This window comes from Cariama cristata, unplaced genomic scaffold (assembly GCF_000690535.1).
Source record: "Cariama cristata isolate BGI_N322 unplaced genomic scaffold, ASM69053v1 scaffold6480, whole genome shotgun sequence".
Taxonomy (NCBI): domain Eukaryota; kingdom Metazoa; phylum Chordata; class Aves; order Cariamiformes; family Cariamidae; genus Cariama; species Cariama cristata.
Genome location: NW_009596285.1, coordinates 1 through 63,441, shown reverse-complemented (window position 1 = coordinate 63,441; position 63,441 = coordinate 1). Strand labels below are relative to the sequence as shown.

Genomic DNA, 63,441 nt, shown 5'->3' with positions numbered 1-63,441 from the left:
GTGATGAAAAGGCACTTGTCTGATTCGTTCCCCTGGAAAATTTCAGCCCCGGGATGAGCCAGAGCGCGCCTGGAGCGGGAGATGCGCTGCCCCATGGCTGCTGTTAGCGGGTTTGGTGTGGCCGTGCCGTGCCGTGCCGTGAGCTCCGCCGCCGGGATGGAGAGGGGCGCGCAGCGAAAGCCCCGACTTCTGCAAAACTTCAGGCTTTGTGCGAGTTGGTAGAAGCAGAGCCCGGGAGCAGGAGAGGGGAGGTGCCGCTTCCCGCTGCGGGTTCCCGCAGAGCAGTACTGAAAAGGGAATTCGGCTTGCATTTAACTTTTATCTTTTGTGCAGGATGGTGTTCCCAAAAGCAGGAAAAGTGAGGGTATTGGAGCCGACTTCTCATCTAATTGAAGCGGGGTGAAATAAAGTGAAGTAGTGGGACAGCTGTGTGGGTTTATTTTTATACATCTCTAGTTTGGACTGGGAGAGGAAGTGTCACCCTACTCCCCTGAACAATGGCTTCTTGTTGGGAGCTGCAAAGGGAAGGGGAAGAGCAGGGAATTTTTCAGGAGGTGCAGCTTTAGACTTTGCATAGGGGCACCCTGGCACTGGCTGTAAGTACTCTTAACGCAGAGCATCAAGTCCTGATGCTCACAGAGGTAACAAACTCCGCAGGCATGACTGTGCTCCAGCTGTAAGTTTTTATCGAAGTGGAAATAGCAGTGAGACACGTGGATGGGAATCTAACCTCCAGTTAATGCTTCCTTGGGACAGGCTGCATGGGTCTGCTGTGTAATAGCATCCATACCTTCAAGCAGGGCATCACTTGAACTCATTTATTTCTCTTCAGGAGAGCTGTTGGTATAGCTCGGAGCAAATGCCATTGAATCAGCCTCCGAGGTTGTTATTGCTGTTACACAATCCCAGTGGAATGCATGTGTGCTGGGCTTCCTGTTTTTGGTCAGTCTGCAGAAGAGACTATAAAAGATAATAGATATCTCAGATAAATTGCTTTTGCATGAGGACTTGGAGCCATTGTTCAACCAGTAACACTTGCGACTTCTCCAGTGAGCCTGGTAACCGGAGAAGAAAAACTCTTTAATGCTGGGAGACTTGCTCACAGTAACTTTAAAGACAACAGCTGGAAGCTGGATATAAAGAAGGAATAGTTACAGAGATCAACATATGTTAGTGCTGTGCATAATGATGTATAGAAATTCAATCTGTTTTGAAAAGAAATCTTGTGCAAAGAGGAGCTGCTGGTAGTTTGTCAGTGGAGAGCAGTGTTTCAGGGGGATTAGTGGACATGAGTCCCCTGGGTGTAATATTCTGCAGCTGATTTCAGCCCTGGGGGTGTTTGATGGCCTTCTGTGGGGTGTGTGCACGAAGAGAATTTAAATTCCAGATCTGCTGGTTTGCATCTGAATAACTCTTTTTTTTTTTTTTTTTTTTTAAAAAGTATGTTTTAAAATAATTTGCTAAGAGAAATCTTTTCGAAACACTGCTGTTATCGCAGCCTGTTAATCTTGCCAAAAGTTTAACAATTTGAGGATGTTGCTTGGTTGTAACCAAGCTGCTTTGAAGGATTTCTCTGCTTGTGGAAGATTAATTACTCATTCTTTGTCTGGGTTAAGAGATCATAATGTGATTATTAAACTAAGTTATTCAGTGCTAGGTATAAGGAATTATGCTTAACCAGGGTCTCTGTTCTCTTATCAAAGCTAATCTAACCAAGTTTCCTCTCCTATAAAGTAGGCAAACAGCTCCCCAGATTAAAGAATGCCTGAAACTCCAGAAATCTGTTTACTAGTTTTGGCTAGATTAGCTTCACAGTGGTGAGGGCTCTGGGGACTGACAACTTCATCAGGTATTTGACTTCATTAGGTATTTGGCTGATGGATGCTCAGATTTGGGATAAACGCAGAGGAACTCCTTCCCCTGGGGCTCTCTTACCGACTTCTCTGCTCTGAGTTTCAATTGTTGGGAGATTAAGATGCTGAGTGAAGGAATTGCAGCCTTGTTAAATGGGTTTGCTGCTGAATCCACTCATGCGGATTCTTCTAGTAACTCTTGCCTGTGTTTACTTGGCTCTCTAGTGCAGTGACTAAACTGACTTTGAAGAAGTAGAAGTACAACAGTTCTGACTTGAAGGAAGCAAATGAGAGTACTACTCAATGATTGATTGAAAAGGATGTTAGGGACAGTAATTCAGTAACTTTACTTAAGGAGCTGCCAGTGATCTAAGTGATCCGAGTGCCTTGTGAATAGCTTTATAGGTAAACTTTGTGTTGGAAGTACTGTCTCTGTCTTTTCTGTAGTAAAACTGCAAGTGCTCTGCTTCTTGGAGCATCAGTGCAGGAGTTGCATTTTTGCTAATATATATAGTGTAATGCATTGGGAGAAGAGAAATGCTTTTCTTTTCATGTGATTGACAGTGAATTTAGGGAGGGTGTGCCCATCATCTTTCTATATAGAGACATGTTAATCCACTTCCTTATCAAAGTAGATGGTGGTGACCAGTAGTAAGTACTCTTCGTCACTTATGATAGCTTCATTTAGCACTTGAGGTTGTCTTGGTGGTGATATTTCAGGTGGTAGTAGTTTATTTGGTGACGTTGCCCAAGTACACCCTATCTGTGTTCTTGGTAACCTGTTTTACATAGCATTAAATGATCGGTGGTGAAACACAAAGAGGCTGTGTTTTCAGCAAAAGACGGACTGAGTTCTGCTTTATAGCAAATTTTTCAGTGTGGGTTGTTTTGTTTTGTTTTGTTTTTTTTTAAGTTACAATGTTTTGCATTTCTTTCCTTCTTAAAATGCCGAGTGCTGTGGACCAGAATCCTCTGGGGACATTCGTCCCTCTTTAGATACAGGCCTGTTAACTTGGTTTTCTTGCATGTGAACTGCCTGTGGCAGAGGCAGTGATGGTAAAGCAGCATCTGGCCCGTTTGCATTATTCCAGCACGGGTTTTATATAGATCCAGCGGTGCCCCGTGAAGCACAGTCCCAGCTCACTAATGGTGTTCGAAAATGGTGTTGGAGGGTGGCTCTTGAACCCCCATGTTGGGGGACAGGTTAATGCTGTGCAGGGACATGGTGATGCTTCTGATCAAGAAGAGAGTTAGAAAGCAAATGTGGAGAAGGAAGGACAGAGATGTCAACTGCTACAGCATTGCTTTGCAGTTTGCAGAGAGTTGGACAGGTGAAATGTATGTGGCTACAACTTGGTTTTTATCTGTGTGCCACAGAGTAGCAATAAACAGCAAAAGAAACATGGTTTAAATTGGTGTCTTGTTCAGGCTTTGAATATTACCTTTGCCTCCACATACGTTAAAGCAGTAATTCAACATAGAAAAGCAGATTCTCATCTCTCAGGGCCAGCTGTTTAAACATGTGACTGACAAGCTATCAGCCTGCATGGTGCAATAACAGATATTAATTTTTAACTTATTAGTTACTACTGAGAAGTTCCTTGTCATATTGGGAATAGCCACAGTATGATGTGTTAATATTTATTATCTAATTGCTGACCTTTGCATACTCAGCCCTTTTTGAACTAAGTGCTATTCTGTATGAAGTATTCTGTGTATCTTTTTGGACATTTTGCTCATGGAATAATTAAAGTTGCTAATTACATCAAAAAAGCCAAACACGAATCCAGAAATGTCTGCCACCAGATCCGTGTGAAAGGTAGAGTTAAATACTGAATTTAAAATTTTACTGAATAACATTAATGCATATGCGGAGCAAAACATTCCTAAATACCTTTTCATTTCAAGTATGTTGCAAAACTGAGACCAACTCTTCACCCAGAGTGATGCAAGGTTGTATTAAATCAGTATTTGTTGCGTTACTGTAATGAATGTCACAATATCACCTTGCTCTTTCCTACCCCTAGTTGCCAAACCCTTCGATAGGCATCTGTTGACATCTTTGCACATACATTCCTGTTGGCACTTTGGGAACTGGATTATTGTGTTTGCGGTGAGTAGGTCTTGTCTGAGTGCTGCCTGCAGTGCTGCTGGTGGGGGGTGCGTGGAAGGACCTTTTCCCCTCTGACCATCCCAGAGAGGCGCTCAGGCTCTAACACAGAATCAGCTTTCCCTGCTTGTGCCATTAAAGCCCTTTTTCAGCGCAGAGGTGCCTGCTACTCTTGCTGCTGGTAGATGAGTAGGTGGGAAGGGTGAGAGGTGTGATCTTATGATTGAAGGCAGTTGGGTGGTGATGGTCTAACATCTGGGCTCTGGGTGGTGTGGCTGGGAGAAATGATGCTAACCAGCCATCCTGGAGGTCCTCTGAGCAGCAACAGCTCAGCTGACAGTGACTGGGCGGCTGTAATCGCTTTCAGCCATGTGACTGCTGGCCACGAATGCACTACTGTTGTGTCCTCTGTTCCATGCACTGGGCTTTGGGTGTTCATATGGGTGTACTGTCTCTCTTGGATTTATTGGATGGTGGGGAATTAAAAGTAGGTATCCCTGGCGTGGTCTGTGCTGGGAGTGGGTACTGGGCGGAGTGGGTGGTGCTTAGACACAGCAGCATTTAGTACAGCTTCAGTCTTAGCAGCTGCTCTTTAATGCTGAACTTGTAGATGATGGGTCAGGCTTGTCCTGTCCATCCTTGCTAGTGTTTCTTGCCCTGGATGTCCTTCCTGCCTCTAGGTCAAGTTTTTCTGAAGCGGAGTCTTCGGTAACACATCTCCATCACATTTTGTGCTATGAAATTGCCTTGGAGCACTGCAGCATGGCCTATGAGAAATCTGCTGGTTTGTGCAGATCCCTTTCCCAAGTAAAGGGCTAGCTTAGGTATAAATTTCTTCTGCTTTACCAGCAAGCGACATGAGCCTGGCTGGGTGGCATTGCCACACTGTGTCATCAGCGCGGGGACAGGGAATCCCAGCTGTCAGAAATCCTCCTGCCCCGTCTTGCTGTGCTGCAGCCCCCACCCCACGCAATCTCCCTTGGCACATCGCACTAGCACACCTCCCGGGGAGGGTGTGCTGCGGCACTGAGTACGTGCTGTCTGTGGAGGCTGATGGATGCCCACCCTTTTAATTGATGATCGAAGAGATGATATGATTATGGCAAAAAGATGGGACTTCTTTCTGAGTGTTCGTGGCTGCAGAGCCCAACCCTGGGCAGCAGGTGCTGTGTTTGAGATTTCAGGTATTTGATGTGACCCTGTGCAATAAGGTGCTGGTGTACCCTATGTGATCTGCCAGTCATGTAAAGAGCAACCTGTCTTCTCGTACCATCTGAGCAAGAAAACATGATCAATCGATGGACCTGGAAGACAGAAGTCTCCACAAGGGCTGGAGAGTGGGGTGGAAGGAGAGGACATGCGCATCTGCCTTCTGCTAATACCACGCTGTTTGATCCAGAGGTGGCGGCATTGGAGGTAATAGAGCTCTTCCCTGCAGTGGGCATGTCTGATGTCAGTGCTGCTAACAGGCAGCTGCCCTGACAGCAGGACCGCCTGCTTGGCCCGGTCTATCCTCTCCCAGCAGCTCTATTCCCATCAGATGGGTTTGGACCACTCTGGACAGGGTGCCGAGCTGTGGTGGCCAGTGCTATGCATGGCCAGTGCACTCAGTCACTGTGGCATCTACCGGTCTCCTGGGAATCTATAATCTGTTGGCTTTTTTGGTAATAGATTAAAAATGCCAAAAATGACAAGCAAGTCCTGTCTGGCCCTCTTGGAAGAATTATATCATGTGTACTCCTCTAACAACTAGTGTTTAACGTCTGGGTTTTGTGGGTTAATGCTTGGGCTACTCAAAGCTAGTTTTGTCACTGGGTTTGTGAGTGGCATGATGATGAAGAGGTAGCCTCTGTGTCCCCAGGAGAGCTGCTATCAGCAGAGACAGAGCTATTGAGAGCCATTCTTTCCCTTTTGCTAGTTTTGCCAGTTGATTCCTGTTAGTTTATCTCCACCTTTCAGCAGCTGTGAGCCATGAGGGTGACTGCTGCTCATCGAAATGCAGCAACCCTGGCAGGTGGGTTGCTTGCCTTAGGTCCCCTTCCTTGTGTCCCCCTGTGCTGGCTCGTCCATGCTCTCCGGTGTCCTGTGCTGTGGGGTGATGTCCGCATTCCTTGGGGCAAATTGGCTCCTCCTGCAACATCCAGACTGGCCTCGTGGGCACGGCGGCCTGTGCACTACTGACATTTGGGAATCAGTATGGAAGAAATAAAATAATTATTGGTTTGACATGCATCTCAGGATGTGGGGAGCAGGACAACTGTCTGAAATGGGAAGCTCTGGTTAGGACTGCTGCTGATTGTTCATGTCAATGCATATGGGCCATATGCTTCTAACCAGTCTCCTTGTCTCATTTCCTTCTTTGAAATACTTACAGCTGTTTTTCCTGCCTCTTCAGTAGGTTTTTTGTTCATGTAAAAAGAGTGAGAGCTCACAGATGCTGTTGGGAGTCCCCACTGCATAGCTGGGAAGAGAGACTATTACTGTGATCTTCAAGAGAAGATGAGGTATAATTTCTAATGTTTTGAAGTAAGCTTTTTTTTTTCTTTTTAAAGCTGAAAACAGAGTTTGCTGTCTCATTCACTGTTTCCCCATCACATACTGCCCTTAGTGATGGAAGTGAGAGAGCAGGCAGTTCGTACTCCCACTTATAGGTGGAACAAGGAAGGAAGAAATTATGTTGGCCGTGAACATATATGTTAAGTGGTGTTCGGCATCCAGTCTTGATGCTGTGCTTATAAAGTCTGGGTTGAACTTCAGTGTTGCTTAGGTGTTGGCTTTTTTCCTAAGAAGTTCATGACAGAAATGACAGAAGTGCTTGAGGTTCATTGTTGCTGGTCCTCCACTTAGCCCAGTGTACTGTCTCTTCTGTTCTGCCCTTTTTGCATTCTGCTAAGAGAAGTAATTGCAGACTTCTGTAGTGGCGTTAATAATCCAGCCCTGGTCAGGTGAAGAAGGAGCTCTAGAGATGCTGATGCCTATGTGAGTGTTTCACATAGGATGCATGGCTGTCAAAGGGGCATCAGGAAGACAGTAAAAGAAGCTATATGTACCCTCTTAGATAAATGACCTGTGTACTGCAAGGAAGGTGGGGTTCATATGGCAAAGTAAATGGCTGTCTTGAGTTGGCTTGAATGCCAAGTTGAAACAGTACCTGTAACAAATAAAACCTAGTGGTATGTTTATGTATGAAGTCTGTGTGATCTTGGGTTCATTTAGGTGCTGAGAGCATACAAAACGTCTATGCTTTCAGTGGGTTGGTTGCCTGTTGGCCATAAACCCTAAGTAAGCAAAACTTCTCCTATTTTCCAATCCTCAAGTCACATTGGTGGCTCTGCTTTGCCTTTTTTGTAGTCCCAACATCACAAAACAAGGTCTCCCAACAGCTGTTGTGTTGGTGTCTGAGATAGGAAACCTTCCTATATAAGATCCCAGTGCTATGTCCATGGCTGGTGACCATTTTCCTGCCTCATCCTCCCAAGGGTCTCACTGCTGTGCAAGGAGCCACAGGTTGACTCTTTCTTCTCTACAAAATATACTGGGGCTGTACTCTTCTCAGTCCATGTTATAAATGATGCTTTATAAACTGCTGTAGGAAATGGAAAATAAAGTAATTCTGAATTGTGTTCTTTTAGAGTCCTGTTCTTTAGACTAAAATACACAGGATAAGTCTGGCCCTTCCCTCTATTCACTTTTCATAGCCTTCTTTGTTTTTAATTTATATATCTTTTTATTCTAAATTCCTCCCATCCCCAAAATAGAACAGTCATCAGCCTGCAAGCAAAGGTTGCCAGACATTGGTCTTGTGGATTATAGTGGCTTTTTGGTCTGGTTGGAGACTGAGCCCCACCCTACGTAGGCTTGGATTAAAAATAGCCTTTCTTTTCAGCAGACTGAAAATTGTACACAACACGTTCACATCTTGGTTTCTGGGGCACTGGCAGCCAAAGGAAGCCCTTCAGCTATAAAATACTTTAGAAATCTGTTTGCTGCTAATTCACCCAAAAGTGCTAAGGTGGCTGGTGTCGGGGAGGTGTACAGCCAAGTGTCTGACTGCCAGCCACGTAGTTATCATAGACATTCAGTGAAGTTCTAGCCATGCTTCTTGCAGGACCTGAAAGAATTAAAAACTGTAGAACACAGGCTCTGTAGTCCAGCAGCCTGGAAAGAGCCCTTGGTCCATCCTCACTAGTGGAGAAAGTTGTCTGGATGGGATGAAGAGATGAATGGATTCCGTATTGCTGATTCTTGGGGGCAGGAAGCGGTCAAGGCCTTTTTTGATCCCTTAAATGCCTATCTTGGCTTAGGCAGTTGTTCAGAAAACACTGGCAGAAGCTCTCATGCTTCATTACCTGTGACGGTAACATCTTAGTGCAATAGCACGGTGTCTCATGGGTGATGGGAGGACTCTGAGGCTCCGCTCTCTCAGGAGAGTGTTTAGGGGTAGAAGATATTCCTGGATGAGGAGGTACTTTCATGGAGGAAGGTCCAGCAGACTTGCAGGTCACTAGCTCTAGGAAGGACAGAGCTCAGGACAGCTGAAAATGAAGGCAAGTGCTTCCTACAACTGCTCTGCTACCTGGTTATATGAGCTTGGCAGGGAGTTGGGTGAGAAAGGGCATGTGTGCTGCTCTGATGGCTGGAGGCCTTGCGTTCAAGGGGAGAAAGCAATCCTGGCCTAAAAATACAGCCTTTTATCTTCTTGCCTTCATGTCAACCAGTCTTTTGATGCCCGTCAGGAACAGCAACATTTTGGGGCTGCACTAGGCATTAGGCTGCTGGTTTAAATATGTCCCAGCTCAAGTGCTGGGGGAAGTACAAGCCCCAGGAGACTGCTGCTGCCCCACAGCCTCCAGCTCAGTCCTCTGTCCAGACCTGAGCTGCACACTCCTCCCTCTTATAAAATAGAAAAAAAACACTAAGGGCAAGAGCTTGACCGGTATCTAGTATGGTGATCTCATTCCTCCACTGCCTATTGGAAAAGCCAAGCCTCAAGATGAAGACTTCTCAGGCAAGCCTGAGTGGTTGGCCATGGGATAGCAGAAGGCAAGAGTTGAGTGTCTCCTTGCTCTGGGCATCTGTTCTCCGCCTCGTGAACCTCAACTGTTGACTTCTTGCGTTGTTTAATTTGTTTTCCACTGTCCTTGGCCGTCCTTGTATGAGGCAGCAAGTTGTTTGACCGAGCGGTAGCAAATGCCAGGTACTTGCAGGCTCCTGCCCGCTCTGTGGGGGAAGGCAGCATGTGGCTCACCCGGGATGTGGAAGCCGGCAGTGCTGCCTAGCAATTGAAGCCTCCAGCTCAGCCATAAGTCTCTACGGTTGTTTAGGGCTGGGGTGGGAGTAAATGAGCAGTGGAGTGTGATGGGAGGCGGGCAGGGAGACTCTGCCCATGGCCTATTCCACGACTGTTTATGAGTGGCGTGCTCTGTGGGCCTGGAATGGTTTACGTGACCTTGTTGATCAAATGTCTCTCTCAAATGCCTTTTTTCCTTCAGTTTTTGTAGATTCCGCCTTGGTCTGTTCTGTTTCTGGTTCTCCTATTCTAGACTAGACTGTAAAAAAACTTTAAAATGTGAAATATTGTCTCTCATAAAACCTTTGTAAACAGTCATGAAACTGGCTGTAGAAGGACACTAGAAGGATTTTGTTTCTCCCAAAGCCTAGGGAGAAAGTTTTCAGCCTTTGTCTAACTTGGTTGCATGTTTTTACTTTAGCTGCAAGTCAAGGGGCTATTTGTTCATATCTCAAATTCTTGAAGTGGAAAAACTGACTCCTGCAGTTATGTCTTCACTATAGGTGTATTTTTGCTAGAGGAAACTGAATTTTTCTTGAAAAAAAAAAAATGCTAGCTAGGCTGCTTTTTACAATTATATAAATACAGAAACTTAAACAAGGCAATGTGAACTGTTGCCCGCTGCAGGGTCAGGTCAAGACAAGCAAAAACCTGGAAAACACCAATTTGGGAAAAAACGTAAAGGAGAACATCTGATGCTCTGGGAGATGAGACAGGCCGAATAACATCAGAAGTGCTGCTGTCCTGTATCAGTGTTTCCAATATCAAGTGGTGACCGAGGCTGTGGTTCAGGGAGATGCTGTGTTTTGCAGGAGGTGTCGGTGACCACTGGTGCAGTAGCCAGAGGGGGCTAACCTCTGGCAAGCAGGAGGTAATCCTGCCCCTGACCTGGGTCCTGTTAGTGCGGCTCCTGCCAGAGTTCTGTTTGCTATAACCGCTTCTGTTGCCTTGGCTCCAGAAGATGGGGAGACTGTCTTGCTGGGGGGGGGGGAATGAATTAATTGCAGAGCTCTAGGGACATCCTCTTAGATTCCTACTGAAATTACTGTGTCTCATTGAGGTGGTGGGAAATGAAGCTTAAGAAAAATCCACTTTGTTCTCCTTCGCTTTTTTTTTTCCTGAAGATCGACATATGAGAAGTATTTTGATACTAGAAGTAAAATAGGAAAGCATGTGATTCTATACTCGATTTATATATATGGGACTGATTTTTTTGCCAATATGTTAGGGATTAAACTAGGACTCTCCAGAGCTGAATGCACAATATGTTTAAAACACAGGTTGAAGACCTTCGATAACAGAAGCTTGTACCCTCTCTGGATTAGATGGAAAGTGATGTGCAGTGGGTTGTTCCTGAAACAAGGTTGCAATATGTGTGTGTCTTCCTAAATTTGATCAGTTGGTTGTTTTTTTTTTTTTTAATGTTTGTATCAGTCTTTGCCCTAGTGATGTTGCTAGCGTACGTGGTACTGTCTTAGCCCTGATGGCAGAAGCCCGTGGTGCCAGGACTTCTGTTTGATGGGCTGTGCTCAAAATAACAGGGCAGGGGGATTGCTGATGTGCTTCTCCCACTGTCTCTCCGATGCTGCAAGGTAGAAGAGTGTCTTCCTCTGCTTTCACACACAGTAGGACTGAACTTGCTGCCTTTGCCTCCACCCTGCTGGGAAGGCTGGGGATGGTGGATGAGGTCCCATGCGTTTTCACAGTCGCTGTCCCCATTTTTCTGGGAGAGCTCAGTGCAGCCCCTCCCAGCAGGCGAAACTGCTGGGCAAGCACCAAAGTTCTCAGTGTGTCCAGAACAGTGCTAACCAAGTGGAAATTTGAATTCAAGCTACCCATCCCTGTAATTGGCATTCATATTTTGCAAAGCGGTGCTTCATCTGGTTGCTTGTTAAACAACATCTGAAAGATCATAAATCCTGGGTCCTTGTTTACACTGCCATTGCAATCTTCTGCTCCTTCCTGCTAATCAGCCGGGAAGGTTCTGTGGAGCGTTGTTTGGGTTTGGAGCAGGGCTGTGGTTTTGAGATTCCAGGATGCTGAGTCTCATCCCAGGGACAGGCTTGGATTCTCTCCTGCCTTGGAGCCTCTGCAGCAGGACGCTAATGAGCAGGGTGATACTCCAGCCTGTTGCTGTTTTCCTTGGGTTAAAACAGTGTTTGCCTTCTGCTATAACTGCTGAGCAGCTGCAGTGGTATATACATATATATATATTCCACTATAAATCCTGTAGTTATACATTTCCTTGATCCAAGGTGCTTGTCTCCAGCTTGAAACAAGGTGCTTGTCTCCAGCTGGTCACAGAAATAAAGGAAGTGAGTTCCAAAACAATATTGCAATTAAGCTTTTTCATCCTGAATTCTGCACAAAACGTTTTGCCTCCAAAAATGGACTGTGAGGACTTTATTTTAGGGAATACATGGGGTGTTTTAGGTATGTGTAAAGTTATCCTGCTGTGATAGGTATTGTGCAGACAAGCAGGGAGAAGTTTGGCCCCTGCTTTTAAGAACTGTTTTTGAGATAGCAATACTTTGAAGGAGGTCAATAGAGAACAAATGGCAATACATTTACAAATGCATTCATATTTCTCAGTGCTCCTGGAAGTAAGAAGCAAGTTTCTGAATCTTCACTTAGGTAGAATTCACCTTTCCATAAGAAGAGAGGGGAAACTGGGCTTTCGGAAAGATGAAAATATTTGGAATTAGTGGCCTTAATGTCTGACCTAAACTTTAGCCTGTTCCTTCCTGCACTGTTTGGCCAAGGTTGGGACTAAGCTTTCCTTGGGGACACAGATGGGAGGTTCCAGTGCAATCCTGCCCTTCTGTTGCCCACCCCTTTGTAACGCTCTTGTTGATCCAATTTCCAGCTGGGCTCTTGCCACTAGTTTATATAAACCAGATGCTCAAGCAAAGGCAGCTTATTCAGACTTCGTGTTGAAAACTTGAAAAACTTACGTTGCTTCTGCCCAGCTAAGAAGCTCCTGGAAGTTATTGTAGCTCACCTGGATGGATGGCTATGGCAGCACCCAGCCTACTTTAGTTAGATCCATTGCTAATGGCAAGACCTTTTATGCCTCCGTCCCTGCCTCCTGCTTTTTTAAGGGATATATACCCTTTTTCTGGGTTATATAGGGTTGTTTTAGTCAGTCCTTTTGCTCCCTGTCTTCTGAAGGTCTATGTGAAGAGGTGTTGGAAAGCCATGAAATGGAGTAAGATTCTGCCCTTTACTAATGCCCTTGAAACCCCTGTTATGCAAGAGCCTTTACAACCACTACTGGTCAATAATTCACTTTAGCAATTTAAGTCTTTGTGCACTGGCTTGATATCAAGTTGGCACCTAGAAGAGTATTGCACTTTCTTTTAGTGCATTACCCTTTCATATGTAACACTCGTAGCTAATATTCTTGATCAACGTTTGGACGTTTATAGTGTAATCCGTATTGTATCTTGTGGTGTTACTTGAGAGTATAAGAAATCTGTAGTCAAAGCAAAGACTGGCTTCACAGCATAGAGATCAGTCTGCTACTAGTAGCTGTTTTTTATGGGCCGGAAAATGTGAGACTGCTTACTAATTAACAGTGTAATGAGCTGTATGGTGAAGATGGCACTCTAGGGACCCGAAGGCTATGGGTGACAACTTAAAGTGTGAGTGGTAATCCAGCTCTACTTCAGCTTTCTATGCATCTGAAAAGAGTGCAATCGTTGTGGGAGCCCCTGAAGTTAGCCTCTCCTCATCCTACGGAAGATTTTCTGTTGGGGTCTGAGACAAAAAAGTGTAGTTAAGGGGGAAGCCAACAAATGCAGGCACAAGCTAAATACCAGGAAAAGCAGCTTCAAGGTCCCTCGAGATTAGATTCTGGACTATTTGAACACAGCTGAATTTGTAGGCCCACTTGCACAACATATGATGAGCCGCATGCCAAAATCTTCTACCTCCAGCATCTGGCAGGACACTCAAATGAGATACCAGTGACTCCTTAAAGATCCTTTTAGGCTGGGCTGGGTGTATGGGCTGCTGCCCAGGTTGGTCTGTGATTGTAACTCTGCCTTGACGCCCCAGCACCCAACCCTTTCTGACAGTGGGAGGTCACCCACAGATGGGATGTGTGGGACTGAAGAGCCACCCAGTGGCAGCCTCCCACAGCCTCCCCACTAGCCAGGGCTGGTTTGCAGCAGACTGGTCTGGACAGTGGTCAACAGTTGGCTAAATGTCCATTTGCCTATAGGTGGAAGATGTTAAGCAGCCCCTGACCTCTGATTGTGCATAATTACCAGTCTTGCTACAGTCCACGGTTTTATTTTTCAAGCCACATCCCTTTTCCGGTTGTAGTCTTATTTTGAAGATTACACCAATTTTATTAGTAATCTAATAGGCTGTTTCTGTTGGCAGGTCACTGGTGGTGCTTGGCATTAGAGATAGGTCTTGTTTGCTGTTGACTTTTTAAATCAAAATGAGGTACAGTACCTTTGTTACCAAAGCCAAGAGCTTTGAGGTAACAGTATTTATGTTTTAGTATTTGGAAAGTGAGTCTTCTCAGTGGAAAAGCCTGGCTCAAGTAGCTGAAAACTTTGCAAAGTTGTTGCTGCCACTCAGGCTGCAGAGTATTTATTGTTGACAGAAAGTGAAAAGGCATATGACGGACTTGTATGAAAGTATGAACCTCTTGTGAACAAATCTGTACTGTCATTTGTGTAGTGATACAATCTGCAGCTAAGATTGTTTTTTGGTGTCTCTTAAAACTTTCTTTTTTCTGCATGTTTAAAGGCCTTAGTACAAAGAACTACATTCCTATTAAATCGCAGCTTTTTTAATTAATCTCAACTTTATTCTATGAGGATACAGTCCACATGAATGCTTTATACTTCTCAATTGTAAATGTGTCTAGACTAGATGTTGCCAGAAAATGGATCAGAACAGCTTCCCTATTCAGAAACCTTGGGCAAATAGTCACTTGTGTTCCGCAATAGTGCAATTCCAGTATAAAATACTATTTCCTTGAGTAGTGGCTTAAGGTGGATAGACTGTCTTCTCCAGGTGAGCAGAGGATTGCCTAAGCCATGTCAAAGACTAGCTTGGGTGATGGATAGACCTGACAGCTGAGGTGAGAGATGGAGAAGTATGTTTGTGCCTGCCAGACCCTCCTACCAGGCCCAGTGCTACCCTTTCTCCAGTGGCCTGGTCTGTGGTGTGGCTGAACTGGTCTAACCGGGGTGCTGTGCAAGGGCGGTCCCTTTCTGCTCTGCCCTTCCTTCCCTGTGCTGATGTCCATTTGACGCCACAGTGAGCTGGGATGTGGGGACTGAAATGCTGAGGAGGAGGAGAGGGACAGCGTGGCCTTTGGATAGCAGCCTGCCGTGATGTCTGCCCTGCCTGGGTGCAGTTTTACTGTGTGTCCAGGTCAGCTCCTCTTTGCATGCTTTGGTCTTCATCAGCCTTCACGTCATGCTGTTGTAATTGCCCAAAGAAAAGTGTTTTCTTTGGGGCATTGTAGGTGCAAGGTGCACTTTATGGTGGGTTAGGTGGAGCTGCAGAATTGGTTTAAAAATATTCTCTGCTCCAAGTTCCTTCCAGTGGACTCTGTTTTGGCTCAGAGAAGATGTAGCAGAAAGGATGGGAAAGTGCCTTGGAACTGGTGGTGCCCTGCTCAGGCCTGAGACCTGCCTGCAGGACTGACCAGAGCAAACCCCAACGGTACCACAAACCCCTGCAGCATTTTCAGCGCTGGCTTCTGCCCTGGGAAATGCAGAAGATCTGGCAACTGCTTTTCCAGTGAAAGTGCAGAAAGGGTTCCCAGGTCATCTTTAGTTTCTCTCTCACTTTACAAAAAAACCTCACCCAACCTTAGACTCCCCATTGCCCATGATCTCAAGGGAATAACTTGTTCATTTTTTTTTTTCCATGTATCCCCTCTCCACACCCACCTTTTGTGTCTTTCGAATTTAATAAAGTGGGTGACTCAGTACTAAATATAAAGCCTGTTTCCGGCATCATCTGCCTGTGGCTCATTTCCTGGAGCTGACATCAGTGGAGCCTCCGATTTCCTTATGAAATAGTGAGACATGAGATATCCTTTGCACGGTGTTCTGGGCATACTTGCTGACTTCTTTGGTGACTGCATGGCTCCCTGCTCGAAGCTGTGAATAACTAGTCAGTTAATCGCTAATCTGAGCGCTGTTGGAGCAGAGGGTAAATCGGGCGAGTCCTCAGATCTGTTTTGCACTGCAAAATCATACTCGAGTTTGCAAGCATTTTTTAAATAAAGGCTAACTTTCAGTCCATACTGCATATGCAAGTTTTTTATTAAATAAGCATGAGCCTGACTAATGTCTTGCTTTCTTCCTGATGACAGGCTTTGCTGAAAGAGCAGCCCAGGAAGCTTTTCGGGAGGAAATCTCGGAAAGATGGATCTTTTTTTCTTTAAAGAGACTGATAAATTGAGGAGTTAAGGTCAAATGCTTCTGCCTCTGTTGTCAAATCCTTCCATAGCTGTTTACATTAATGGAATGTACCCTGTAGTTGGTTGCAACTGAAGGTGAAGGCAAGAAGTGCATAAAACCTCAATTTGAATTAAAAAGCACACGGGAGAGTGCTTCTATCCATCTGTGCATAATTTTGTTAAAATCCTTACCTTTAAAAGAGAATGTGGACAGAACTGGAGGAGGGAAGCGTCTGGGACACGGTAAATGGTCACTGATCCCAGTCCGAAATGGGGTGGTGGCTGGCCACTCTGCTTTGCTCTCTAAAGCCCTGGCTCATAAAGTGTGGTGTTTTCTTTCTGATGCAGTGGACCATTTAGGTTAACTGGTTTCTCTTCCAGCTAGTTACTCTTTTGGCCCTGTCTCTGCTTTTTTTTTTTTTTATTTTAAGGAGCTAGAGATGCTCTGGAAAACGCTTGATATGCAGCACCAGAGCAGCCAGAGCCAGGCAGAGGCAGGAGCCTGAGCCACCTTTGCAGCTCCTGTAGGCCTACCGAGGTCCATTGATGCTCTGCTGGCTCTGGGATCTCCTGGGGCTGGGGTGGCCCAGCCCTCTGGCCGTGGGTGTTTCTCTAGCATGGCGATGCTGGAGGGGCCAGCATGCCCTACACCCCTTGGCTGGATGACAGTGGAGCTGGCTATATACCAGAAAACAGTCTTTTTTGGGGGGGGCAGGAGCTAGAGATGCCTGCAGGCAAAACCCTTCCCCAAAATCACTAGGGCTGCTGTAGCATGCCCAGGGACTTGTGTTGTATTGCCATGGATTTCATTAGTTGTCTTGTACAGGTTCCAGTATTAGCATGGCATCTCTTGGCATTGCTAACTAGGGCTGGAGAAGACTACTTCTGGAGTGGTCAGGAAAGCCTGGTGTCCAGTAGCAGGTGGTTGTCTTCTCCTGGGTGATAGGACTCACTGGGCAGAGCAGTGGGGCTGCATAGCCCCCCTGTAGCCACAGGCCAGTGCATTGGATGTACTCCCTTCCTCCCCCAGAGCTTTGCCAGAGGGTCTGTTCATGAGGGCCAGTGGTGAGCGGAGAGGGACAAGGTGACTCCTGGATTTACCCTCTTTGCTCCCTCGTCACCTGGCCGCTGCTCCCACAGCCATCGTTGAGCAACCTCTGGAGGGCAAATACGTATTAGTGGCCTCCCAGTGAAACTTGGCAGCTGGAGCTGGGCAGGAGATGTGTCCTTGCGCAACGATGGCTGGAGGGTTTCTGTTGGTACTGCAAGTCCTCCTTCTGTGTAAACCTCCATCCCAATGCTTCATGCAGGGCAGCAGACATGTCACCTGAGCAGAGTAACTTCTGAGCACCTCAGGCACCTTATGCTTCCCTAAAAGGCTTTCTTAAAGAGGGAGGAGGAGGAAAATATACTGATATACTGTCTTGACCGTAAAACTTTCTATTTTGGAAGAGTGTGGAGAGCTGTGTGTGACCAACCATGCTGGAGGAAGTGGGCTGGGAGTGCCTGGGAAGCTGCACGCCTGCCATCACCACACCCCGGCACGGCAAGTCTTGGGGCATGACGCAGAGATGAGTAGTGCTGGCACTGCTGAAGTGCTATTTTAGGTTTGAGTGTAATTGCAGGTTGGAGTGACGGGACTGAATTTGGAGTATTTGGAGATCAGAGTGCTTTTAAAGCTGTGGAAAAACTGGCTATCGCTGATCCTTTGCAAATGAGGAAGACAGGTATTTCACATGCACTGTGTGTGCATCAGTTAAGCCAGTGGAGCCACTGAGGATCTGTGCTGACGGGACAGTGGGTAGCAATGGCCATTCCCTTCCTTTCTGTAGGGTGCATTACACTTACTGAAAAAAGAAAAGTGAGTAAGTAGAGGTTTGAAGACCCATGGGCTGGTGGCTTTTAGGTGTCTGCCTCTGCAGCATGAATCTTGCCACCTGCACACCTGCAGGTGCTGCTTTTCTATCCCAGCAAAACGAATGCCAGAGACAAGGAGTTTTTTCCTTTCCCTCCCAAAAGCAGACGTTGCTCCTACAATGGCTCTGCTATTGATAGTAGTCACAACCTAGTTTGAGAGCTGGGCTTTGCGTGCTCTCACCGGGACCTGTCAAGCCTCAAAGCCTCAGCACTTCCTAAGCCTTACAGGATGAATATATACTGTGCAATGTGCTGACACATGGAGTGGAAAACGGAGGGACTAAACTTCCTGAAATAAGCTTCTTTGATTTTGTTGCATGTTTGCCCTAAGACTTCGTAGGCTGGATGCAGTCGCTGGTTTGGATCAGAGCAGCTAGATGGGCTCTTTGCCCCTGGGGGCTGATGCAATGCTGAAGCTGGTTGCTGATGCAAATCGGAGCAGAGTCAAAGTTGCTCTCCCCTAAATCCCGTCTGATCTGCGGGCAACCTCATCTCAGTGGAGTGCAAAAGTGTTTTCCAAGCCAACTTCTTTCCTGTTAAGTTGCAGCTGCAGTTCTGGGCATAAAACCTTCTATTTTGGTTTCCATTATATTTACCATCCTGAGGAAGCTGGCAGGTTGTGGATTTGGGGTTGGGTTTTTAGTTTTGTTTTCTTTAATACCTCTTTTGAAACTTTACAGCTGGAAGCTAAATTTTCAGGTGATACCCAGGAAATGGGACCAGGCGATGACTCATTTTCCTGGCTGACATAATTTTTAAAGAAACAGAAAAAAACAATTACCCTACTGGTCAAGTATTTTTGATTTTTAGAATGGTCACGGGTTCTTCAAATTCTTCACTAATTCAAGTATTGTGTTGATTAGTAAGACACATCCTTTCCTTTTAGCTATGGGAAGGCTCAAACATTATGGACTTAACAGAAATTTCTGAAATATGCGATAATACTTTGGAAATACCACTTAACCTTTTTGGTGATTGATTCTGCTCCTGTGCATTGCATCAGCAACAACATAGTACATGATGTTTCTGTGCTTGTGTCTTCCTGGTTGGTAGCAGATGTCTATCTGTGTTTCATCTAAAGCAGACAGGGATTAATTGATGAGGTAATGCAATATATTACAATATGGACCAGCTCGGAACTCTGTATTTATGACCCATTTAGACTACTTTTTTTGTTGTTGTTCTATTTGTGAGCTTCTGGTGGTTTTAAAGACATCCATAAAATAAGTACATAAAACAAAATACAAGCTCCATGTCGCTGTTTGGCTGGACAAGCTGAGAGTTAGCAAAACAAATGCATTTAATTTAAAACATTAAAGGTAAAAGGTGAGTTTTTTTAACTAAAAAAAAAAGTTTGCTTACCTAAAAGCTTTATACCTTACTGCCTTCTGTTCCCAAGTGCCAAGCAATAACAGAACAAAAGCTAGGTTTTGGGGTAGAGTCCCCCCATCCCTGCTCCGTTTGTTTGCGATGCTTTGAGCCTCCTGTCCCTTAGCCTTTCTCATCCATCTTTTTGCGACATGACCGCATCCCTCTGTAGCTCTCGGGGAAGCGAACCTCCCATTTGCTGGGCGGGGATGGTGGGAGGAATGCTGGCTGCCCAGAGCTGTGCTGTGGGTGTGGGAGACGCTTCAGCTCTTGGGCTGGGCAAGGGAGCGATTCGCCTTCCCCAAGAGAGGAGGAAAGGTAAGGGTGCCGAGGTAAGGGTGTCTCCTGCTGCGGGCTGACGTTAGGGTGCTGCTGCGCTGCTGGCTGCTGCTTGGGGTTCGGGCTGGCTGCACGGATGCAAACACATGCCAGAGATTGCTCTGCAATGACTTGTTTTGCTTTTACTTTCTCTGCAAAATGTCTCGCGATTCCTAATGTTCTGTAGAGAAAGGAAAAGAGCCGTAGGCAGAACGAAAAGATTAATTTTAGGTTTTAATGCATTTTAAATTTGGGATTTATCTGTGCACCTGACTGAGCAGCACATGCAAACAGAGCGGCAGCAAGTGCTGCACCTGACTTTGCATCACCGGGTATTTAATTTTCCAAGTGAAGACTGAGGGTGTGCCTTCCCAGAAATCTGTCTGGGGCATGTCTTACCCCATCTCAGTCTGCAGCAGGCTTTTAAAATGCAGAACTGCTTAAACTTGCATGTTAGAAGCGTTAAATATTTAAACCTTTGCCTTGCAGAAGGTGTGAGAAGCTCTGAGTACTTTGGGGAAATGGCTGTAGGCTGCTGGCTGTGGGGGCTACCTAACTTTTTGGGGTCATTCACCCGAAGAGGCTGGGCTCTTTGCTGTTCCAGTGGGAATGGCATGTGGCATCACAGCCTGGCAAGATTTTGCTTCCAAACGGAGGAGTTTATTTCACTTGCTATGTTTTCTGGTGAAGGCTGGCCATACTTTTTGCTGGAAGCTGGTGTAGACCCTCTCCAAACACTTTAGCAGTTGCTGCTGCCTAAAACGCTTATATACCAATATTAAGTATATAAGTAAATATGCTTTTAAGTATTGGACTGAAATGCTGAATTTTTTTATGCTGAAAAGCTTAGACTTAACATGTCTGAAAACCTGTAAAAGACATTTAGCGTAGCTTCTTCATGTCCTGATTTTATTTATACTGAATGTTGCTCTGAGATTTTGCTTAGTTGTATTTTACTCTTACCCTGCATTTATTCTGCAAGACGTCTGGCTGTAAAGAATGATTTCCACAGCTGGAGGACTCTCACGCCCTCCTGAAATTTGGAGTAGTGATGAGGTTGTGTGCTGTTTACAGTGCACGTGTCTCTTTAACCACTACATCTGTCCTAGGGGTATTGGGCACTGGCTGAGCTGCTAAACTGAGGGAGGAGGAGGAGGCAAAGCAGCTTGAAGAGACCCAACGAGAAGTTAATGTTCTGCTCCAGGAGTGCTGGATGCATCTTGGAGTTCCTGCCTGGCCTTGAAACCTGCTAATTAGGGTTCATTTTGCAGAGATTATTAATGGCTTGTCCAAAATCCAAGAGTCACAGAGTAGAGCTTGCCTGATCCTGGACTGGAGACTGCTACCTTTTGCTCCCTATCGCTCCTCCCAGTGTTAAGTTAAATTCTAGAGAAGTGTGGGGAGCACCCTGATGTCAGAGTAAATGTGATTTCGCTGTCATGGTAGCCTGCAGGGAGGCAAAGACAGCAGCTCTGATGCTCTTCTAGCTGTTTCACTTTAATCTTTGAGATTAATATTTCTGCTTTAGTTAGGGTAGATAGGATCTGTACCATGCTCTCTAGAGAAAATAAGTGTTGAATTTACAGGGGTTTTTTTCTACTTCCAAAAGCTGCTAGGACAGCTATGCAGCAGCACTGATTTATTGCAGTCTGGTGTTGCTTTCTTGTTCTGAATCAAATTATTTTGACTTCTTTCCCCTTTTCCGAAGTGCTTTCTAAACAAGATTACAGGCAGCAGGGGAAGGATGGAAAAAGGTTTTTTGTTTTTTTATCAGTAGCTCTTTCTAAGAGGTCAGTTACTGAAATTTCTGGTTTTTAAGAGACTTTTGAAACAGAATTCCAATGCTTAGAGTATGATTTGTAGTTTCTAGCATTTTGTTTCATTCATTGACACACTTCTCTGTTTATCATCTGGGCAGCAGTCGCCAGGCTGCTGGGATTTCAGCCCTGGCTGTGCCATTTCAGGACAGCTCTGTTTACCTTCAAACTGATAAAAGTCTGCAAAATCGCTCAACTGCAGCTGTACCTTCTAAAAGGTTGCACAAAACCCACCCTCCCAAAATTAATTGCTGAAACTCCCTATTGTCCATCTCGCCAGGGATCGGCACCGTCATGCTGGGTGTTTGGCTTGCAGGAGCTTGTTTGCTGGCATTGAATAAGCAGTGACTGTACTGTGATTTAATTTAGGGATCAGGTTGATTCCCCCGCCTGGGCGGGAGGAGGTTTAACAGACTGAGCAATGCTTATTGCTTTATCATGGCATATTGAATATCAGTTGCTTTACCTGCCAAGCAAAGGCACTACCTGAGAGCAGAGGCTGGAGGTGCTGAGGGGGTGGAGATGCATTTGGGCTGCGTGGCCTTGCCTCCCTTCAGCCTTTATCCAGCTGCTGGGGGCCAGGGCACAGGCTAAGGTCTGCAGCTCACCCTCATAAGGACCTGGGCTGAATATTGGGAAATCAAGAAACACATGCTTAAAGCATGTTGAGGGTAACCTGCAGGTCTCAGCAAGCAGGTCCCAATCCCTTCTGGGCAAGGAAATCTGCACTGATTCAGCCTTGTGGTCCTCATTGCTCCTCGCTTATGCAGGCGGGGAACTCCCATTGGCATTCCCACCATCACTCTGAGAGTCCCATCATAAAATGAGGGATACCTTATGCTGAGTTTTGCGGTGGGTGGCAAGAGGTGGGTCCTTTTGTGAAGTCATTTATGGTTAAGATACAGAAATAAGCAGAAGGAAGTGTTTAATGCTGCTCTTTATTTGGGGAACTATGCAAGAATTACTATCAGCATAAGAATTTCCTGAGAGGCTAGCATGATTTTTCTGTGCCTAAGCCAGGAATTTAAATTAAGCCATCTGAGTCTCAGTCCATTAGCTGACATCTGACCCCCCCTCCCCGCCTGTTTTACCTTCTTGCACTTAGATTTAAATGTTACTTGCTTTTGCAAGTTCCAGGCAGGAGGAGTGTTCAGCTCTTCCTTTCCTGAGAGGTCTTGAAAGAATCACCTGTTTCATGTTGTACTAATTAGTTAATGGAGAATATTGCTGTTCTGTTTCCACTGATGTGAACAAACTATTGAAATTCAAAAGTGAGTTAAACCAATCTAGTGGGTTATGCTCTCAAATGTGCTTTAATTCTGGAGTAGTTGCTCTGCTAAAACTGGAGATGTGCCAAAATGCAACGTTCAGAAGTATTTGGCAAAGAGGCTTTTAAGGACTGATTCATTGATGCCTTGAGCGGTATTTGGTTTCTAATGTGCCGTGCAGATCGTAAGTACTCTGTAGATACATGTAATAGAGTTGGAGCAGCGAGGCAGTCCATACGCAGTAGCTGCGAGTCTGCAATGTGATGGGTGTGTGCGAGGACAGCTGCAAGGTCTAGCAGGCAGCTGCTCTCCTCCTTGAGAGTCAGCACTGCCCCTGCTTTGACTGTCCACCCAATTCACTCGGCCCTGGTCTTCCATATCAGGAGCCTTCAGAGGAGAGTGTAGGTCTGCAGAAAGCTTTCTGTGCTTCCCCTTTCCATTTAAGTCCCAAACCAGTTTTACGTTTCTTTCGGTTCAGCCTCCTCATAGTAAATGCTGTGTTGTGAGAGTAAGCAAGCATCCATCTACTCTACTCCAGGGTTGCATGTCACCCCTTAATGTGTATCAGAAGCAGCTCTGGCTCATAGTCCTTCAGGGCTTTATGGGGATGTGTTAAGGGGGACTGCAGTGAGGACTGGGGAAGGTTATTTTTTCCCTCCCAGGTGCAGCTGGAGTAGAGACATTTGTGTTACTCTGACTGATGCTCCTGCCTAGCCTTTGGGCAATTGGGTATCATGTGGCGGAGTATCCACAGCTGCTTGCTCTCTTTCTGTTTTCTGTATCTGTGAGACAGAGGGATTTGTGTACTCAAAATCCTACAAATTTCTGTGTCATATCCCCAGCTTTCATTATTCTGGATGCCACGCTGAAGGACATGGCTTTCCTGGGCTTTTAGCAAGTGGCTGACTCATATTTGAAGCTGTGAGTGGGTTGGATGCTGATTTGGGGTTTTCTGTGGGTACTGGCTACAGCTTGGTTCTGGGTCAGGGTGCTGAACATGCTGACCGTTACCTGGGTCTGACTGCACCCCGAAAAGCCTCCTTGGCTGTGCAGGGGAGTCGGAGAAATGTGAATTAGCTGATGGGTCAGCAGTTGTTTTTAATAAGGATTTAAGATGGTTGAAGTTAGTGAATCTGGCTCTGTCTTGAAGAAAGAGAAAACACACTGACCAGCATGCAAAAAATGAAGGATCAGGTTGTCCAGGCTGTCCATGGGTGTTGGGGCAGTGGTTAAAGTCTAAGCAGAAGGCATAGGAAAACTGGTTTGCTATGGTTATTCCCATACTGTTGGAGTGACCCTGCCTCTGTGCAGCTCAGATCGCTGCTGGGCATCTCTACAAGCGCTGCTCAGAAAAATCTCTGGCATCATTCTACGCAGTTCTAGATAGGAGAAACTGGGGTTTTAACCTGGACCTTCTGGAGGAAGGTGTGTGTCCAGAGGCAGATACCCCATAGAGATGTGCCTCCAAACCTGGAGAGAGCCACTGGCAAGCAGTGACTAACTCCAGCGTGTATTTCTGCTCCTGATGGGTTTGACAGATCTTTCCCCCGCAGCACTGGTGAATTGTTTAACAGCGGCAGCAAAGTCTCGCAGTCTGCTCCCAGGTGAAAATAAGCGTGGCAGGGAGCCTGTCTTTCCCAGCATGACAATTTGAGGGATTTGAAAGAATATAAAGCAAATCCTGCTAATGGGACTTTTGCTGATTTACAGATGTTTCAAAAACAGCAGCTGGAGGTAATCTATATGGGATAGGGAAGAAGTGAGCCGTAAGGTGTCTGTGCAGTGGGAATCGCTATCTGCGGTCCTGTGTCCTTTCCCTGTGATGCAGCAAGTGGCTGTATTAACAGCTGGTGGGCTACACAACCAGCGTGGACGAGTCAGTGTGTACTCTGTGTGTACTGGATGTACTGTGTGTAAAGACAGTAGCTTGAGGAAGCTGAAGAATTGGGAGGTAGGAGGTAGTCAATCAAAACAGCAAGACATGCTTAAAGTAATTCAGTATTAAAATTGAATTTTTGTGTAGTTGGTCCTTGGCTTGTTGAGCTGAGTTGTTGGTGCTGTGCGTGAATGAGGAAAGCTGGATTAATAATGAAATAAAGCTGGGTTTGGGTGATTGCTTTGCAGGTGTTACAGCCCAGTTGCTGTTCAATAGCTAAAGCATTGCAGACCTTGAGAGCAGAGCTGTAGTTTCATCAGTGTTGAGCCTGATGTGCATGGGGCTGGGAAACCTTGGTGGAAGGGAAGAGCCACAGATGAGAGATGCAGCTACTCAGCCAAGTCTGGCACTGCAAAGAAACACCTGCTCAAAGGTTCATGGGTGCCTTTCCTCCTGAGGCAGGGGAAACAGCTAACTGAGTCAATAGGAACACCTCCGTGTTTTGCGTGCATGCATACCGTGTTCATGCTAATAGCAACAGCAAAGTAATTTCTGGGCGACAGTGGTTTGTTGCAGCATCACACTTGGTAAGGTGTTAGACACTGCCGTGATGCAGTCTTTGCGGATGGGGTAGCATCTCCTAATCGCTGCTCTTACCAGGATGACACCTATTGCCACATGGAAAGACAAAAGTGTGGTGAAGGTCTAGTTTCAGCCTGTGCCTCTGACGGTGACTGTCTGGAAGGTAATTGCCAAATAAAAGTTTATGTGCTTCCCACAGCCTGGTGTTTGCTAATAACCACACATAAGGAGTGGGTGCTGTCTTGGAGGAATTTGATGAACAAAACATTGTCTGAAACACACAAACTGATTATGAGCAGGAGAGGATGGATTGCATGACAGGTTTTCATCTACAGGTCATCAATCCCTAAACTTCCCTGTCTCTCCCCAAAGCGGCGGTAAGTATTTATCTTGGAGGACTCATCAGACCAAGTTTGTGCACCACAAATTTTCACTTCCTGTTGCTGTCAAGTTTGGAGATGTTGTCTGTAAAACCCCAAAGGCTTTGCTTGGACTGGGCCAGAAGAAGGAGCCAGCAGAGCTGCTGGGTGCACCCAGCAATGGGGTGGGGTGGGGTATGGTATGTGTGCCCTCTCCTGCCTGCAAGCGTTTCCAAATGCAGCGTGAGCCTAGGGCTGGCTGGTGCCTGTGGAGGAGGGTTCCTGCAGTGTCAGGAGATCCCTGCAGCATCCTCTGCAGCATCCCAATCACCTGGGAAGGGATGCAAAGAAAACTCGGGCTTTCAGCCTTCACCAGTGACTCGCTTCCATCACTGCTTTGCCCTGAGCGGAGTGACTGCTCTGGGCTGGCCCAGCAGCTCCAGAGCTTACACAGCCATGCCAGGATGGGCATGATGCTGCTGACCCTGTGGAGGGGGTCTGCGTGGCAGTGGGGGAGCGGCCCTTATAGCAGAGGGCTAGAAAGGACTTGGTGGTGACAGATTCACACATCTTGCAAGAGGAGCCAGGGGGATGAATGGGGCAGGGGAAGAAGGGGAGTGCGGACGGCCACGCCATTCTCTGATGCAGCTCTTGGCAGGGCCCAGCCCTACCTGCAAAACAGGGAGGAATAGGAGGATGGGGTGAGCCACAGGAAGCCTGAGGGCTAGCTCCTACGTCAGCTGAATCACCAGGATTCCCTCCAAATTATCTCCAAATTAGCCAGGCGGCTGCGTCAGTGCCATATGCTGGAAGCCCGGAGGCTCTGGTACTTGCCATCAGTTATGGGGGACCGAGTGCCTGGCTGTCCAGCTTGTTATTCCTAAAGCAACACTTGTACGTGCTGGGTTAGTGATCAGAGATGTGTGGGTTTTGAAGTATTTTTAATTAGCTAATGCTGACTGATTTGCCTTCTCATGTCTGCAGCCTTTGTCATGAAAAGACAGCAAAACCACAGGTTCCTCTGAAAAGGGGAATGCGTATGGGGTGAGTCACTGCTCCAGGCTAGGCCTAGCTCGCTCTTTTTTTTCTTCTTTTAATTGGATGGAAAAAGGACTTATTAATACCTTTTTTGTTGACACTTTAATGTGCCTCTGCATTGCCTGTTTGAGTAAACAAATTACTGCTGTTAATCAGTCCGTTGTAGAGATATTAAAACAGGGCGGGTCTGGGAGGGACGGAGCAGCTTGGTTGTCAAACTACCATGGAGCTGCTAAGAAAGCAGATTCTTCCATTTGGATCAGCAGCAAATTCCAGCTCTGTTTCTGTTGGAAGTGTTCAAGTGATTGTCAGGAAGTACTTGGTTGCCATGTGCTTTCAAAATTGAATTAATCCTTCAGTTTTAAAGGAGATGGGCAAGTACGTGAATGCTCCTTTCCTCTCCACCACCCTCCCTCATCCTCTGTGCAGGATGCAGCTCCCAGGGCTCTTCTCCTCTTGGGGAAGAGTCTTGGGGACTTTTTCTCTGGGGTTGAGTGTTTTGAAGTTGCTATCTGAGCAGTTAATCCACCCAAATGTCCTAGTTAGCTTCTGGCACTTGTGGAAGTGCTGAGGGCGGAGCGAGGGCATCCCTCCGGTGACAGTCCCCGCTGCAATGGGGTGTCTCCAGGTGGCTTACAGCTGTTAAAACACACGGGCTGGGGCAGTTTTATTTGACCTGCCTGTATTGCAGTTCTGTCTGGAGAGCAAATAAACTAACTCTGATTCAGTGACTGCAGCGTGTTCAGAAGCTATAAAACTTGTTTGCACAGAAACTTTATACAGCACCTCTTTGGGAAGGGAGTTGGTATTCGAAAACCCGAGATTCACTTAAAGCAGCTCTGATCTGCAACACAAAGTGAAGTCTTCGGAGGAGAGAAATGGGTTGCACCGTCTGCCAGCCCCTCTCTTCTGTGAAGATGCTTTTGTGCATCCGTGTGTTATGGAGCTGCCTTTGCTCTTCTTCTGAGGAGTGAGGGATGAAGGCAGGAGCAAAAGGGATCTGGAGCAGGAATTGCTTCCTTGTACACTCTGTTTATGTGTGCATTGACCGATGGACCATCTGTCACTAGGGTGTAAAATGGATGTGGGATCACTAGCTCACTTCTGTCTCCTCTTTTCCCCCCCATTCTCTCTTCCTCCCTCTAAAACGGGTCTTTAAGTGTGAGTTTGTCTCTGGCTGTCATTGCATGCCCTGGCAGAGACTTTGCTCGCAGTAGAAGTGTATGTGACCTGGTGAAGCGTGAGCAGCGTGGTGCTGCATCCCCACAGGGCTTCGAGTGAGGCAGCTGATGTGTGATCCCCATGCCAGTGTGATAAAAGGGCTTTTTATGTCCATGAAGACAAAGCCTCTTGTTTAAAAATGCAACTGAATGAAAAACACGATTCTGAATGCCATAGACTCAGCTATTAAAAACAAACAAACAAAAAAAACTTAACAAAAAACTGAAAAGCTCCCCTGCCCCCCAGCCCAGTGTGCCAATATTGGTGTAATACCTCTCCATGGCAAAAAAACTCTGTAAAATTGCTTTGGGAGCTTAGAAGTCCCTGTCAACTTGTAACTTTGTGGCCCACTAACTTTTTCATATACTGTTTTGTTATATCATAACATACTTTCCCCTTCCCAGACAGCTATAACAAGGTCAAGTGTCTGCTTTTTCTCTGTTGGTTCAAATTCTCCCTCTCTCAAGCAGAGAAACAGAAGGAAGAAGCGACATGAAAACTGAGAGGTAAACCTGTTTTATAGACTTACTGACTGAGCTGAACAGCATAGGGACTGGAAGGGAAATTTTTTTTTTTTTTTTAAGTGAAGACCCACAGAAACAGCTGCAGGGCATATCAAGAGCATGATATTTCTCTGATAAAGTCAGAGAAGCGCTTTTAAAAATAAACCTGTTTTATAGACTTACTGACTGAGCTGAACAGCATAGGGACTGGAAGGGAAATTTTTTTTTTTTTTTAAGTGAAGACCCACAGAAACATCTGCAGGGCATATCAAGAGCATGATATTTCTCTGATAAAGTCAAACAGAGAAGCTTTTTTAAAAAGCTCTCGGCTTATGGTGGTGTTTGCTGCTTGTTTTGGTGTTAAAGATGTTAGACATACTCAGCAGCAAATTAAATTCCAATGAAGTAGTTTGATAATGATGCTTTTGGAAATCCCTTTTTCAAGGAAAACCCTCATGGTTTGAAAATGAATTGGTGCAAATGAGCATTAGGAAGAAGGCAGAACTTGTGAAGGAGGGTTGGCTGAATTTTCGGTCTTGGCCTCTCCTGCCTGGCAGCTCAAGCCACCTGCTTGCCTGTGTAGCCAAAACTCTCAGTTCCTGATAAGTGTTCCCCAAGTGTTTCTGCCAGTTGTGAAATCCACCTCCTATAGCATGCACCAAGCTTGCTCAGAGCTGACTTTCTTGCTGAGCAACTCCTTTATCCCCTGGAAGTAACAGCCAGGTTTTGGTGGCACTGAGGCTCAGACTGCTGGGGTACCCATGGGAATGTTGTAGGGAAGGGGCTGCTTCAGGAACAGGAGAATGTCCCAGACTGGGCATCCAGCAAGATGGGCAGTGTTTTTTTTATTCCTGCATCTTGCAAGGACCTGCATGGTGGCATTTCCTTGGTCAACTAGTCTAACTTGTAATCTGCGAAGCAGTATAAAAAAATTTACTATGGTGCCTTTTTGCCTTTTTTTTTTTTACCTCTGTCAGTCTGATGCAGCTTTGCTGCAATTCCTCTCCCTGTCCCATTCTTGCAGTACAAGCCCCATGATGGAGTTGGCTGTCTTGCTGTTGGTGGCTTTTACTGACTGCTAAACATCTTGTTGAGTCCACCGGCAGCTCTGCAGTTGCTGGGAGCTGGGTTCTGATGTGCTTTCCTTCATGTCTCTGCAGTGATGCAAGTGCTTGTTGACTTTCTCTGCTGCTAGCACCTGTCTGAGCTGCTTTCCCAGGCTGCCACACCTGCCTATCCCTCTCATCTCTAACGACTTCGTTCTTTCCAGACCGAGTGAAGTGTTACAGAAAATGAATATTTACAGCTAGAGGCAAACCTGTGTTCTTAAGCAAACAAGTGCTTGTGAAGGCAGCTGGGAGCCTCAGACAAAAGAGTCTTGCTAAGCAAAGCACAGGCATTTGTGAAACTGAGCCTCTTGTCGCTTGAACAAGCCAGCCCGTTCAGCATCTTGCCTTCTGACAGTCTGTAAACCTGAATTCACCCCTCATCCTTTTGCTTACAAAGGAGGAGGCAGCTGTGTCTATTCCCATAGGCAGAGGAGGAACCTTTTATTTCTCAACTTAAAGCGATTGTAGCTAACAAAGTGGGAGCTGGAAAATCTTGGGATGCAAATCTGATTCGAAGTTGCATTGAGCCTGCCCAGATCCTGGTTTTTAAAGACCCTGAGCTAGAGCTAGCATGTGTGCTAGAATGTGCTTATGAGTGCCTATCTTTTTTGTTCATGCACAGGGATTGCCCTGTTTGCATTGTTGATCTCTCTTGGTCATATTGGCCAAAGTGCCAACAGAGCATCTGATGCTGCTGTCACGAATGTCGTGGGAAGGGGACGTGAGCAGGTCACAGGCCTTTTCCCATCCTTGTGGTGATACCTCCTGTCCAGGCTGGCTGGGTGGCACCTAACCAGTGCTTGGAAAGGAGGATTATAGCAGATGCGTGTAGGAACTGTATGCCTCATCCTCTCTGTTTCTTAAACACCAAGCAGATCTGAGCAAAGCGCAGTTTCTGCATGCTCAGGGTTTGAGCGTGGCTTATGCCTGCTGTTCTGCACTGGCTTGTGGTGTTCTTGCCATGCCTTGCTCAGGAGGGTGCAGGGGGTCAGTGACAGTGCAAACAACCTGTTGCTTACATGGCCTCTTGAGAGACTGACTCTGAGGAAATAGGCAGGTGTTTATTTAAACAGTGTTCTTGTAGAAAAGCAGACTATTTCCTTTTTGCAAACAGTATCAGGGACGCTACTTCGTGCAAAAAGACCTTTTTCAGGTACTGTTCAGGATATTTATTATTTCGGTTTGGTAGCTATGTACTCTTGGGGGACAGACAGACAGGCAGAGCATTCAGTATCTCTTGCATTAGTATTTTAAATCTGGATTCTGATTTTGTTCAAAGCTGTGGAAAATCCCTGGAGATATGAGCTTTTCTGACCTACGAACATACTGGTAGCAGGTACCTTAATGTGTGCAGAACAGCATAGCCCATAAAATAAATACCCAGAGCTAAATATTAACAAGGCTAATGGGATTTTTGACTTATTAAGGAGTGCATTTCCCATCTTCTGAGTTTGACACATCTGTTTTCTTAGTGGAAAGACAAACGTGGCTTCGAGAGCTGTAGTGACCTTCGTACTGGTAGTTACTATACTGCTGTTCAAAACTGCATGCATTTGAATGCAGCCTGATTTCACACAGTGTCCTTTTTTTTTTCTCTTTAGGTACTCCCTAAATTCATGAGATGGCCAACACCATGCAAATCTCCAAAGATGAGCTGGAGGAACTCAAGGAGGCCTTTGCCAAAGTTGGTAAGTCACAGTGAGGAGTGCACCTTAGTCCTGTCTGTGGTACATTTGAAATGGATTTATCCCACCCCTGTGAGCAGCAGTGCCAGCGGGATGTGGGCAGTCTGCTGCTGTTATGATCTTCTCCATGCCAAGACGTCCCTTGGCAGCCTTGTTGCTTCTGGCTTGTCACTTCTAGCCAAGAGCACAAAGGAAGGAGCATGGGCAGTCTGGCTGTCAGCGAGCACTGGCAGACAGCCTTGTCCTGTTGCTCCAGGGTGGGCTTTGTTGCTTCTTGATAGCAGAAGAAATAACCAAACAGGTATTGCACGACGTTGGCCCAGGCAGCACTTCAGGGCTTGCACAGTGCTTGGTTCTGATGAAGTTGGTTTTGGCAAATTGGCTGAGCCCTGCAGATGGTAAATGTAGGTGCTACATTTCTGGTTTGTGCAGGTGCATTTGAGGCACCGCGTTTGGTGAGCTTGTAGGCAAAACCTAATTAGTGTCTGTTTACCTGGCCATTATGGAGCAACTTGTGGTGATAATAAAATGCTTTGCGGCTGCAGTGCATGTGTGTTGCCCTTCGGTGGCTTTATTTCTTCTCTCGTTCTCACCTCCCTAACAACCTGCAATGCTCGAGGAGTTGCTCCTCCTGCCTTCCAGCTTTCCCCCTGCTCTGGCATTGCAGAAGCCTCTGGCAGGCTGCTTCGGGAAGCTGAAGCAGGCAGAAAACTGACATCATGGAGAAAATTGTTTTCTGCTGGTTTAGTTTCCTGATATGGCTTACTGGAGGATCAGAGAAATGCCAGGGAGGGGCGGGATGGGAGCTGGGCTGCAGCAGTGTGGACTGAGGTCAGCCTATGCAGCTGGGGAGCCACACCCGGGACTGGCACTGGCCGGGGACGAGTCGTACAAGTGATCAGAGCCCGCGGTTCGTTTTCCTAAGTGGACATCAGCATCACTTGAGCACTGGTTATAAATACAAATTGGTATTTGCCTCGCATTTGTATCAGGTAAACTGCCTTGTAGAGCAGGGTGGCTTTGAAACTCTCGCTTGCTCTAAACTTGCAATCTGCAGAGAGAAATTTGAATTTCAAAGATAACTGATTCTCATGGGGCAGTATTCCTTGTTGGGACTTGAAGCAAGTTGCATTTTAGGTAGTTCCCTCTCCTGTCTTGCTCTTTCCGAGTCTTTTCCAGCAGGTGGAAGTGAGCTGCTGCCGAGGGAGACGAGTGACCATCATGCTTCTTGCTGCCTAAAGTGCCTCTTAATAAGGCTGGGATGCAGGGAGCCCGTTCTGCCCTTGGATAAATTTAAAATGATTGACCTGGCTGTAATGTGGTGCCTTTTTGTCATTAGTGTGGGGGGAAATTTTTGAGATTAGGTTGACTGGCTGCCTTTGCGCTGGAAACATGGAGAAACCCAAGTCAAATCCTGGTCAGTTTTAGGTAACCATCTGATTCTGCTCAGGGGGTGGGTCCCCGCTTGGTTTAAAATTATAAAAGTGGTGTCAAAACTTAGGTATTATTGAGAAGTGTGATAATTAGCCTTGGCATACCCACAAGTGATATGGGATGTGCTAGTCCTTTTCAGCTGCCTTCTGTTTTGTGTGCTTTAGGCATGGTACAGCCCATGGTACAGGATTGCTGTGGGACATGCATGTCAGGAGTGTCTTTAACTCTCTCGTTCCTTTTATTCTTGCCTAGAGAAGCCATATTTGCCCTGGGATGTAGAACTGGTTGCTAATTGGGGACTGACTTTCACTGGGAACTTCTAATGCTATCTCCAGTGAATGTGAAGAAAAGTTGGACTAAGGCTGCTATTTGAAATGAAGCCTTTCTTTCCTCTCTCAGCTACCTGGAAGACTTGGAATGCAGCTGAGAAGCACAGTTATAGCGAAACTCAGCTGGTTGGCTTCTAGGATGTTGTAAAGGAGATGTGCGAAGGAAGAAGCATCTCCAGGGTGATTTCTGCTTAGCAAGATGTGCCCTGCTCCAGTGCATGGCTGCTTGGGCATCCTGGAGACCTGCTCTAACTCTAGCATGGGGCAAGTTGCTGCTCTGGATGTGTAGGGCGATGGAACTTTAGAGATGTGTGCTTGACCAGCTTTTCTGTATGCAGCTGGACTGGATCGAGACATCTGGTGATGCTGGAAGGCAGTGAGGTGTGTTACTATGTACTCTGTCACCACTTGCCTTCCATGCCACTTGAAGGTATCCCCTCTTCCATGCAGCTGGTGTGCTGTTCTCTGACAGCCAGCAAAAGACAAGAGCCCCATAGACCACCTACTGCTTATTAGAAGCAGTCCACGGGTGAGAAACCATGGTTTAAAGTTAACACTAAAGTCAGCTCCAGCTCAGACAAGCAGCTCCCAGCATCCTACAATGAGGTATTTGTATTGGAAGTAATCCAAGTGGTAAACAGCACCATGGGGAAGACAACAGTGGGGAAAAAAGCGTTTTAACATCTGAAAAAAGTAATTAAGTGGGGCATAAGAACTGCCTAGACTTTGAATGACCTGCAGGTTAGTAGGAGAAGAACAAGTTGCTCCAAATCTCAGCTGATCTATGAATTTGTTCTGTAGGTGTCTGTATGTACGTACTTGGTCAAACAGTGGCACTTCATAGGCGAGACATGGCAGAACAAAATCTGCAAACTTGCTCTGTTTATTTGTCTTCCTTCTCCCCATTTCTAATAGCGGAGATAAGCATCTTTTCTGGAAACACAAAGTACTTAAAAATCATAACCCAGCTGAACGCTTTGTTCGCTGCTGCAAGGTGGTAAAACAATGCTCTGAAATGCTAGCTTAAGGCAAATAGGGATCTGTGATCTTGCTAGAGTGTGTCCTGCTGAGCATATATCCTTAAAAGGAAACGTGTGGGTTACTTTCCCCTCTTGCATCCTGTTATTTAAGCTATTTTAAGTACTTGTCGGGAGGAAGCTCAGCCAGAGCTTGAGGCAGCTTTTGGGTTTTGTTTATTGCGGCTTTGCTGCGCCACCTGCATATGGGCAGAAGATGGTGCCGAGCATCCCTGCAGTGACCTTTCCTAGGTTTGGTACGCTGGCGTGCATGCATCTTTCAGTAGAAATAGGAAACTTCAGATGTGCTGTAGTTTCCTTTCCATCAAGCAGATTATAATGAATCCAGGCTGTAGCTTGTCTGTTAAAACAATTTCACTTTCTTCTGTTAGTAATTCCAGGCTGTATGCCGAAGGATTTCATTTGGGGTAGCTTCTATTTTGACAGCCTCTTAGCTGTTGAATGCCGTTTCAGATTTTGTTAGAGAGGGATTTTAGACCACCTTCCGTCTGACGGCTGTCCCTCTTGCAGGACATCCAGCAAGGCACCATATGGTAGGCCTGCAGTAATGCTAAAAATCGTTATGGAACTTACTGGTGCTGCAAAGATGACTACTTTTTTTTTTTAATGCTGCTACTTTGTACATTTGACTGTGATGCCAGAGGGGGAACAGAGACAGCGGGAGTGGTCTCAGGCCTGTGTTTACAGGGCTAAAGGCATTTTGACCTGTTAAGAGAAGAATGAGTCCATATTCCACCACATAGTCAATCAACTCTGCTACCAAGCCAAAACCACGTGCTAGGACATCCGCCAGACTTTAACACTTAAATCTGCCCTTCTGTGGCCAAGAAGCTAAAACTTGAAATGAGAGCATCTTTATTGTGAAACCAGTAACTCGGTGGGGGGTCTTGCAGTTGAACCAACAGACCTGTCTTGCTCGTAAATCTCAGTGTCTGGGACGTAGATGCCCTTTTAATCTATGAAGTAAAGCAGTCATTAATTTTTTTCCCAGGATACTATGGAAGAGTAACTCTTACAGGTGGGTGTTTGGGATGTTGTTAAGAGTTGGAAGAACTTAGGTCCTGAGACCCAAGGGTTTTGAGTGAGTTAAGGTGCATTACTGAACAGTGTGTGTCCTTCACACTTGATTATGTGCTGTCTGTCTGAGCCCAGTGCAGGTGCTGAGAGCCACTGGTGTGAAGTCCCTCCTGATGGGCAGCATCTTTCCTGGTGCCATGCTCCTGAGTCACATGCACTTACGTGCGAGTGTGCATTTCAGATGGCTGTTCGTGCAGCAGAGCTGCCAATTTTATATATATTTTTTTTTCAGTGAGCAGAGGTAAATCTTCTTTGAACTAGGCACACCCAGAGAACTGGGAAGATGCTGCTTTGCAGGGGGGAATGAAACCCTCAAAACGGGCAATGTTGGCCCAGACTGCAGTAAATTCCTGATATCTGCCCTGCACTTAGATTTGATGCTTTCAGGCTGAGATTTGAGGTCTGCTGAGCAAGTGTGGATGGACCAGACAATGGCCTGGGTTAACTCCTCAGTTGCATTTCAGTGTTTTTAAGTTACAGTTTGTGTTCTGCAAGCAGACCAATATAAATGCGAGGCTCGGGATTAATTCCTTGAACTAGGCTGTACTCTTAAAAGACATGCAGGGCCTCATATGTAGAACTGAGCTCTAAACAGGTTTAAGCATCTTTTTACCTGTGCATCCCTCCATTGTATTAGAGATGGGGACTTTGGAGCTTAGTTCCCAGCTGTCTCACCCAACAGGCTTCTGTCTCATGAAATAACGTATATTGTGTTTTTCCCTTTCACTTCTGAATAGGCTCAGACATGGCACATGCAAGCCTGCTTCAGAAACACTTCTGAATGCTTAAGCTAGAAAAGTTGAGGAAGACCTTTACCAAATCCAAATCACACTCATGATCCTATCAAGGATACAATATGTATTTTGAAGTCTTATTTTTCTCTGTCCTTTGCCTACTAACGTTTGGGTAGATGTAAAACTTAGACTTTTTTTTTTTTTAGGTGGTGGTGGATTGATTGGAAGAAGTGATGAACAGGTGTTTCTGGATTTACCTGCTTAATTTGGCAGCATGGCAAAGGATTGTGGTTGGTTCAGTCAAGCACAGGCTAAAGCAATGGGTGTTGGCTGAAGGCATGCTGAGGGGGAAAAGCAAAGTTTTGTTTCAGGTCCATAGGTCCTGGAGATCAGCAAATCCCTTCTTGTCTGATTTTCTTCACTGGCTGTGAGGCAGGGAAAAGATGCATATTGTGAAGTTAGATTTAGTAATAAGAAAACTGTAACAGAAGAAGCTGTGACTTATCTAGAAGGGAAATAGTTTGCTGGTGACATCTTAGGCTGGACTGTTTAATAAAGCTTGCCTTTGTAAGCTTATATTTTTTTGGAATAAAATTCTAAAATTGAAGGCCAGACAGCAGCCTGTTGCTAACATTAATCATTGGCCCAAGCCTCTTTATTTCATCAGCATTATTGTAAACATTGACATTTCATGAAGTAGTTTAATGTATTTATTAATCCACTGGAATTGATGCTGCTCTTTAGTTTGAGACCTAGGGACTGAGGTGTAGGAGGGAGTACAGGTTTGCTCTGTGTTACTTTGGATGTTTGCCACTAAGTATTTGAATTTCACTTTCTTCTCACTTATAAAAACAATTTTAAAATCCCATATCTATCTGGAAAATGAGGAAGGTTGGAGTGGTGATGCGGACATGCTGCTCGCTGGAACATTGCTGTGAAATAAAACCTAAAAACCACCACTAACACCTCATTAAAAGTAAATTGACTTTCAAAATTTGCTAAAAATAATGGACTTCAGAGCTATCCTGATGGTTTTCTTTTATTCTTGAAAGTATCTCCCTTCAAGCATAAATACTGACCCCAGTGGCTGTGGTGTGGGATTCCCTCTTGAACAAAACCAAATACTGGGGCTGACACAGCTCTTCCATTGTGCTGGGAGCATCAGGGGAGCCGGCAGCAGCCTGCAGTCTGTGAGGGCATTTGGGCAGCAGAAGCTGTTGCTTGAGTGGAATTTAACTCGACGGCCTTAGGGAGAGGCTGCTGCCTTATAAATAGCAGAAAAATCCTCCTGTGTGGGATATAGGCAGAACGGTGACTGGGCGAAGCTGAGTGGAGCCGAGTGCCTTGCAGCACAATGCAGTTTTGGCAGCCGACAGTGATGAGCTGCACTCGGCAGTGCTCCGTCACAGCATCGGGGGCTTTGGAGATGGGGGAGAAGTTAACATAGCTGCTTAAGTGCAGAGACTGCTCTTGTTTAGCCTTGAAGGGCTCTGATGATGTCTTCAGTACAGGCACTGTGTCGACTTTGCAGAGCATGTTGTTGAATGACAATTGTAGGAGACTGCCAAATCTCCACCTTCTCAGCCCATCCAGGTATTCCCCACCAGCAGCGGTAATCCAGGATTGGTATCTTCCCGCAGCCACAGCCCTGGGGAGGAGATGGCTGCTCAGACACTGAATTAACTTTCCTGGGCTGTCTGTACCGCTTGCCTACAGCAAAGGGATTTTAACATCACTACTGAGCCGGTAATAGCACAACATGCCCTGAATCCCTGTCTCTCCAAACATGCTGGAGGGTCATGCTTATGTCTTGGGATGTGAATCTGGGCCGTCTGACTGCTTCAAAAGCTCTGGCTGCTCGTGGACCCGACTCTGCTGAAGCCTGGGTACCAGCCATGCTGTGAACCACACTGTCTGCTCATCCTGCTTAGGCTGAGGAAGGAGGCACCCAACCCATGCCTGTTCATGGTGGCAGCAAAATCTCACTTGCCTGAAGAAAGGCAAGGGCTGCTGGATTTGCCCTGTGCAGTTAGTAGATCATAGAATCATATCGTAGAATCATAGAATCTTTATGATTGGAAAAGACCTCAAAGATCATCAAGTCCAACCTTCTACCCAATGCCACCATGCCCACTAAACCATGTCTTGAAGTGCCACGTTTAAATGTTTTTTTAACACCTCCAGGGATGGTGACTCCACCACCTCCCTGGGGAGCCTGTTCCAATGCTTAATGACTCTTACAGTGAAGAAGTTCTTCCTAATATCCAACCTGAACCTCCCCTGGCACAACTTGAGACCGTTTCCTCTTGTCCTATTGCTAGTTACCAGGGAGAAGAGAGTGACCCCCACCTCACTACAACCTCCTTTCAGGTAGTTGTAGAGGGTGATAAGGTCTCCCCTCAGCCTCCTCTTCTCCAGACTAAACACCCCCAGCTCCCTCAGCCGCTCCTCCTAAGACTTGTGCTCCAGGCCCTTCACCAGCTTTGTTGCTCTTCGTTGGACAGTCTCCAGCAGATGTGATGACATCCCCAAAGGGGTTGGGATCTGTCAGTGTGAAAAGCTCCAGATTCACACTAGTTTCTTGTTTTCTTTCTTCCCAAATCTGGTAGGCGATAACGTCTCACTAAGTGTGCAGTGCTGCTGTGGCTTGGTGGTTTACTGTCAAAGCAAACGTCCTTGCAGAGCATTCTTGGGCAGCATTAAAATATCTGGCTGCAACTTTCTGTCAGCGATAAGCGGATAACATCGTTATCAACATGATAAAAAAAATGTAAATGCAGCGCTGACTTAGTGTTTTCAGTTCAGAAAGTAAGACATGCTGTGTTTCATTACCACCTATTTTTAACATGCAAATCCAGCTGCAGTTAGATGTAAAAAGAAATGCTCTGGAGATCATTTATGAAAACGCAGATGCTCTGTTGTGAAACTTTTAGACCTGACTTGGTCATGCGTGCTGAGAGCCATCTTGGTCAGCTGTGTTTCAAAGCTGCTGTTGGCCAAAGCCAGAGGGACCCCGTGGTTTGTGCTGGGACCCTCTCTGAGGGTGCACTATCTGTATTTACTGTGTGCCTTTGATTCCTAGTGTATTCTTGGTGGTGTCCATTGAATAGTGTACTACTTGGGCTTGGTGTTTTTGGTGTGGGCATCCTGCTGTGTGTCGGTGTCCTGCACAGATCCTATTTTCAGCAAAGATGAATGTTCTCTGCAATGTGGCCCCAAAACAGGTATACTGTGATGGGCCATGCTAGGAGATTCCTCCTTACCTCCATGTCTTGTAGACATCCCCAGTGCACAGGTTGCTCTCCGTAAAGCACTTCTGAGCATGGGGGCTGTGTTTCTGCCCCATTGTCTGGGGCTGGTCCTGTCGGGGTACTGGTATGTCTCTAAAACCTTCTCCTGCCCCTTCTCTTCCTCAGATCTCAACAGCAACGGGTTCATCTGTGACTACGAGTTGCACGAGCTCTTCAAGGAAGCCAACCTGCCTCTCCCTGGGTACAAAGTGAGAGAGATCATCCAGAAGCTCATGATTGACAGTGACAAGAATAAAGATGGGAAGATTAGTTTTGAAGAGTTTGTCTATGTAAGTGGTATTTCTGAATTTCCAGCAGCCTGGGGGACCTCTTTTAGACAAAGCTAAGGAAGGGATGGAAGAGCTTGAACCTGGCTTCTCGACCACTTAGCCTAATCCTAGTTTTCTTTCTACAAACTGATCGCTTTTGGGGACTTACCAAGTGAAAATCAGGTTTTTATACAGATGTCTGCAGTCTTTTGTGCTGTCGCTGCCAGCCTTTCAATTTGGACAGAGCAGAAATAGGTTTGTTTTTAAACAAAACCCAAAAAGAATCCACATACTTTTCCTATATGAAAACTTCATTGGAGGCCAAAATACCATTTCCACATGAGGTGACAACTGGAAAAAAGACTTCCAGTTCTCCAAGCTTACAGTATTGACTGGAAGCTACTCAGTTTTTCCAGGCACATAGATGAATGCTTGTTCTCCCAGTGAAGCAGTATAATTTCCTTTCTCAATTTAATGAGACTACAAGTATTTGCTAAAGACTTGAGAAGGTATTTCAAGACACTCTTGGAGATTAGTCCTACATGCTGATCTAGGAATGTTCAGATCCGTTTGTTGCCTTAAAAGGGAAGAACAAGAGTAAGGAGATAGGAGAAGCTGGAGGATGGGTCTAGCCTTCAGCCTTTTTCTGTAGAAATAGGTCAGAATTTTAAATTTTTTATTTTTTATTTTTTTAAGAACACTTCTTCTGACATACTGGTTCAATAGCCATCCCTTCATCCTTTTTATACTCTGATGACAGAATGCTGAAAGAGTAATAAAAATACAGTGCAGTACATTGAGGGAGCTGTCTTCATGTCAACTATTTTTCTTGATATTTTTTAATTTATCTTCACCTTCCATTCCTTAATTATTTTCAGACCCTCTGAACTTTTGAGTTTGGAGCCAACTAGTAAGTTGGAGTTTGTTTGCAGTTTGTGAACGCTTGCATGCTCTGGGTGCATGTTTCAGCTGTTGGTTTGAGCTGGTCCATAACTCTGTAACTTTGCACCAGGAAGGAAGAAATGGATCTCTTCTGTTACATTTGAGTGGTACCTATGATTGAGTAAACATGAAATCTCTTACGGGCTACTAAGCTATACAGTAGAAGCGATGGTTGGTTGTAGGATTTTTGCAAACATAACTGTTGCTGTTTTCTAACTCTGAGCACTTTGGCTGGGTTTTATGGTACAAAGGATGACATGAACTGACTTGAGATTGGGGCCAAGTGACTTAGTGGTACCTCAGCATTAAAGCATGTGCTTTCAGAGAATGTACACAATACTAGTAATTAGCCCAGCAAATTTTAAAATAAATCTGTATGAAAATCCTTATGTTTAAAACCAACCAACCAGAAAACCCAAAACTTTTAGGCTTTTGAGTCTTCACTCAGCTCTACCTGATCACTGGGGTGAGCAGAACCTCAGGAGATGGTTTAACTGCTGCATCGTCATCTAGACTTGCCGCCTTCCCTGTGCTTAAGAGACGGGGAAGATAAGGTGTGACAGCCAGCAGGCTGGCCCTGTGGTGACATCTCTGCAGCCAGGTGGGAAAGTCCTCTCCTCTCTTTTTAACAGAATCACTTTATTGTTCTGCTTTACAGTGGTGTTTCATTGCCTTATTCTGAGTGGTGTTTAGAGAACTTGCATACGTTTCATTTGTGTTTTCAGTGTGGTTGAAACTAATTTGTTTAAGTTTTGAGGGAGTTACAATGGGCTTTCAAGCCATTGAATGTATTTTTTTCCTAATAGTTGCTCAGTTCTGTAGGACCTCAGGGCCACTAATAGTAAGATACAACTGCACAAATGGCACATGTAATCTTTCTGCACTAAAGCATCTCTTCTGTCCTCAAATGTGAGGGTGTTTTGTCAGTTAGCCCAAGCCTGCTGTTGGGGGCGGAGGAATCATTACCTGGAGCACTTATTGTTACATGTTACTGCAGATTTGACTGTTATACACTTAAAGAGAGTTGTTTCTTAGGTTGTGGACAAAGTCTTTTGTGTGAACTAAAGTCACAGTCACACGAGCATCTGGCTTGCGCAGAAGGGTTAAGATTGCACAACAGCTTTCTCAACTTTGGCCCTGTGGAAACTGCTGCATGTGTACCTGCTCTCAGATTGCAAAGGTTTCACTTTTTTTTCTCTCATGGTCGCTTGAAATCTACTTGTAGAAAAGGTAAATGTATGTGAGGTACTTCATGCCTAATGCTTCTGTTTCTGTAGGCACTTGCAATACGTATTTCAGAGAGTGGGACCATTCTCTGCCCACTCTCCATGTTAAATTTAATACCACTACACCCTTGCTGGGCCCTTCACGTTTGCTGATTTTACTACAAAGTTTGTTCTAAAGCTGAGAAGAAATAGCTTCTTCTGTAGTCCTTTCATTTTATGAAGCCAAGTTTTTCTTGTCTAACAGCACACTTTAAATTGTAGATTTTCCAAGAGGTGAAAAGCAGCGATATCGCTAAAACATTCAGAAAAGCAATTAACAGGAAGGAAGGAATTTGTGCGATCGGGGGGACCTCGGAGCTCTCCAGTGAGGGGACGCAGCACTCCTACTCAGGTATCGCTCTGCCTTTCAGCTCCTTTCTTGGGTGAGTGGAGGCTGTACGCCAAAAATAATAGATTTCTACTGCCCTACCATGTGCTGTGCTTTTGTTCTCTGATAGCTGAATGATCTCATGTCAAGGTGAGAGTGGGACAGAATTAGAGGGTAGTGCAAGATTAGCAGTGTGTAAATTAAATGTGTGCTTATTTGTTTTGTTAACTGTGCTTGCTGTTGAAGTCCTTATGTCACACTTGAATATAAATAAAGTTGTTGAGTAATGAGTAAATAACAGGAATATTTTGGTAATTGGAAGTGAAAGTCATATGTCTTTAAACTTTCTGTGACTGATAAAATAATGTGGTAACGATAGTGGGGTTTTTATTTCCCTGGGCTATTGTACACTGATTCTTTTGGGAAAATCTTTGCTATGTTATGAAGAAGCCTGTATTAAATTTACAATTGGTTATCTTAGAGGAAGAAAAATATGCCTTTGTAAACTGGATAAACAAAGCCCTGGAAAATGATCCCGACTGTAGGCACGTTATTCCAATGAACCCAAATACAGATGACCTGTTCAAAGCTGTGGGAGATGGGATTGTGCTATGGTAAGTCATGATGGCTTCTGAATTAAAAAATAACTTCCCAAAACTGTAGTTAGGGGAATTTTCGTCCTATTCTAGGCTGATTTTGTGACTTGTGTGTGTGCATAATGTTTTGCCTATATAAAAAGGCACTCAGTCACCCAGGCTTTCATTGTCATTGCGTGATGCTTCAGCTTTGATACTAACTTCACAAGCTGGTATTTTTGTCTAGTGTTTTTGTCTGGGCTTGAGACTGAGTTTGCTGAAGGGGAGAAGGTACCTTGCGAGAGCAGAAGTCATCCTGGTGCAAACTCAGGCTGATGCTAGGTAGGTTGGAGGAGGGCAGATGTGTTAAATAGCCCATTTTCTTGGATGTTTAGACAAATGGGAATGTTAGTGACCCTATGAATTAATCCAAAATGGATTTTCTGTGAATACTCTTGTTGCTTTTGATAATAGCTGCCCTAAGTTAGTAGAGTAACTTATTTTGCTGCATGCTGAAAACGGGAGGCACTCAGGGCTGCTAAACACCAGTTGCCTTTGATGTTTGGGGTTGCTTTTGGTTTTGTAGTTTTGGTTTGTTTTATAAATGTAAGCGAATTACTATAGTGGAGAACTGGATCAGCCTGGAATTTCAGTAACTCTGTATCAATATGCAAAAGACGTTTAGTGGGCTGCCCATTGCCTTTCATTTATTTTTTCCTTCTTTTTTCTTTAGCTTGTGACTTTAAAAAAAATATTTATTTATTTTTGTCCCCCAATTTCAAGTTATTCAGGTCTTCAGGCGAAGACTGAACTGAGTAGGAAGTAGTTCATAGTGAAAACTTCCCATGTTTGCTATTGACTAAAAATTCATTGTGCTCACATGCTCCCCGCTGAGCTCTCAAAGTGTCTGTGCTTTTTTGGGGGCAGTTTTTCCTTGCCAGCAGTAGTACACCTTTACAATAGGAGTAAGCGCGTAGTCTTACTAGAATCTGCAGTGAATATCAACACAGCAATGAGTCTTTGCTAGTTCAGTGACTGCGCTCTGAATAATTCATGTGCTCTTTTTGCTCCAGCAGCTGAGATCAGTAGTGGCCAGTAACATGTTTAAAGTTTCAGGCTTGGCTATTAATTACAAATACATTCTTGATAACATAAATATTAATTTCTGATTTACACAACCTTGATTTTAAGAAAAAAAAAATACACAAAACCAATCAGACATAAGGAAATGTACTGTGGTGAGTATCGTAACAGTGCACTGAGTTTTGTTGAGATTAAATGCTAAATGTTGTCCAAATATCACTATTTTTCCTCCTACCAGCAAAATGATCAATCTTTCTGTTCCGGACACAATTGATGAAAGAGCAATTAACAAGAAGAAACTCACACCATTTATAATTCAGGTATAATACATTTCTATATTTTTGCTGAAATTATTATTCAGATAGAACTAAAGAAAACAGCGTGGTGGCTCGAGGCATTATTGTGGAACTCTGGAAAAGAGTGATTTTTTTATAACTTGCATTTAATTATTAAAGGCAGTTTTGTACCGCGCATAATTGACAATGCCGTGAGTACAGTTGAAAAGACAAAAATGCTGACTTAATGACAAAATGGGTAAAATAGCTGAAATGCTGTGTGCATCTGATATTGCTGTGGTGATTATATACAGCGCTATCTTTTTAAAACAATGTGGTTATTGGCATTGACTATCTATGCATCATTCCATAGTACGGCAGGTTGTTTCTGCGAGGATGCCTGCGCGTGTGTGTGCATATAACTTAACACTTCTCTAGCCTTGTTCTTGCTGACACCACTAGATGCGACTAACTCAGAGGCTGAAACTAAATACCAGAGGCTGAAATTAAACCCTGGTGCCTAGATCAGTTCTTATTGATTCAGCCTGCTGCCACCGCAGCTCCGTTAAAACTTCAGCTGGAGAGCGGCCGGGAGCATTTCCTCCAAGCTGCTGGTGTTGGAGCAAGGACAAGGGGGAAGTCTCTGCTCTGCTGGTGCTGGATGAAAGGCAAAGCAGCATCTCCCCTGGCTGGCTCTCACTCGGCTGTACTGTTTGCAGGAGAACTTGAACCTGGCGTTGAATTCTGCATCTGCCATCGGGTGTCATGTTGTCAATATTGGCGCAGAGGACTTGAGGGAAGGGAAACCCCACCTGGTCCTTGGACTTCTCTGGCAGATCATTAAGATCGGCTTGTTCGCCGACATTGAGCTCAGCAGAAATGAAGGTAAATGAAAAACTAGAAGTGATTACTTCTAAAGCATGAACGCTGCATTGCTTGCCTGTCGTCTCCTGCCCCGTTGCTGCCTCTTCCCTCCCCTCCGCTGAAAGAGGGGTACTCACCTTCGGGTTCTTAAGGGTGTGTGCCAAGCTGAGTGCTCTCCAGCCTGTTTATAGCTGTGAAGAAGGTTCAGACGGGTGGGTTGTACCATCCTGGTAACGTGTGTCAGCCTTGGCTGAACCCAAGTCTGTAAGTCAAGATGTGTCTTGGCTCACGCCTTGTGGTGAGAACAAGCGCAGTGCGTTGTAATACCTCGGGCTGGGCAGGCTCTCCCGGTGCGCTTCGACCGTAGGTGCGTAACGGTGTTCAAAAGTGGAAAAAGCTGTTTGTATCCTTTTAGGATATCCTTGTTACTGTCAGTGGTGCAGCTGAGCTCTCGCTTCATTCTTGGTGATGGGAGAGTGGTGCTGCAGCTCTGCCCCTGTGCTGGATTGGTCCTGCATAACAGCCTCCAAATTTTAAACTTTTCAAATCATTCAAAGAGCTCTGCTATTCCTGCACGAGCTATCAGAACACCCAGATGGATGGAGGGGCTTCAGTGTCTTTTATTTAAAGATCCCAATTGTGAAGTGGTAACATTGTTTGGCTTAGACTGAAAATTCATGGCAAGGGAAGCACTGGCCAGCTGAAAGGGTGCTTATCTCGGCTCCTCTGGCTTTTTTTAACAGTGCATATGAAACTGCTTGGAAGCACTTTTTGGTTGAGATAGGAGTACATTTACATTTAGCTTACTGTCATCAGTTTAAAAGACAGCATGTAAAATCCAGAGAATTTTGTTATACAAGAAAATGGAAAATGTTTTTTTACATACAGTTTTCTAGATCATTCATACTCTTCTCTGTGTAACAACCAACTCGGGAAAACTCCACTAATACCCAGATTTTTTGACTTAATCAGTAGTTGTAGTTGGTATTCTCCCCACCTTCTCTGCAGATGTTGCTGCATCTCTAATTCTGGCATGCAGGTTTGTCTCTTGAAAACTCCTTCCTTCCCCTCACAAGCATTTTTTTTTCTAGCACTGGCTGCCTTACTTCGTGACGGTGAAAATCTGGAGGACCTTATGAAACTATCCCCAGAAGAACTGCTCTTAAGATGGGCCAACTTCCACTTGGAAAACGCAGGCTGGCACAAAATCAATAACTTCAGCTCGGATATCAAGGTACTGAGAGCTCTCCTGGCCTGCATGTGCCTGGGAAAAGGCTGGGAGCTGGCCAGGGACGTGTTTGCCTGTGTAAATGAGGCCCTTCATCTGCAGGCAGGACCGTTCCTAACCTTAATACACTGATTGGGCTTAACGGGGGTTTTACGGATGGTATACTTAAGGTATCACAGTGCTGTTCTGTCTTGCCATGAGTTCGAGCCCAGTGTTGAACTGTCAGAGAGTTTCTTCCAGTGCTAGTGGGATCCAACTGCAAAGTTGTTGTATGTTTTAATCAAGTAGGAAATGTATTACTCATGTGTTTTCAAATGTTCTTAATCCATCTTTTTTGATGGAAATAATTTTTCAAGGGCATGCAACTCACTCAGGGTGAAATGCTTAACTGCAATCCCTGAAGAGCCTGACTTCCATATACCCTTGGCAAGTGATGGCACGTCATCCAGAACGTCATGGACTGGAGAGAGGAAAGGAAACAAGACCCCTCATTCTCTCCACTGGTCTGAGCAGAAATGGGAGCAGGGAGTCCTACAGCTGTTTTTCAGCTGTGAGGGAGTGGCTTTTTTTCTCTCAGCAGTAGTGAGAAATGAAAGGTGGTGACTCCTGGTCAGTGTGGGGTTTTTGGACACTGATCTTGGCACGTTTCTGGAGTTTATTCACAAGGCCAGCAGTTTTGAGGAGGAGAAAGAAGGCTGAAGTGGATTCCAGGTTAAAGGACTGTTGGGGTGGAAAAAATAAAATTGATAATTGAAATGCATGGGGAGCCCAGAGTTCCTCTCTGTGTGTGCATGCATGGTCACTCTTATTTCCAACTTCAGAAATACTTACAGCTTTGCTGATAGCTGTTGGCTTGACTGGTGGAACCCATAGGCTGCCAGGATATGCTAAGGTCCTTCTTGGTTCTGAGAACTAAAAGAACTTGTAGTTGATAAATAATTACTGCAGCTGTTTACTTCTCCTAGTTTGTGACCATCCTTGGCTTCTCTCCTTTAAACTATTGTAGCTAATGGGCAGGCACAGGAGAAAACATTCAGACTTCTTATAATCAGCTTTTTGCCTGGACTCCATCTTCACTGAGCCATTTTCATTGTTGCTGTAGCAGTAGGAATGACTACCTTGTTTAGGGGGGTTAGGGCCGCCTTGGGGCATCTGGCTGTGGGGGTCACGAGAGTGAGCAGCACGGGGTCACTGCCTCCTCCATCCATAGGATGCTTGCAGCAAAGACAGCTTTCAAACAGTTAAACCCCATAATTTTAATCTTAAATATTTCTAACCTTTTCCCTTTCTGTTTCTTTTTCTGCTGCCTGGATTTCTGCCATTATACTCTCTTTTAAGCTTACAGAGTTTGGTAATTCAGTAAAGGTACATAAGTGAATTATGCACAGTGACTTGTTAAAGATGAGCCTGAAATGAGTTGTTATGGTGTATTCACTGCTGTGCGGGAGACCTGAATTTTCTTTTTCATCCATTTCAGGATTCCAGAGCTTATTTCCACCTCCTCAATCAAATTGCACCTAAAGGGCAGAAAGAAGGAGAGCCTCAGATTGATATAAACATGTCGGGTTTCAACGTAAGTATTCAGGCTGTTGTGTCCTCGTGCTGTACAGTCGTGAGCTACTTGTACCCTGTAATTGCCCCTTGACATCTAGGTAACCTGGTGTCTTAATTTCTGGAGCATGTAAATTGTCACTGGGTATGTGCACACCTCAGGTATTTGCTAAATGAGTGGTTGTTGCAGGCCTGATCACTACCTGCCAATTAACATATATAATTGAGGAATCACTTGTGGTTTTGCTCCATTTGAGAGCATGCTGATTTCTGCTTTTGAACCACCAAATTCAAAAAGCATAAAAGTTGGAAAGCGTATAAGCTTGGAAAGCACCATGCTAGGAAAAATACCAAGACAAACCGGGACAATTACATCCACAGCAGTAGGGATTAGTGTGCACACCATCCCTTTGTTTGATTAGTAACTGGTGCCTAACGAAGGCGAGTGGAGTTGTGACATTGCCCCAAGTAGCAGCCAGGAGCTTCCCATCTGCTTTGTAGCCCGATCTCTTCCATGACAGCTCTTGTCCATTGCATTCCCATCAGGAGAAGGATGACTTGCGGAGAGCAGAGTACATGCTTCAGCAGGCAGATCGGCTTGGCTGCCGGCAGTTCGTCACGCCAGCTGATGTGGTCAGTGGCAATCCCAAACTGAACCTGGCCTTTGTTGCCAACCTGTTCAACAAGTACCCAGCACTTACCAAGCCTGAAAACCAGGACATCGACTGGACCCTACTGGAAGGTGATGGCCGTATCAGTCACAAAATTAGCAGGAGGGAAATATCTAAAGTAAACACTTGTGTCATAAGAGGCTGTGCCCAGCGGCAGTATCTCCATTGAAGTAACACCTATGATTTGAGGCTTCAGTGCTGCAGTGGTTGTTTACTCGTTTGGGGCAGATGAGAAGGGTACTTGACAGCCTGTTCAGCTGCTCTGACCCTGATGTGGAGCCTAAACCTGTAGGAGCTCTGCCAGCAGCCTGTCAGTCCCCGTGCCAGGGCTGGGAAGTTGATGGTCAGGAGCACCTCAGTAATGCAAGGAGACATTCATGGGAGCACTAATTGATGGCAGAACTGGAATTAGGGCCTTGGCTGCCTGGCTTCCAGATAGCGGTTAGCTCACACCTGTGTGAAACATCTTCCTGCTACTTTTTCTTGCAGAAAGTGAAAAAGGCATACTCTTCTGAGGCCTGGAGAAATCAAACTGATATCCAAAACTAGATATCAAGGCAACCCTCTTCCTTTGAAAAAATTATAGTAGATAAAATACCCTTTTTCTTCTCAGAAACTTTATCAATGAGCTATGCTGCTCAAAGCTCCCTGCCTTGCAAGGTGGAAAACACCTCACAGCTTTGAACTTGCAGAAGTTGCATTGAACCTGTTATCTCTCATCTAGGAGAGACGCGTGAGGAACGGACCTTCCGCAACTGGATGAACTCCCTTGGTGTGAACCCCCATGTAAATCACCTCTACGGGTAAGTGTTAGGCTCTTGGGAGACACCCAGCTAGATCAGACTGGAGATGTGCCCACACCAGTGTCCTGTTGCCTGCAGTGTCGAGCAAAGAGCTTGAGAAAGAGTGATGGTAGGGAATGGGAGATGCTCGCTGTACGCACCCTGCAGGCTATAGCTTAGGGATTTCTGAGCCAACGCTTGACACACCAGCGATTGGCTTTAAGGGCTGAAGACAGTTTGTTTATTTTCCTCTATCTTGTGTAAACTGGTACCCTGAGATCCCAATACATTTAGATCTGCTTGAGCAACTGGAACTAAGTTCCCTGCCACCTAATTTTAGGCCTTAACCAAGACATTATAGTTAGGAGGCAAGACACTCTGGGTCCCTGTAGTCAGTGGAGAGAGGTGTCTGGCTACCTTTGGATTTTATGTAGCAAAATTCTTCTCTGGATCTGTTGCTGATTACCATGCTAAAACCTGCTTTAGCTCAGCAGCTAGCTGATGTTAAGCACGGAGCGTTTTTGCTGCCCTGAAAACTACAAAATGGTTTGAATTTTTTTCTTTTTAGGGTTGTTGAAATTGGAACAACCTGTAAAAAGTAGTAATTATTCATGATGTGACAAAGTCAGAGTGCGTTTAAATCTTGAAACATTAGGGTTAATCAATGTTTTCCACTTTAGCGACCTCCAAGATGCACTGGTAATACTACAGTTATATGAAAAGATCAAAGTTCCTGTTGACTGGAATAAGGTTAACAAGCCTCCGTACCCTAAGCTTGGAGCAAATATGAAAAAGGTACGCATTTAAAAAAACTTTAAGAGAAGCCATGGACACTGAAAATTTCTATTTGAGGCTTCCAGTCAAGCGAGTGTATTTGTGAGTGACTTTCTCTTTAACCTCTTTTCCTGTGTAGCTAGAAAACTGTAACTACGCTGTAGACTTGGGAAAGCATCCAGCTAAATTCTCCCTGGTTGGTATCGGAGGACAGGATCTGAATGACGGAAACCCAACGCTGACACTAGCCTTAGTCTGGCAGTTGATGAGAAGGTAGGACCCGTCTCAAACATGTAAAACTTGTGAATGAAGTACAGAGTTTGGGAAGTCTTTTGTCACGAGAGCACTGCAGCACTGGAACAGGTCACTCGGAAAGATCGTAAAACCTCTGTCCTTGGGGGGTTTCTGAGACACAGCTGGACAAAACTATGGCAGAGCTGATCCTGCTGCACGTGAGAGGCTGGAGCAGAGACCTCCAGAGAACCTGCTGGTGGGTCTGTGAACGTCCTGCTGACCAGAATCACCTCTCTCTCGCCTGCTCAAGTCTGGTCCGCATGCAGAAACCCTAAGCAGGAACATTCACACAACTTTTATGTTCTAATTTTTAACTGGAGATTGAGAGAAACATTCCGGGGCTGCTTTATAGCCCTCTTCTGCATTGGAATGGGGGGAAAGGAGAAACTTAATAACAGAAAAAGTTCGTCGTCCTTTTTCTTACCTACTTCTGAAGAATTCTAAGATGATGCAAATCTATAATATATATCTGCAAAATAGCTGCACAGTAACGCCATATTTGGCATTAGATGTCAGAATGCTAACTCGTGAGTTGATCCACACCTTTTAGGTAATGTGTTACCCCTATGGGGCAAACGGTCAATAGTGAAACAGTCTAACAAGCGTCTTGAGCCCAGGCAGTTTTGTGAGCTCATGTTAAAGGACCTGAAAGACTAGAAAGACTAAATGCTTTAACAGAAATTACACTTCAGATAAGACAGATGATTCTTCCTTTATACCAAAGGAGTTAAAAATTTTAAAAAGAGAAAAAGCAGAGCTGAGACTATGTGAAGACTTTCCAAGCTGCCTTGGGCTCACATTACATCCTGGCTGCACGCTCACCAGGGCTTTGTCTGCACTCCATGCCTAATCTTGTTCTCTCTGCTGGTTCTCAGGTACACACTGAATGTCCTCGAGGACCTGGGTGATGGTCAGAAAGCTAACGATGACATTATAGTCAGCTGGGTAAACCAGACCCTGAAAGAAGCTGGCAAGTCCACCTCCATCCAGAACTTCAAGGTGCAGGTTCCCCTCTTGCAACCAAAAGGAGAGGGGTACCCAAAAAGTATTTCTTGGCTGGAGGAACAGCAGGGGAATCTTAGAAAGGGGTTTAAACAGGACAGAATTCGGTCTGTGCTGGGAACAAAGTGGCTTCAAGCTACTGGAGAGGAGACTTTTTAGGACTGCCCGTGATGGGGAATAGTAGTGGGGGAAGAGAGCTGATGGGGTGGCAAAGGAAGGGGAGGGGTGGTCAGGCTCTGGGGCTGAGATGCTGGCAAGCATAGGGGCTGGAGCTGGCGAGCATTTGTACGTCAGTGTTGTCCCTTGGTGTCTGGTCAGCAGGGCAGACCTGCTGCCTGCACATCAGGTACTGCTTCATATTTTCAGAGCATTTGCAGTAAATTGGAGTAATGATCTTGTACTGTTACCAAACAAGAAGCAGCAGTTTGGTTTTCCCTCTGGTCTCACTGGGAATAATCACAAACCCTGCTGCTTTGAGATAACTTGTTTAAAGCTTGTTTTGTTGCACGTTGCAGAGCAGCTGAATTGAGGTGAGAAGTTTGCTGTAAGGATTAGACATTCATCTTTACTTATCTGTCGCTGTATTGTCTAGGACAAGACTATCAGCACGAGCCTGGCAGTTGTGGATTTAATTGATGCTATACAGCCTGGTTGTATCAACTATGATCTCGTAAAGACTGGTCATCTATCGGAAGATGACAAACAGAATAATGCTAAGTAAGTTTGCTATCTTAAAAGCTGTTTTGTATTGAAAGAGTGCACTTTCTATGTGCTGACCTCAAGCTACAAGTGTTTTTACCACCATTTATTACTGTGGTTTTCAGTCTCAAATTTTAACACTATACCTTTGAGACAGGCAGCACTTCTTGAAATGTGATTGCTGTCCTTGCCCATAACGCTGGAGGGAGTAGTTGACTGGACTCTCTTGCTTGTTGAGAGAAACGCAGAACAGTCCAAGCAGTTCTTAGCAATGATATTTTGTTTCTCACCTGTTTGTTCAGGCATATGAAGTGCTCAGCTGGTGGCTCAGGGTTTTGAAATTGAACCTTTGTACGTCTCATGTCTCGTTGAATCATCATAGGTTGTCAAGTTTAAAGTATGCCTATTAAAACATGCCTTTGAAATGTGTGTTCTGTGACTGTTCTGCAGTGGCAGAATGACAGCAAAATTTCTTGCGGATAATAGTCTTGCTTGATTATTCTTAAAGAGCAAACAGAAGGGGAAATGTAAATGTTAGCTGATTAATCCTTGGTTATACATGCTATCTGTTGGACCTGACAAATATTAATTACAGTTTTTTTTAACTGTTGGTAACGTGGACTTGACATTCCAAGGTCAATTTGCTCATTAAAGAGACTTTCCTCTACTGTGGAAAAGGAATACAGTAAAAGATAAAAAAACATAAAGCAAACAGATGTGGTGTGATTGGACTATTGCACATCTTGAATCTTAATAAAGAGAATTTTAGGTGAAATTGTGTTGGATAGGGCAGGAGCTGACTTGTCATTTATTGGTAGCAGTCTCAGTGCTGACCCACTCATCTTTCCGTGGTGAATAGGTATGCTGTGTCCATGGCAAGAAGAATTGGTGCCAGAGTTTATGCTCTTCCAGAAGATCTTGTGGAGGTGAAACCGAAGATGGTCATGACCGTGTTTGCGTGCTTGATGGGCAGAGGAATGAAGCGAGTATAAAGGATTGGTCCATGTAAAGAAAAAACAACCAAACATGCAACAAAAACCCAAACTGCCACCATGGGTGCATGAGTAGCAGATGAGCTGTGACCATGTTCAAATGCTGTTGGCCTAGGAACTGTTGAAGTTCAAAGGACTTTGTTTTGCTTGGCAAGACAAACTCTTATCAAAATTCTCAGGGAGAGGAGTTTTAACCAACAGATGTGCTCTTTTCCCAAAGGAAAGTTTAAGTTATCAAGAGCTCACAGAAATGCATTCATAACAGACCTGCATCTTGCGATACTGCTCAGGAGGTGTTTTTACTCCGTTATTTCTCAGATACTTGGTGCGTGGTGTTTTTTATGCCCGAGGGCTATAAGGTGGTTGGTATGAGTTGTAATGGAAACAAAACTTAATTTCTGTCTGCAATCCAGTTTAATTTCTATCATATGGTCCAAGCATATTTTAGGTTTGACGACTTCCTTCACTTTGCAAGTAAAACTACAGTACAAGTTGGGACCTGCAGGCCAGCTCACAATGCTAAATGAGAAATGTGTAATTAGGAAGATGGATCTTCCTCTGGTATTTTCTGTACGTGGTGCTTTTTTATACATCTATTTTGATTACTTTACAAATAAAGCATAGCAGTTTTTTCTCTTGCTGCTTAAAAAAAGGTTTTTCTTGTTATTTTGTTTGGATTTTTTTTAAAGTTATACTATATATGAGAATACCACCATCCTTGGACCTCTTGCAGTAACATATGATACCATATTGCTGATGGCACGGTTAAACCTGAGAATGGAAGTGAATGCATTTTTGTATGCATCTTGGTTCAGTTCTGTGCACCTAGAAAATAATTTTTACAAAAATCTGCATGAAAACTATAACTTTTTTATTTAAAATGCTGTTGGATATAAAACCATACTACATTGTGGGGAGGTTTTATGCAGGGAAGAGGCAAATGTTATAAACAGCAGAGTTCAATAAACTGAACAGCAAATGTCCTGGAACATAAAACTTATTTTTTACAGATAAAAGGAAGCGTTGTCGCCAAAGAAGGAACATGCTGTATCCATAGGATTTAATATTATCTTGCTTTGGCAAGCTGTTTGCTGTATTTTGAGATCATATTGCTATTCCAAGCTATTCAAAGTGATGTAATATGGTGGCAAAGCATTAGTTGAAATAAAAACATTTAAATACACACTTCTCTCCTTATTTACACTGATCCAGCATGGCAGGCTGTCCTCAGTTGCTGTTGACTTTGCTTTAGTTGCTCTTTTTGTTTTGCACCAGGTCCATTGATCTGTAAGATACCCTAGAATCGAGGTGTGCTTAAGGAGCTCTTGTTTTTTAAAATAGGCGCTGGCATCCCTTTGATTCTCAACCTGTGTTTTAGTGAGGCTTTGCCTTTATGGTTGCTTCTGTAAAACCTTGCTCTTGAAGTCTTGCCATGTGCCCAAAAATGATGTCTGTGCGTGTATGAGAAGAGCCCCATTAGAGCAAAACCCAGAAGGAGGAGGAAGAGAAGTTGTTCCCTGTGTTGGGGACATGCCATCCGGACTCGTTTCCAGAAACCACAGGTCTAGGGGGGTAGTGGCAACTGACACAAGTCTGGCATGATTTGAGTTCTTGGGGTGCTGTGGTGGGAGAGGGGGTGCCCAGCAGCCACTGACTAGTGCGGGGAGATTTGCCTACTTGCTGTGTCCAGCAAGGCTGGAACAGGGCTGTGGGTGCTGGAGGGACGTGGTGATCCCAATGCACCAATTCCTTCACATGTGCAACCCATGGGTGAGAGCCTGGGCATCTGGTGAGCTTTGCCAAAACAGTGGCCTGACAGCGCAGAAGTCCTCAGAACCACGATGGCTTTGATGAAAATCAAGAACAATTTGTGTGACACTGGTGTCGTGTAGTTTGTTAAACTTCTGTGACCTTAACTGCATAAACCTGGTGTGGGTTGTTCCCCTCCTGACCTGTCTGGAATGTTTGGCTTTTTGCCTTTTTTTTTTTTTTTTTCAGTAGTGAAGAGAGACATGTGTGTTTTGTGCAAGAGGCATCTTGCAGCTTGTCTGCTGATGGAATGAGAATGAGTTTGTGGAATAACCCAGATTACAGGTTGGTGCCCGGCCTTCTCTTTGGTCATCATCTTGGGCAAACAAGGTGGCACAGCTGTGGGCTTAAGCCACTTCAAAACTCCCACAAGCCAAATGCATGGAGGAGTATGGGAACCCAGCTACTAAATACGTCATTCCCCATCCCATGCTCCAAACCATCCTATGGTGTGAAGGTGCTGGTGCAAAGTTGCGATGTTGTCAGTGCTCCTGAGCCATGTATGTGGTTGTGTCCTCACTCTTCTTTTTGAAACAAGGAGGAAAAAAAAAACAAAACAAGCCCCTTTTACTGTGACCTTGTCCTCCATGACAGACTGCTGTAGAAGCACATCGTGCTGGAAAGTGATTACTGTTGAAACAGGTGTTACAGAGATCATCTGGAGCCCATGGTAAGCATCACCTGACTTCCCTTTGTTCCCCTTTCCAGCTTTTTCAGGTAATTAAGTGTAATCGTATTAGCAAGATTATTTGGGACCCGCAAGTCTGTGCCTTGGCAGCGTGGTGGGGTGCCGTGGGTGTCCGTATGCGCTGGATGAATCCCTTCTGGCACAGAAGATGCACTATGAACATGCAGGTTGTGCAGCAGAAGTTCCCACCCCACAAGAGCTTTTTTTTTGCTGGCCAGATGCGTAGGTCCCCAGTGCAGTGATTGTGTCCCCAACATGGGAGTGACAGAGCTAAGCTTGGGGCTGGTGTGCCATCCAGGGACAAGTGCTACAGCCAGCTGTGCCCGTGGGACGAGTGCTCCCTGGCTGTGAGCGGTGCCCCCACATGTACCGGGGTGCAGGGTGACCTGCTCAGAGTTGGGAGGCCCAGAGAGCACAGGGGCAGTTTACAGCGTGGAGGACGGGGAATCACTAACACCTGAAAACTTGGAGGGAGGGCTGTGATGCTTTGGGAATTGCAAGTTTGGGACAGGAGAGCGTAGAGATGCAGCTTCTTGCCAAAACTTTTGGTTTTAGTGCTTGAAAGATTATCTATTTATCTGTTTTCCTTGCTTGATTTGAAAATGGTGGTTAGAGTGAAATGCCGTCGTCTTAGATCTCCTTCTCTGGTCAGAAATCTTCCTGTACCCCTTCTGCAGCTGGTGCTTCTGGGCTGCAAATGCCACATGCCTCTTTCCTCATCTTTAATAGCCAGATCTGCTACTAGGTGCTGGTCCTTCAAAGGGGGTTGAGAGGTTGGTGCTGCTGGGAGCACAGCGGGGAACGCTTCATTAAAAGCAAAGGAGGAACACATTTATTTGATGCAGCAGCTTCTTCTGTGCCATTGTGCCTCATGTGGGCTTCAGAGATGAAAGTTTATATGAGGACTAATTGAGTGATAGGGACTTAATTTTTCTATGTGTAGGAGATGAAAACAGGGCAGATGGAAGGGAGGAATTTGGCAGGGAGCTGGAGAGGGGCTGGTGCAGCTGAGAGGAGACATACAGGAGTCCTGCCTGCTGCAGGGGTCAGGGCATGGGATGCGATGGCACCGACTGGGAGCGCTCGCTGCTCAGAGAGTGCCGGGAGTGTCAGCAGGCCCTCTGGGTGGTGGTTTATTGTATGAAGCCTCACGTACAGCCGGCTGGGAACTTTCCACTGGTACATAGTTTCTTATGAAAAAATTGTAAACAAAGCTTCCCACAGGAAATCGCATATGTTTTTACTGAAGATGGAGCGATATACTGTAAGTAGTCACATCCATCCCACTGAAACAGTGGTCTAGTGATTTACAGCACTGGCTGAAGGTATGGTATAATTAAGGTCAAAGTTCTTAGACTTTGGGAGTGACCATGTGCATCTGCACTTTCTTGCTCTTTTGCCTCCTGATACCAGGTTAAAGGGGGAAAAATGGATATTCTGACAATTATTGGATGGGAAAGCATCTCTTTCTTGTGCTGGATGTATTTAAGAAATGGACTAACTCAAATAAAAGTTTTGGGTCAAAGCAAAGCAGAGATCTCCCAGTGAAGGTCCAGTGCAGGGCAGGCAGGATAAACCCCAGTGCTTTCTCAAAAGTAAAGCCCCTGGCAAGCAATCTTTCAAAATAGTTTCTGTTTTGTCAAACACTCCTAAAAGTTTCCAACAGGAGCCAGAGAAGTAAGCTTTAGCAGTTTTTTTTTTTGTTCCTGCAAGTCTTTTTGCTCTTTCGTATTCAATTATTTGTTTTTATTTATTCAATCACTTGGTTTCGTTTATTCAATTACATGCTTTTGTTTCCAAGTTTTTTTAGCAGTGTCAGCTTTGTTCATGCTGAAATATTTTTGTTTTTAAACAGTCAAGCTTATTGCTGCCTTTCTGAGTGTGTGTTGTCCTTAATCTCAAGGATCTCCTTCAGTTGTCTTTCCAAGCCCAGACTGCATCTTCATGGCCTTTGATTTTTGATGGAAGTTTTTGTTGTATTCCTTGCAAGTTTCTTTTTTTTGTGGATAAAAACATGTAGCCTCATGTTCTTCCTGAGTATGCTGTGTACAACTTGTTAAGTATTTCTATCACTGCTTCATCATAGCACAGAAGCGATTTAGTTGTGCTCCTGTTCTGTGTTTAACGAGGTGGTGGTGTAAAAGTGAAAGGAGTATTTTCTGCAGTCATCAAGAGGAGGCAAGGCTCTCCATCATATAAAATTTTCACCAATTTATATTTTTCAATGGAAAAAAATCTAAGTTTCTAGGGACTTGAAAAAATTGCTGAGGTGGATTTTGCTTGCTTGTGTTTTACTTCTGCCTTTTTCTATCACAGATTGATAACAGAGAGGAATGCAAACGCAAGAAACAAACTGGAGATTTTTTCCACTACCTCCCAAAGTATGTGAAGCTGAGGAAAGTGAGGATGGTGCCAAATGCACAAACAAAATGGTGAAACAGCACAAACAAAACTTAAGCAAAAATTTATTGACCATTGAATACTTTGCACAAATCTAAGCACAAATCTGATGACCAGGAAGATGCAGCATGTTTTGTTGTTTGTCCCTTCCGTGGTGCAGCAGCAAAGGTTGGTCTTGCTCTGCACCCCACGGCAGGTTTCCCTTGCAAAAATGTGCTGGTTTGTGTGTTTTCAGCACTAAGCAAAGGTTTATTTCTCTCTTATCAGCTTGGGCTAATTCCTCTAAAGACAGGGACAAATGCGGTGTGTCTGCCACACGTTCTGTTACTTCCTTCTGTGAGCACTCAGTAAACATTGGGCATGCCTTGTGGCAAGTGTTTATACAGTGATAACTGCTGAATATTTGGTCATCTCTCTGCAATCTTATCTAGGTGTTCTTGCTTTTAGAAGTCAGGTGAGAAATACCTGAAAGTATCTCAGAGAAAAAGCCAAATTGCTGTAAAGAACAGCATTCCTTAGACTCGGCTGTGCTGCTGCCAGCCTGCATGGCCGATGGCAAGGTCAGACCAAGGGAGGAAGCCATGGTTGGCAGGGGCTGTACTCACCATGGCTTTAGGAATTACTAGATTCCTGAAGTCTCCCAAAGGTGGAAAACTGTAAGGCACAAATACTGTCTGTGCAGATCATGCCTTCTGCGTGCTGGCAGCCATAGCCAAGGGGAGGCCATGCTAATTCTGCAGGACAGGTCTCTCTGGGCAGATTTACTCACTCTACCTGTGACGGAATTTAATCTCTGCAGGAAATCCAGACCTGCCAAGTGCAAACAGCCAGTGTTGACTGTGCCTGGTTCCTGAAGGACTCCATTTGCCATCACTGTTACTGTAAGCACCAGGCACCTTGGTTGAGCACCGGCAAATGGTGCTGCTTGTTCTGGAGGTTGTGGGGCTGCTCCTGCGACCCAGCGTGGGGATGTGCTTCCTGCAGAGCAGAGGGGTTTCCGTGGCAAGGGGTCTGTGTCAGGCAGGGTTTTAGCCCAGTGAGGTGTGCTATCTGGCCAGGAACATGTTGTAAGTCAATAATCTTGCAAAGGAAACACCATCTGAATACATCAGTGGACAAGGGAAGAGCTATGGATGTCATCTATCTGGACTTCCATAAGGCCTTTGACACGGTCCCCCGCAACATCCTTCTCTCTAAATGGAGAGATACGGATTTGATGGATGAACTTTTTGGTGCATGAGGAATTGGTTGGATGGTCACATCCAGAGGTGTCGTGGTTTAACTGCAGCTGCCTACTAAGTACCATGCAGCCACTTGCGCATTCCTCCCCCACCCTGCACCGGTGAGATCAGGAGCAGAATTGGAAAAAAGGTAAAACTCGTGGGTTGAGATAAGAACAGTTTAATAACTGAACTAAAAATGAAATATTATCATAATAATGACAATGATGAGAATTGTAATGAAAAGGGAGATAAAAAGAGAGAGAGAAATGAAACCCAAGAAAGACAAGTGATGCACAATGCAGTTGCTCACCACCTGCTGTCGCCTGAGCAGCAACCAGCCCCTCCCAAACAACTCCCCCCAGTTTCTATACTGGGCATGACATTCTATGGCATGGCATATCCCTTTGGCTAGTTCAGGTCAGCTGTCCTGGCTGTGCTCCCTCCCAGATTCTTGTGCACCTTGCTGGCAGAGCATGGGAAACTGAAAAGTCCTTGGCTTAGGGTAAGCACTACTTAGCAACAACTAAAACATCAGTGTGTTATCAACATTATTCTCACACTAAAATCCAAAAACAACACTGTACCGGTGACTAGGAAGAAAATTATCCCAGCTTGCTTAATTGCAGCGCATGTTTCATATTCATGGATAACTAGTGCGGTAGTGTCCATGGTCAAGTCCACCCCTTGACCACGAGCCCATCTATATGTGGCATCTCTTCCTTGATGGCCTGAGGTGTCATGGGCCCAACAAGCTATAAATAATTCAGCCTTATGTTGCCAATCCAGATCCACTTGAGCCACTTCAATCTTAGCAGCCTGATCCACCTGTTGGTTGTTTTGATGTTCTTCAGTGGCCTGATTCTTGGGTACATGAGCATTTACATGATGTGCCTTCTCTACCTGGGCAGCGATATCTTGCCACAATGCGGCTGCCCAGATGGGTTTACCTCTGTGCTGACAGTTGCTCTGCTTCCATTGCTGCAACCACTCCCACAGGGCATTTGCCACCATCCATGAGTCAGTACAGAGATGAAGTATTGGCCATTTTTCTCATTGAGCAATGTCTAAAGCCAGCTGGATGGCTTTCACTTCTGCAAACTGACTCAATTTACCTTCACCTTGAGCAGTTTCTGCGACTTGTCATAAGGGACTCCGTATATCTGCAAACTGACTCAATTTACCTTCACCTTCAGCAGTTTCTGCGACTTGTCATAGGGGACTCCATATAGCCACCTTCCATGTCTGGTACTTTCCTACAATACAGCAGGACCCAACGGTAAACAGGGCATATTACTTCTCATTTTCTGGTAATTTATTATACAGTGGGGCCTCTTCAGCACATGTCACCTCCTCCTCTGGTGACATTCCAAATTCTTTGCCTTGTGGCCAGTCCATAATCAATTCCAAGATTCCTGGACGACTGGAGTTTCCTATTTGAGCTTTTTGTGTGATCAGTGCAACTCACTTACTCCACATAGCATCAGTTGCATGATGTGTAGAGGAGGCTCCCTTTGAACATCCAGCCCAGCACTGGCAGCTGGTGTGCTAGGAGGAGCTGTGCTTCAGTACCAATCACTTCTGAAGCAGCTCAAACCCCTTCATAAGGTGCCAGTATCTCTTTTCCAGTTGGAGTATAGCAGGCCTCAGATCCTCTGTATCCCCAGCTTCAAAACCCTAGGGATTGACCCTGAGTTTCTCCTGGCACTTTCTGCCAGAGGCTCCAGACAGGGCCATTCTCCCCAGCTGTGGTATAGAACATGTTTTTTACATCTTGCCCTGCCCAGACTGGCCCAAGGGCTACTGCATGAACTATCTCCTGTTTAATTTGTTCAAAGGCTTGTCATTGCTCAGGGCCTCATTTGAAAACATTATTCTTCTGGGTCACTTGATAGAGAGGGTTTACAATCAGACTGTAATTTGGAATGTGCATTCTCCAAAAACCCACAATGCCTAAGAAAGCTTTTGTTTCCTTCTTACTAGTTCATGGAGACACAGCTGCTAGTTTGTTGATCACCTCCATTGGGATCTGATGATGCCCATCTTGCCATTTTATTCCTGAAAACTGGATCTCCTGTGCAGGTTCCTTGACTTGATTTTGTTTTATGGCAGAACCAACTTTCAGAAGGGTTTGGACTATTTTCTTCACTTTCACAAAAACAACGTCTGCTATATTGGTATCATCAATGTATTGCAGGTGTTCCAGCGCTTCACCCTCTTCCAGTGCAGTCTGGATCAGTCCATGACAAATGGTAGAGCTGTGTTTCCACCCTTGGGGCAATTGATTCTAGGTGTACTGGACACACCCCCACATGAAAGACAATGGTGGCCTGCATTCTGCTGCCAAAGGGATTAAGAAAAATGTGTTAGAGAGGTCAGTTGTGGCATACCACTTGGCTGCCTTTGACTCCAGTTCCTATTGAAGTTCTAGCATGTCCATCACGGCAGCACTCAGTGGTGGCGTGACTTCATTTAGGCTATGAGAGTCAACTGTTAGTCTCCACTCTCCATTAGACTTTCGCACTGGCCGTATGGGAATGTTAAAGGGTGAGTGAGTCCTGATGATCACTTCTTGGCTTTCCAGTCGATGAATCAGCTTATGGATGGGGGTCAGGGAATCTCGGTTGGTGTGATATTGCTGCCGGTATATGGTTGTGGTAGCAACTGTCTCCTGTTGTTCTTCAACCCTCAGCAACCCCACAATAGAAGGGTCCTCTGAGAGATGGGGCAAGGTAGACAGCTGCTTAATTTTCTTCATCTCCAAGGCAGCTATATCAAAAGCCCATCAGTACCCTCTTGGGTCCTTGAAATACCCCCACCTGAGAGAGGCTATGCCAAGGATGCATGGGGTCTCTGGGCCACTCACAGTGGGGTGCTTTTGCCACTCATTCCCAGTCAGGCTTATTTCAGCCTCCAATACAGTTACCTGTTGTGATCCCCCTGTCACTCCAGAAATAAAAATGGGTTCTGCCCCTTTATATCTCAGTGGCATTAGGGTACATTGGTCACCAGTATCTACTAGAGTGTTATACCCCTGTGCGTCTGACATGCCAGGCCATCAGATCAACACAGTCCAGTAAACCCTGTTGTCCCTCTCCTCCACCTGGCTGGAGACAAGGCCCCTCTAGTACTGGTCATGGAATTCTCCACTCACTTCTTGTGAAAATGTGTTAGAATTCCTTTCCATAGGATCAGGAGTAAGATCAGGCCTTCCAGTCTGTCTGGGGAACTGCCCACTGGAGACCGGAGCAGCAATTCTGTTGGAAGAACCCCCGTTTGTGGTTGTTTTTCCTTCCAATTCACATATCCGTGCCTCTAGGGTCAAGGTAGACTTTCCATCCTGCTTCCTCATGTCCTTTTTGTGGTCCTGCGGTTAGAACTACAGTGTACCCTGTGGTATGTACCTTCTGTATCCTCTGTCTTGAGCAAAAGAATGCTTACTTGTTAATAGCTGAGCTGATGTTCCCTACAGTTGGGAAGTAGGATCTATCCTCTTTGAGTTACTGGACATTTCTCCACAGCTGAAACGAGGGAGGAAGAGAGATTTTCTTCATATTGTTGGAGTTGGTGAGCCACGTCATCCACCGTTGGTGCCTCTCTGTCTCTCCAGGTCATTACTGCCAATGAGCTGGCATACAATGATGGTGTACTCGGTACAAATTTCCGCTACATGGGTTGTGTGCACTGGACTTTGTCTGGATCTGTGGGTGAGTGTGTGTTGTTCGGGTCGTAATAAGTCATCTCTAGCATGGCTAATTCCCTCAGGTACTCGATACCTCTCTCCATCGTGGTCCACTTGCCTGGGTGACATGTAACATCTTCCTTGAAGGGATACCTTTCCTCCATGCTTGACAGGCGTTGCCTTCAGAGGCTGAGGACTTGTGTCCCTTTTCCAATCACCTTGTCACTGCCCGCTTCCCTAGAAAGTGATCCCAGCTGCTTAGCTTCCCTACCCTCTAATTCCAGGCTACTAGCCCTGTTGTCACAGCATCAGAGCAGCCAGGTGATAATCTGCTCACCTGGATGATGACTGAAATCTTTTCGCATATCTCACAGCACACTCAGGGATAGGGATTGAGTGGTTACCTCTTGTTCTGCCTCCTTCTTCTGTTCTTGTGATGGCCCCGCTTTGTCATGCTTTACTAAATGAGCTGTCTTCCGTGTCCATTTCTTCTTGTGTATAGGGACAATTGATACCAGCATGGATTGGTCCTCTGGTTCAGCTGCATGACCCACTGCCAGGGTTGGAGTAGCCACAGTGTGTGTCACAGGGGTTGGAGTAGCTGCAGTGACTGTCACCGGTGTTTGAGTATTCACAGTGCCTGTCATGGAGGTTGGAGTAGCTGCAAATAGTTGCTTAACCCTAAACAAGACCTGAATCGTATTCATGGTTCCTAGCACTAGGATCACGCAAGTTTCAACATCCCAAGGATATCCAAATTTTTCAAAGTTCTCCTATGCTATTGTAATTAGCCTGGAGGAGAAGGGGAAGATGTGGGAAGATGTCTCCTCCATAGCTCCATACGTAGGCTCTCCAAGGAGAAAAGGCAAACGGTGTAATTATTAATAGTTCCCAACAGATGGCTCCCGAAGTACGGAGGTGACAGCAGTGCGGAGTACAAATACCGGGCTAGTTTCACAGCCAGCAATTCCATCATATCATAAGCCAATATTATGAAGAACAACGAAATGATAACCTTAGCCCGGCACCCAGAGGTGATAAACATCACAATAGGGAACATATACACTGAGTAAGGTATTACATAATGGAACTCTGAGAACCAGCGCAACAACTCTGAGAGCAAATAAATCAACAATGTTGATTGATTAGTGACTATTAAACTAATATAATGAATGCTTATAAAATATTTGGTTTTTACAAATGTTGTTTCTAACACATTCTGGTCAGATCTGTTGTTTGATCAACCCTTCATGCCCCATGTTGGGTGCCAAAAAGGACCGTCATGCCTTAACCTCAGCTGGCAACTAAGTACCACTCAGCTGCTCGCTCATTCCTCCCCCCTGCCCCCGTGGGATGGGGAGCAGAATGGGAAAAAAGGTAAAACTCGTGGGTTGAGA

At 45.3% G+C, this 63,441-nt stretch overlaps 1 protein-coding gene across 2 annotated transcripts; it reads left to right on the top strand.

Moving 5' to 3' along the window:
- The first annotated feature begins 30,665 nt into the window (after positions 1–30,665).
- On the top strand, positions 30,666–52,579 carry PLS3 (plastin 3). Of its 2 annotated transcripts, XM_009705270.1 has the most exons (16): positions 30,666–30,753; positions 38,778–38,941; positions 41,350–41,479; positions 41,937–42,069; positions 43,352–43,433; positions 44,108–44,273; positions 45,344–45,486; positions 46,819–46,845; positions 46,958–47,053; positions 47,578–47,773; positions 48,427–48,505; positions 49,165–49,279; positions 49,398–49,531; positions 50,428–50,551; positions 51,147–51,271; positions 52,113–52,579. In XM_009705270.1, the coding sequence occupies exons 1-16, from the start codon at positions 30,687–30,689 to the stop codon at positions 52,243–52,245; spliced, it is 1,914 nt and encodes a 637-aa protein (XP_009703572.1). In that variant the 5' UTR covers positions 30,666–30,686; the 3' UTR covers positions 52,246–52,579. The 2 variants fall into 2 exon arrangements, with proteins under 2 accessions (XP_009703572.1, XP_009703580.1); XM_009705278.1 differs by lacking the exon at positions 46,819–46,845.
- The last annotated feature ends 10,862 nt before the right edge of the window (positions 52,580–63,441 follow it).

Coding starts and splice junctions, on each gene's coding strand:
- PLS3 (XM_009705270.1), top strand. CDS start 30,687: ATGGCCAACACCATGCAAATCTCCAAAGATGAGCTGGAGGAACTCAAG. Junction 30,754..38,777: donor GGAGGCCTTTGCCAAAGTTG/GTAAGTCACAGT, acceptor TCTCTTCCTCAG/ATCTCAACAGCAACGGGTTC. Junction 48,506..49,164: donor CATGTAAATCACCTCTACGG/GTAAGTGTTAGG, acceptor TTTCCACTTTAG/CGACCTCCAAGATGCACTGG.